Source organism: Sander lucioperca, chromosome 3, assembly GCF_008315115.2.
Source record: "Sander lucioperca isolate FBNREF2018 chromosome 3, SLUC_FBN_1.2, whole genome shotgun sequence".
Classification (NCBI taxonomy): domain Eukaryota; kingdom Metazoa; phylum Chordata; class Actinopteri; order Perciformes; family Percidae; genus Sander; species Sander lucioperca.
The window spans coordinates 4,265,096-4,337,184 of NC_050175.1; the positions used below are offsets into that span (position 1 = coordinate 4,265,096).

A 72,089-nucleotide genomic window follows, 5' to 3' on the forward strand; every position below is an offset into this window, starting at 1 on the left:
TCCTCTCCAGCTACTCATGCTGTCCACCTGCACTCCGATGAGATGCCGAGCACCTCGGGGTCCATCGTAGGTCAGTTGTTCAGTCCATCACTCATTAGGCCATTTCCAAAAGCAGGCCCAAGGAAAGTGACAGGTAGGGGTAAGAAGAAGAGGCGCTCGGAAATCCTCACTGATACACCAGTGAAGCTGGCATTGGAAGAGGAGGAGCGTCGAAAAGGGAAAAACATCAGAAAAAAAATATTGGGGAGTGAGAAAAGCAAAAACAAGTAGGTGTAAAAACCTGCCGGGAAAAGGGTGAAGGCTGATAACTCCTCTTCAGAAGAGGAAGATTTCTGTGTCGTTGCATGGAACCTTTTAGAAATTCAAGGTGGCTCAAGTGTGTTTTATGTAGCTTTTGGGCCCACCAGGTATGCACTCCAGGCCTGATCAATTTCATTTGTCACCATTGTGACTCTGATTAACAATGCATTTAATTTATTTGTTCTTGTCACCATTGTGACTGATAAAGAATGCATTTCATTTGTTCGTTCTGTGGAATGGGGGTAAATATGTTGCCTGAGGACATCTACAGGCCAAAATTGACTTTTGGTCATAGCGCCCCCCGCTGGCAACAGGAAATCCGCCTTATATGACAAACATCATCCGATTTATATGAAACTTATAATGTGTGGTCCACATGTGATACTGAGCCGCCCCCTATACTTTAACCACACCCATGTACTCAGACCACGCCTCTTTTATGGCTTTTGAACCGTTTAAGGTAGAGTCTTATGTGAGGTATCATTGAACTCAGCAGAGAGTTCCTTTTTGATTGGTGATGGTTTGACCCGCCCCCCTATGCTTTAGCCACGCCCCCTTTCACAGCTAAAGAACTGTATGACATAGAGTCTTGTGTGAGATATCATTGTACTCAGCAGAGAATTCCCTTTTCATTGGTGACGATTTGCAGTGTCTGAGTGCCGCACCAATGCACGGCCGCAAGGAGCGGCGTCCGCCATTAACCTTGACGTGCAAGGAGGTGCGAGGGCCCGTCCAACGCTGCTTGTAGCTTTAATACTTTTTGTGTCCGAACCTAGCAGATTAATACCCTGTCTACTCGAGATCATTGACTCTTTCTCGAAATTTTCAGGTTATAGGGTAAATTGGTCCAAGTCAGAAGCGTTACCTTTAACAGCTCAGTGCCCCGTAACAGCCTTCCAATCAGGTGCATTTCAGTGGCCAATGCAAGGTATCGTATATCTGGGTATCTTATTCCCTCCCCAGTTAAAAGATCTAGTTAAAGTAAATTTGGATCCATTATTTAATAAAATCTCATGTGATGTTAATAGATGTCTGACTCTTAATCTCTCAATAGCAGGGAAGGTCAATGTTATAAAAATGGTTTGTAGTCCCAAGCTGAGTTACCTCATCCAATCTCTTCCTCCATATCATGTAAGTGGGCAGTCCTGTGCCAAAGTAGGTCAAGGAGGAGGAGCGCAGGTTACGGGTAGCTTCCGTTTCATCCATCCAGGTGATAAAAGACGCCGTCTTAATGAGCGCAGCTAGTGCCGACAAGCGTGCAGTGAGTGAGGAGTAGACAAAGAAACTAAGAGTTTGGACAGGGTGCATCAGTGTACAGGAGACCTCAGAGACGCTATTGGTAAGTGAGCATTTTTGTTTATATCGTGGTGGCCTGAAACCTAATGATTAATTTAAAATGAGAGGAAAAAAAGCGCATTTTGTTTCTGGTTCGTGCGCTTTGGTTAAACATTGGCTTAAAATGTTTGTAGCAGTGTGGTTGCTAGACATTTTACCTTGTTGAAACTATGTGTATATGTGTATATGTATGTATGTATGTATGTATGTATATGTGTATGTATGTATGTATGTGTATATATGTATCTATATAGAGATAGATATATTGATTTATATTGTTGAGGTGTTTAATTACTTTGTACATTTTAAATGACTAAGTTTGCTCCTAATTGTTAATTTGGATGTTTACGAAATTGTTACTTTCAGCAATGAGCTAATTTGTGTGTTTTTTATTTTCTATTCAAAGGTTTTCAACCTGCTACATACTACTTATTACTACGAACTCCTGGTATATTGTGTTAAATTCAAATAAATGCCTGGAGAAGGAGTGAGTTGTGAACGTGTCCTCTGTCGTCATCCTAAGCCTTTTTCAAGTTTGAGACAGTCACTGATGAAAACACCCAGATAACTTGACAGTTGAAAGCTGCTGTTGACGCAGGAAAGTGCAGTACAGTCTGGGAGACAAGATGGCGGAAGGTGTTATACAAAAGACGGTTAAGCAGCTGTTGAGAGATAGGACCACTGCAAAAAGCAGCTTCACCAGAAAGGCTAATTCCCCCATCAAAGGGGCGGACACCAAAATGCAGCTCCTGGACAGTGTGGACAGCATCATCTCAAAAGACCTCAGGCTGACGACTTACAATACTGCAGAAGAGATATTCAGAGTCATGGAGAACAGGTATGGAAATAAATCAACCATCGCCATAGAGATCCTCGAAGAGCTGGAGAAGATACCCCCTGTAAAGGGAAATCAGCCCAGGAAAGTCATCGACCTGATACAGACTGTAGAAAAAGCCTTGGCAGACCTCACAGACCTGGGAAATTCTGGTGCAATAAAGAACCCCCTTGTAATTAAGTCAATAGAGAGCAAGTTACCAGACTTTATAAAGAGAGACTGGCTATTCTTTTTTGTCAATCCGAGCAACAATGTCACTTCAGACAACCATCATGGACAGAAGAAGTCAGAAGTTCAGAGGGCTAAGCATGAATGATATTCTGCTTAAGCGGCCAGATGTCCTCAACCCAATCAGAGCTGTCCTGTTGAGATTCAGAAGAGGTGTGTACACAGTTCTAGGGGACATAAAGAAAATGTACAATTCAGTGTGGTTGGAGGAAGAGGAAATGCATCTCCACAGATTCCTCTGGAGGGACAGCGAAGATGAGGAGATAGGTGAATATGCCATCACAAGAGTCAATATTGGGGATAAACCAGCTGGCTGTATTGCACAACTAGCTATGCGAGAAACCACAAGACTGCCTATGTTTTCTCACCTGGAGGAAGAACGCAGAGTGCTTGAGGAGGATAGTTATGTGGATGACCTCTTAACTTCCCACAACGACCTGAAACAACTGGACAAAATCACAGGAGGAGTTGAGGAAATTTTGAGAGCTGGTGGCTTCTTTCTCAAACCATGGGTCCGGTCAGGCCAAAGTGGGAGGCAGGAGTGGAAATCAGGTGAAATAGCTGGAAAAGGTCAAACCTTGATCCTTCCAAACCAGATGAGAGATGAGGACAACAAAGCCCTGGGCATTGGGTACCAAGTTGAGGACGACAGACTCTACATGATGACCTCAATCAACTTTTCAAGAAGGAAAAAGAAGATGAGGATTGGCAAGGATCTTCTCAAAGGAGGTGAGAGTCAAGACACCAAACCCACTCACTAGGAGGGAGCTATTAAGCCAAGTAGCTGGACTTTACGACCCAATTGGCTTAGTTACACCTGCTAAGCAGAAGGGGGCAATTATTGTCAGAAAAGCTTTCCAAGAATCAGGCGGCGGAAAATTGACCCAAGAAACTTGGGATAAACCACTCTCGGAGAGCATCAGAGAGGACGCCATCAGATTGTTTGAAGAGTATGTACAGCTTGGACAGATCAGATTCCACAGACTGTCACAGTCAAGACTGGTCAGAACCATTGGCTGGGTATGGCGAGCTGCCAAAATGTGGCTTAGGTTGAAGGACCAGACCAGAAAAAAATCAAAGTGGGAGGCGAAGTCACTTAAGAGGAACTCTTTGTTTGTGGAGGCAGGATGCAAATGTTCAATGAAGACAGGACTGCAGTGCCACTGTTACCATATGAGGCATGGGTGTCTACATTGCTGGCACAAGAAGCCAATGAAGTGAACCATGAGGAAATAGCAGGAACTCTTCTCAAGATGAGGAAAAAAGCCTGGGTAATAAAAGGTCGAAGGCTTGTCAAGAAGATAGTGGACAGCTGTGTGGTCTGCAGAAAAGCCCGAGCAAAACATTGTCAGCAGATCATGAGTGACCTTCCAGCTGAGCGAACAAGCCCAGCAGCACCATTCGAGTTCACCACCGTGGACCTCTTCAGCCCTTACGAGGTGATAGATGAAGTTAGGAAGAGAGTCAACCTCAAGGTGTGGGGGATTGTCTTCTGCTGCATGGCTTCAAGGGCAATACATACGGATGTAGTTAGTGACCAGTCATCCAAGGGTTTCCTGCTAGCCTACCAAAGGTTCACTTCAATAAGAAGGCATCCCAGTAAACTGTGGTCTGATCCTGGTACTAACTTTGTGGGGGCCAAACCTGCTCTTGAGAAGCTTCACACATTTATGAATCGACTGAATAAATCTGAGCTTGAAGAAGAAGCTGCCAAGCACGGGACAGAATGGTGGTGGAAGATCCATCCTGCAGATTCCCCCCACAGAAATGGAGCAGCAGAGGCAGCTGTCCGGATAGAGAAAAGAGCCCTGAACAACCTTGGAGGAAATGGGGTTTTCACATGGGGGGAATTTCAAACATTTCTCTTCATGGCAGCCAACCTGGCAAATGAAAGACCAATTGATGTGAGGAGTCAAGTCCTGGAAGACTGTGTGGAGTACATTAGCCCCAACTCTCTTTTATTGGGAAGAACCAGTGCGAGAGGGGACCCAGGAGATTTCCGCTTTGAAGGCTACCCTTACAAGAGACTTCAAAGTATTCAGGCAGAGGTCAGCAAATTCTGGACGAAGTGGAGCCAGTTGGCTGGCCCAAACCTGTTTATAAGGAGCAAGTGGCATACCAGGCAGCGAAATGTGGCTGTGGGAGATGTAGTCTGGCTAGCTGACCAAAATGCCCTGAGAGGTCAGTACAAGTTGGCCAGAGTGGTCAGTGTTGATACTGACAGAAAAGGCACCGTGAGAGATGCACATGTGAGAACCTTCCCAAGTTACCCTGTTCCAGTCAGGAGGTCAGTAAAGGAAGGAGCAGCCAAAACTTCAAGTGGAAAAAAGACAAAGAGACCCTCAAGTAAGATCCCTGCCACAATTCTCCATAGGGATGTCAGACGGCTGGTTATCTTACTTCCTGTTGAAGAGCAGTGTTAAGGTAAATGGCTGTGATCTCCTTGGGTTTAGGAACCAGGCGATCAAGTGGGAGGTGTTGAGACAAGTATTTAGTGCCATTTTAAGTTGTTTGGGTTTGTTTAATTTTTTGTCTCAATACCAATAGCATCAGGTAGGACCAGTAAAATGAATGTAACATATCACGTAAGAGGGCAGTCCTGTGCCAAATTAGGTCAAGGAGGAGGAGCGCAGCTTACGGGTAGCTTCCGTTTCATCCATCCAGGTGGGCTGTAGTTAACGAACAGGCGCTGACAGGAAGATCAGCCCGAGTTTAAATATTGCTGGTTGATTCTGGATGATTCGCTGCAGCTGTGAAGATCGGCTGAGCAGGGTTGAAGCGGCCACGCCCCTTGACCTACATATCTCCTGACCACGCCTCCAGCACTCCAAACGGAAAAACACAGACAAAACACAAACAAACACAGACACACAGGAAAAGGACATCCCAAGCAGGGCGGAGAGAGAGCTGCCCATAAAACTAGCGAGTAATTTTCCTGCTTTGTCTCCCGATTCAAAATAATTTTGTCTTGCCCTGAAAAAATTTAATTCAGATAGAATATTATTATATTGGTATTTTAATTGAGTCAGGTTTCTCAGGCCATCCTGTGACATTCTTCGCTTATTCTCAGTTTTAGTGTGTTTGATTTTACTTTCTTATTCCTCTTACAAAATGAAGCATGTTGTACTGTATAATGCGCCCCCTGATCACAGCCTTTAAGGCCTCCCATGCCACCCCTGAAGACGACACTGAGGACCAATTGATCACCAAGTAATCTTTTTAGCTCAGAACTAAGCCATGCTATATTTCATGGCTCCTGTAAAAGGGAGTTAAGGTGCCACCTATAAGAGCACCTTCTCTCACTTTGAGGCAGCAGGTCTAGGCTCACCCACACATGATCAGAAATTACAATATTTCCTATCACACATCCTATAGCAGAGGGAGACAGTGATTTGGACATTAAAGTCTATCCTAGAATATGTCTTGTGCACTGATGAAAAAAAAGGTGTAGTCTCTCCCAGATGGGTTCAAAATTCTCCAAATATCAACCAAGCCTTAAATCTTAGCCTCTATAATGTGAGAAAGGCTCTGGGGGCCCTGGGTGCTGCAACACCACTGTAGTCCAGAACTGGATCCATTATCAAATTAAAATCGTCCCCTAGAACAATATTGTGGTTCCCTACAGCTTGTAATTTCCTTTCCAAATCTCTAAAAAACAAAAGCCTGATCATCATTAGGTGCATATATGTTATCCTCTCCACAACCTTTATGACAGTCACCTGACAAGCAAGCTTTAAATGAGATGTTTTTAGATATTGCTATGCTTTCTGACATATTAATATACTCTGTAATGCAGCCTTGTATAACATAAACCCTCTGATTCACCGTGAGTGTCTGCTCTAAATGATAACACACACTTTCAACACGGGCCTTCCAGCCAAAGGTGTTGTCCATATAAACACCAAGGTGCCTATAGGAGCAGAGCCGATTGATTGGTTCATCATTTATGACCTCCGATACTATCTGACCCATGTCACGACCCTTTCCTCAGTTTGTGAAGTGGTTGAATGAGATTGTTGGCATTGCACCACTGCACACAGGTCTCTATTTCAGCAGAATATGCAAAAGTACTTGTGTCTGTGTGCAGTAGGCTGTGGTAGAAGTGTTTCAAAAATGTGCTGACCATCACGAAAAAAACGAGATAAATGTGTCCGTGTACAAGAATCAATAGATTAAATTATGTGAACATTTCACGAACTGCCGTGAGACTGGGTTGTGCACAACGGCCATCGAAGTACTCGCCGTCCTGGAGATTCCCCCAGTATCCCCACCCACACCCGCCTCTCAGCCTAGTTGAGTAACGTTACAACCCCGTCCGCCCCGGTGTTGAAAACATCCAAAAGGTGACATTGACATGTGAAATATATTGTGATATTGTGGTTTTAGCTGCTGGCTAATGTTAGCTTGCTGACTCACTAGCTAGCTAACTGGTCAGCTACCAATACAAATCAAATCAAGAAAAACTTAATTATGTTGGGGAAACTGCAGCTATTTTATTAGAACATAAATAAACGTTACTAAACGTAACGTGAATAAACTTGAATGGGTAAACTCGTCCGTGAACAGATGCATTCTAATCGGCGATGTTGTTTAACAATACAAACTACAACTCCCATTATTCCACGCAACTTTCCAATGTCATCAAAAGTCTGTGTTTAACATCCATTGTTTTGATTGAGAGACCCCTAGCGGCAGAAAGTTACATATTGTACATTTAAGTCGTTAGAGATTGTTCAGATGGAAAACCCAGTCTGACCTCCTGAAAGTTTCTCTCGTTCTGCAGGAAAGCTTCCGTAATAAGGAAATATAAGCAGATTAAATACAATATAATAACTCAACCTAACTAGTACATTAAGAAGTACTTTGTATAAAATTAGACCCAAACTAGAAATAATATGGTAAACACCTAAATTATGCTGTAATTAAACACCTCATATACAGTAGTGCCACATTAAACCCCATACTATACTTAGAGATTTGTATACTCTAATCATAAACCAATGTTGAGATCCAAAATAATTAACTTGTGATCACGAAAAATAAATCTAAAGCTATTCATTATCACAGATTTATTATTTTATAACCATGGCCTCTGCAGCCTTTCATAAAATACCTGTAGTGGCATTCTGTGGTGTGAACCCCATCATTCTGACATCAGCTAATATCTATCAAATGCTTTGCTTCCTGGCACTTTGATGGTGTATCTGTTGCACTGTGGCCTTGCCCAGAGCAGGACAGATGTCCGCATAGCTTCTCAATGTATTTCTGTACCTCCATTAAGCTGCAGTCTGGACTAAAACAGTTCTTGTCACAACCTGAAAGAATGACAGAATGGCAGCTTTCTGCTTGCTGAAACCAAGACCAGCCTGGTTAAAGACTGTAACCCAGACTAAAGATAGAGTCCAGCCCCACATCCTCTTTCCTATTGTCTGCAAGCTGCACAGTGCACACTGGCTGTACTCGAAAACGCCTACTACATACTACAGACAAACGCAGTATGTAGTATCTACTGCATACTGCATTCGTCAGTGGTATGCAGTATGAAACTGTTCAATCGATTTATTCTGCAGTATGCTAGGTCAGGCTTAACCTTCAAACAAGCTCTCTGGACAAAAATATAAAAATAACACACCACTATTGCAATTGAAAAAATATACTTATCGAGCTTTGGATTTTTTTGTTTATGACCAAATGTTATGTGCATGTCCAGGGACAACAGATGGAAATTAGCAGTGGGATATATCTGGTGTAATAACAATTATTGTACACTGTCCCTGTTTTAAATAAACCAAAAGATGAATGGAAATTATACGCTTTGGTGTCTCCTATAACGCCATAGCATGTTATCACTTTATGTACTGTTTATTTTTCTACCATACAGACTGAAACTCAATTTCTAAAAATATTTATGTAAGAAAAGTAAATACACCAAACAATGATTTATTTAACAATAACATTCTCATGTTGTTTGAAGATTTGAGGCAAAAGTATGATATCCAACCACAACATTTTTTTAAATTCCTGCAGATAAGAAGTTATATATTTAAGATACAGAAATATTTATCTCTACCTACTCTTAGCTGTATAGGTTGTATAAGTTTTTATGCAATAATCATGGATGGATCAAAGGTATCCTCAGAGAGTAAGAGACTGGCATGGGGTGAGGATTTAAACTCTGCAATCTCAATGAGGATTGGCAGAAGATTTACTTAAAATCTTAAACACAAACAATAAATACCCATTTTAAATTACTTCAATATAAGTGGATAATGGTGTTCATATGTAACACCAACTCAGTTCAATAAATTCAGCCCCAATAATCCAGACACGTGCTACAAATGTGGTAGAAAGGGCACATTATATCACTGCCTATGGGACTGCCCACAAAGCCAGGCTTTTTGGAGGGAAGTAATGGATATGATTTTACATGTCACAGGTATAAAGCTATTATTAGACGCCAAACTGTGTATCTTTGGCATTTTTCCCGTAAATCATAATTTCAGCAAGGCAAATAAATCTATAATTAATTTCTGCATCTTACAAGCTAAATATACCATAGCCAAATCTTGGAAATCCACTAACAAACCAAGTGTTAATGTCTGGCTTGCAGGACTGTCAGACTGTCTTGCACTGGAAAAACTCACTTTTACGTTAAAGGGTAAACGTCTCGTCTTTGACAATATGTGGAGATCCTTTATGGTGTTCTTAGAGGGGAGGAAAGCATTGGAGGCATGCTCTCCGTGTGTGTCAACCATCAACAAATGAGTATTGCTATGTATCTAGTATGCGTCTGTTTGTCTTTGCTTAATTTTATTTGATGTGCTTTTCTCTTCGGGACAACATCGGGATAAGTTAACATTTGGACCACCAGTGATTCTTAAGGATGAATTATGCTGACTTACTGTGTCAAATATCGCATGTTACAGCCCTGTCATGTTTATGTTTGTTTTATTGAAGATGAGCCTTATTGTGACAGTTCTGATTTGCACCTGTATTATTTATTGTAGTGTGATTATTTTCTGAAAATTAATAAACACACTTGTTGAAGAAAAAAAAAAAATACACCAAACAATAATTATGAACTGAAATAATAAATCAGTAAGCAGGAGTTTGTGGAGCATTTAACTCTGAAAAGGCAGATAACCACAGGTTCCTGTTAATCTGAAAGAAGACATTTGTGTTGTGATATTTAAACAAATGATCCGTCAACGAGGAAATAAAAGCCTCATGTCTACGAGACCGGTTTTCTGAGAGAGCTCCAGTTCACTGTGGTGTCTTTAAACATGACCCTGGCAGGCACTGGCTGGCTGTCGCTTCAGTTTGTGGAGCTTCTAAATTGCAAAAACGACTGCACATTTGCAATTCACCATACATTTTTCGTAAAACTGCCCATATTCAAAATGTACCCAGTTGATTTCTAGCCTGAAAAGTTCTCAGAAGTGAATTTAGTGATGAAATAGACGAAAATTGTAAAACGTTTCCAGTTGTGGGCCGTGGCTTTGCATTGTGGGATACAGTAGGCGAGGTAGACCAATGCATACTGGAGATTTTCTCCAAATCAGTATGACATCCGGGTATTTTTGTAGGTCTTGCTTTTGTTTGCATACTGCATACTACATGCTACATTTTGGCCAAATGCTAATATAGTAGGCGGTCACACACTATGCATCATAGCAGTCATAGTTCCATTATCTTTATTGTGACTATAATTGCCACTGTTAATCGTACCACCAACCGGCACGGGCAGACAACCGACCAAGAGCCTGGGTCTGTCCGAGGTTTCTGCTTAAAAGGAAGTTTTCCTCACCACTCGAGGTTTCTGCCTAAAAGGGAGTTTTTCCTCGCCACTGTCACAATAAATACTTGCTCTTGGGGGAATTATGGGAATTGTTGGGTCTTTGTAAATTATACTGTGTGGTCTAGACCTATTCTATCTGTAAAGTGTCTTGAGATAACTCTTGTTATGATTTGATACTATAAATAAAATTGAATTGAACTGTGCAAAACTACTATTACATATATATTATACAGTTTTTTCTCAATTGTTAACACACATTTTCGGAAAGCATACCTCATATTCTCAGAACTTTACACCCAATCCAAAAATGCACTCACAAAAGGCAAAACACCCCTCTGCCTTCAACAATGTTATGTCTTTTCAAAATGTCATTTTGTGTTTAAATGACACACACACCATCATTTTGGGTCCCGGGAAATTTTAGAATTGATTTTAAGACATCACTGATCACTTTTAAGGCCTGCTCTGGACTTGCACCTGAGTATATCTCAGATCTTACGTGCCCGGTCGTAGCCTGAGGTCCTCAGCCAAGGCTCTGCTAACCATTCCATAATCCCGGCTGAGGACCAAGGGTGACCAGGCTTTTTCTGTTAAGGCCTCCACTCTCTGGAACAATCTTCCTGAGGAGATCAGACTGGCGAGCTCCATATGCTTTTCTACATACATACATATGGGGATTGTGGTCATGTATATTACTGTGAAGCTGCTGTGTGGGGACATGCGCAGCCGTGGAGATGATAGAGCTGGGGAGAAAGCTGCTAGTTTACTTGGCTAACACGGTCAACAGCTATCGGGATTACTTACCGAGGATATAGGGGAGAAGCAATGTTTTCCAGCACTGTTAGCTGTTAGCACGTAGCTTTAGCAGTCAAACAAGTGGAGCCGTTAGCCAGTGCACGCCCAGCCCGGGTAAAGTTAGTGCACTTTGCCGAGCGGCGGTGGGCATATACCCAATGTAACACAAATACCTTACTGAGGCAGAATGTGAAATAACCTTAGCTGATGAAGTGGGGGCAGAGGAAGAGCGGGCAACACCTTTTTCCCCTTATTAGCCTTGCCTGGGCAGAATGTCCAGTCTGCAGTCAGTGGAAATACACACATTGACTTTAATGGAAACCTAATGACTCCGTCGACGTTCCGGGGACGTTCCGCAGACGTTCCGCATCCAGTGGAAATTGCCAGTAACAGTGCTTACATCTAAACCAGCCTGAGCATCAGAGAGTGTAGGGAAGAAAAACTCTTGAGCCCATACAAAATGTACGCTCTTTATTGATAAAACAAGGGGATTGTTGGTGCTGCTGCCTTCTCGCGAAGGTACACGATCGCAACAATTCACGCAAATTCAACCAATCACCGCAACTTTACCGCAAATTTGACCAACTGAGGAGTTTCCCGCGACTTCAACCAATCACAGCAGTCCCACATACCAGACTTTACGTCAGTATGTGACGCTGAGAGCCACTGACCAAGCGGGAGTGAGAACGGGTTGACGTAAAACACGTACGTCGCCAAATTAATTTCCTTGTTTCTGATACGAAGACGAGACGTGTGTGACTCGAACATCTCACATTTACCAACAAAACGTACAGCGAAAGACCGTGCAAAACATTTCAGACTGTCCTGCCAACCTGTATACATTTTAACATCAATGTATGCTGTAACGATTTTTCACTATAAAGTCGTTGAAAGCTGCTGCTGTTTCAATCCTGTCTGTAGTGGTGGGCGGATCGATCCAAATATCGATAATATCGATAGCAACGTTGGTATTGATATTGATCAATACCAGTGTAATGAGATTGATACTTTAGTTTTAGTTTCTCTCCAGTATGCACTGCTGCAGTTTCGTCAAAGAGGCTGTCTGTGTCTGTTTAAGTGCCGCTGCTCTCAAGGCACACTTTGCTCCTCCTACCCCCTCTTGTGATTTGATGTGGTACCATCACGTGACTCAGCGGCGCCAGGCAAACAAACAAGCAAGCAGCCAGGCCCGGCAGTGGCCAGCAACACACACACACACAAGCAGGACAGAGACGGAGCAGAAGAATGGCAGAGAGGAAGAGGAGCGCTTTGTGGCTATATTTTCTGGTCAAAAATTAAAAACAACAGCAAGCTGTATAATTTGTAAAAATGCTGTAAGATACAGTGTTAACACAAAAAAATGTATACAAGCATATGACAATTCTGTCCTTGGTTTTAACTCATTAATAATCCAAAGGAAAAGTCACTTAAAGGTCATGAAAATTCATTCAGATTTAGCAACTTGATGATGAATACACCTTAATTATTAAAAAGTATCGTATTGGTATTGGGGATACTGGCCCTGTATTTACCTGGTATTGGCTCACTACCAAATTTTGCAGTATCGCACACCACTACCTGTCGGCTCTCTACAGAGGGCGGGGCTGCTGCTCAGTTCCCCCCGCGACTGACACACACACAAACATGGATGCAGGAAAAACCGGAGATGAGACGTACACGATGACATAATTGAGGACAGCTACGCTCGTTATTGTAAGTGCAATGATAAGTTAAACTCCAATAAGTACTTTATCAAACAGTATGAATGTGTGTCCCAGGCCAGGATAGGAAATTAACTAACAATGTAAAGATCAACAAGCCACTGACAGATATGTTCAAATTTGATTCATTCAATAAATTATTATTTTTTGTCTTAAATCAACCAGCCATTTTCATATTATACAGTACCAACATTTGCAGCATCCTGAGCCTTTTGGTAAGGTTACTAGGAAAACTCAGCCCAGAGTAGTTTTATTCTCCCCTAAATAAGTTTCCTTTTTATTTTTAAAGAATTATACCAACAACAACAAAAATCTTTTTTTTTTGCAATATTCACTGTTTCTCGCAACTTCATTGCATCCAAAATACAAAAGACATCGCAACTTTTATCGCAATTTTTTACAAAAGCTCCCGCAAAATCAGGCATTTTGGGCCGCAACAAAAGCAAAAAAAGGCTGTGAAATCCTGAAGGGACTGCCCGAAGCTCTCTGCGGGCTATCAGTGCTGCCAAACCCGCTGGCGGCGCCCTGACTCCTGTTGCTACAGTGGAGATGAGAGCCCAGCTGCTCTGAGGCTTTACGGGTGGTTTACAGCCTGGCTATCATTTCCTGAAAAGCGAAAAGAGGGTGGTTCGCTTCATGGAGGACCGACTGGAGTTTAGTTTATTGTGTTTTTTCTTTAGACTCAAAGTTGAACAGTCTTCTTTCTGTTGGTCCCCCATTGTGAGTCAGCAGTAATGAAATATAGGCGCTGTTGTGTTGTGATTAACATGCTGTTTCTTAGCATTTTTTCTTCCCAAGTTCCCAATTTCTGAGTACAATGGAACGCAGCATAACCGGCACTATCAAGCGCCACCTTACATTCATGCTCCACCTGGGCAGACGAGGATAGACCAACCCCTGCTGACTGAAAAGCGTCACTAACTGTGCGCTCCATTTGAATTTAGGGCTGGAAAGTCACCACAGACCTCGGGTCCTATTAATTGACAAAGCAGCAAATACAAGCGCTTTCATCAGTGCGTCATATGCTCAATCACCATTGTTTAACTCATTCTTTGATAGATAGGAACTTTTTTTTTTTAACAATTAACTAAACTTAGCACAAAAAGTAAGGAAATTTGTGTTTGCTAGATTATTTATCTGTGGTAACAATGCTTTTTGGCAATAAGCTTATACCGTTGGAAAGCCTGTTTAGTTCCCTTTCAAATGGTGCCCCATTTGTAATTTGTAATCATCCATTTGAGGGATGAGCAGCAGCGCTGAGTATGTGGGTTGCGCCCATGAAAAATTTGCCAAATCTTTTCTGCCAATGCCAAACAGCTTATTCTGCCATTGACTCGTTTGGTGATTGAAGAAACAAGACAGATATTGGCAATTTAACAATTTATTCATTTCACAAACAGGAGCCTAAGTAGCGTGTGGAAGAACCATACACAGCCACAACAGCCTGGAACCTCCTCCTCATGCTAGTCACCAGCCTGGTCACACACTGCTGTGGGATGGCATCCCATTCTTCAACCAGCATTTGTCGCAAGTCAGCCAACGTGGTTGGGTTGGTCACTCTGGCACGAACAGCACACCCAAGCTGATCCCACAAGTGTTCAATGGGGTTGAGGTCAGGACTGCTGGCAGGCCATTCCATCCTCTCCACTCCCACATTCTGGAGGTAGTCTCTGACCAGCATGAGGAGGAGGTGCCAGGCTGTTGTGGCTGTGTATGGTTCTTCCACATGCTACTGAGGCTCCTGTTTGTGAAATGAATAAATTGTTAAACTGCCAATATATTCTTCAAACTTCAATCATCCAATCCACCAAACACCAAACGAGTCAATGGCAGAATAAGCTGTTCGGCATTGGCAGAGAAGATTTGGCAAATTTGTCATGGGCGCAACCCACATACTCAGCACTGCTGCTCATCCCACAAATGCATGTTCCTTACAAATGGGGCACCATTTGAAAGGGAACTAAACAGGCTTTCCAATGGTATAAGATGTATTGCCAAAAAGCATTGTTACCACAGAGAAATAATCTACCAAACACAAATTTCCTTACTTTTTGTGCTAAGTTGAAAATGTTACGGACAATAACTTTAACATGCATGTATTTACTACTGTTTCCAGGCAGCCTGCTTTCCTTTAACTCCGCTCTCTTCTTTTCTACTCCTTGCTTATTCACAGATTATTTTGTTTGTACAACAAACAATGCGTTGAGCATGAATGCCTCCGTGCACGCAGTGTTTGGGGAGTAACGGAATACATGTACCGGCGTTACGTATTCAGAATACAAATTATGAGTAACTGTATTCCGTTACAGTTACAATTTAAATAGTTGGTATTTAGAATACAGTTACATTGTTGAAATCAATGGATTACATGACGATACTTCTCTGTTTCACGAGTTTATTCACTCTCTGAATAAATTAAGGCAACTCCATGCATTTCCCAGAAGCCCCAATATGAAAACGAAAAAATTTGCTATTTGCGTGATCACTGATAGAGGTAGAGATGGAGCCGGAACCGGCACAACAGAGCCAGGGCAGGAATGCGTTTCTATCTTGGAAATTCAAACAGAATTTCACATTAAAGAAAGAACAGGGAAAACGAAATATAACTGTGCAGTGCAACCTCTGCTTGCCAGCAACCACCCTCCTTTCAGCGTCCAAATTACTCCACCTCCAACCTGAAGAAGCATCTTAAAGTAAGTAATTTTTTTTTTATTAGCCAAGGGTAGTCGTCTGCTGTAGTTTTACTGGTCACTTTGCTATTTTATAGTTGACGTGGGACTTTACATTCTCCTACGTGCTGATTTACTAGCCCCAGAGCCGTTGAAAGACTGACTAGCCCCGTTTGACATGCTAGCTAAAATTAGCTACAATTTTTGTAGTATGCAGTCCAGGACTACAAATACAAAAAATGTATCTGCTTGTTCAGGTACACATTTAGCCAGTTGGAACAGAAGAACACACCAGAATAGGCCTGTTTAGTAAGCTGTATGTGATGGCCGCATTCCTACACTTATAAAATGCAATTCAATGTAGAAGTAATCCAAGTATTCAGAATACGTTACTCAGATTGAGTGCCACCGTGCCACGGTGTTGCGCATGAGTAGGGATGTAGGGTCTCGAGACCCGGTTCTGTTAGGACCCGGATCCAAAATTCTCAAAACCCGAAATTCAATAAGATCCGAGCTTACTGATACTGCTATCGAGACTAGTGGATCATAGAACTTTATGTCTAAAAATAGATACACGCGATCAATTGCAAGGTTTAACTAATAATAGTGTGACATATTTTTTTACTGTCGCCGTTACTTAAAGTAGGCTGATAAGACTTTATTAGCCTAATTTGGTGGGGAGAAAGCTATGCCTCTCTAGCTTCTCCCTTAGCTCTGGGTAGGTTACATGTCCTGCACTGACTTGAGTGTGAGGTAAACTGTGCTACATCGTGTCTCCCCCATCTGCAGCACTGTTGTCGGCCAGTGCGTCAGCATGCAAACCGTGGCGAAGGACAGTATTAATTAGGTGATCAAGACAAGAAAGTCTCCTATATGGTTTCAGGGCTTTGATTATGTTGCTGCCTTGATCTGTTACCCACACACAAGTTTTTTTTTTACATTTCTTCATTCGGATCCATTCCATTCTGAATAAACAAACAGCGCAGTTTACATGCTTCGTCCTTGTTGCATTATTCATTAAGATAATTCTAAACAGATTTCTGCAGTTCAAACAACTCAGAATTGTAGTTGAGAACGTCAGTTATAACGGCCCACGTATTAAAAAATTGTTAAGGTTTAAATTGGGCTCTGGCTCATAATTACAGTTAATGTGTCGGGCCGGGCAGGTCTCGGACACAACGTGCACGGGCTCGGGTAGGGTCGGGCTTGATTTTTTGGGCCCGATCTAAGCTCTAAAACAAACACAGGACTTTCACCAAGGAGACCGGGGTTCATGTCCCATTTGAAAAAAAGTAAACAGGGAGGGGTTTTTTAACTTTACAAACGTCACATTCAGCCTCACATCTTCACATCATCAACTAGAAGTGAAGTAACGTCTTTTCTTTTTAATGTGATTTTAACCAACATCTTTTTCTAAACTCAACTCAGTAGTTTTGGTGCCTAAACCCAATCAAACTGCGACCATTTCACAACGTTAACGATGTGTTTAAAACCACGACTGTTACATAAAATTCTCTGCTTTAGATAAAATGTCGTAGTTCCTGCCACCGCTAGGGTCACTAATTTATAAAACGCTCCTGTGGGTCGTATTAGAGGGGAGGAATAAACAACCGATATCGCCGTATGGTTTGGAGGACTTGTTGGTTTGCCCACATGAGGAGTCAAAGTGGATAGTAGAAAAAGCAAGTTCAGCATGTTGAATGGCAGTGTGTTGTATGTGACTACAAGAGATTTTATTTATGAAGATCGTGCCAAATGTAGAGAACTGTGTAGTATTTTGAAAAAAGTGTGGTTTAGAACTGCAATCTTGAGTGTAAAGCAGGAAATGTGCTTGTATTTAAGCAGAATTGGTTCAGGGGGTTGGGACATGAGTCACAGGTTGTGCTCATTTTGTCTCAGGTACCAGTATTAGTGTGTTATCAATTGAAAAAAAACTGTTAACGGCTGACTCAGAGCTGGTCTATCGTGGACAATTATCCAGAAAAGTCTCACCAATTCAAAAATAATATTCATAGGTGAACAATCAACATTTTTTTCCTCTCAAAGAGAAAACACTCTCTCTTCTGGCTGTCTCTGTGGCAAAAATTAGTTAACATCTGTCTGCGATGCTCCACATGTTGAGCTGTAAAGTAAAGGTACTTTTAAAGGCCCCTCCCTCACATTTCTCACTTTTATTTCCTGTGTACTAGCTTGTCGTGTATATGTGTGACTTTAGGAAATGACATGGACACTAGTATTTGTGGGGCTCATGGTCACAGCTTATTAGAGACTACAGCTCCAGCTGTCTAAGTAACATTCCCACTGACCCTATCACTTTATCAAATACTGAACACTGACACAGTATTGCAGTATACATACACGTGTATGTTTCTAATCAAATGTTGCACAAATTTGAAGATTTGACTAAAATCTAACAGGGGAAATTGAGATTTGGAACCAAACTGAACCAACTGAAATACCATTAAGTTTTGTGCAAGGTGAAGTAAAGAACCACTTAAACTGATGTGGTGTGGATAGTAGGGGTGGGAATCACCAGAGGCCCCACGATACGATATAATCACGATACTTATGTCACAATACGATATTATTGCAATTTTAAAAATATTGTGATTTTGGAATGTAATACCTCTTTTTTCAACTTCAAGTTATGTCCTCAAAGAAAAACTTTGTCAACATCTGTTTTATCTAAAGAGATAAATGTATGTTTATCTCACTTTAATTGGATTGCTGCAAAATGGTTTTATTTTATTATTCTAGTTTAAAAAAACTTAAATTACTTAAATTCTCATGTGCAATTTATATAACAAAACATAGGTGGATAGGGCTGGGTACAACTTCAATACTTCTTTTTACTGAACCAAATGTGTCAACAGCACTAAGTATTGAAAACTGTCAAGTTCTGAAAGCTTGTGTTAAATGTCTGTTCAGATTCAAAGTCTTCTTTACCTATTCTTTGGTTAGGCAGTTCCTGATTTTGCCATTTTTACGCTGTATATTTTTTAGACAAGCTTCTGGTACGACTGTGCGTGTTCAGACAACATCAGCATTTAAGAACTGTGGCTTTTTTCTTTTAAATGAAAAAACATTTCTCAAAGTTGCTATTGGTACTGCCACTCCTACATAATTTAGTGTCGTAAATTGTTTTTGGCAAGATATGACTGACAGTTTATCTGAGTGTAGCAGGTTGATTGGTCGCTATGTTTTCAATCACACTCACTCTCTCTGGACCAATCAGGAAGTAACTGCATGCTATATAGGCAGTGGGTTTGCAAGGGGGTAAGCTTCTCCTTGGAACGCATAGCTCCTATGGCGCCATTTTGATGGTAACAAGCCATCACCTCCCGTTAGCATTCCATTGACTGCCATTCATTTTGGTGCCACTTTGACAGCAAATAACTTTACACCTGAAGCGTTTAAAGACTCTATTTGTCCATTGTTTATTTCTAAAGAAACACGACAATGTATAAAAGGCTCCATTACCTTGTACCTCACGTTATGGCTCCGTAGCAGACGTTTTTGTAAAAATAGGCTAACGATTGTGTCATAACCACGGGACTTATTGTCGCACAGTAGAGGAATTACCGTATAGTACAGGAGAAGCTTGCAGGCAATGTCGACTCACATTAGCTGTTTAAGTTTAATTACTATGTCAACTAGCATTTTAGGTAGCAATAATTAGCCTGTGCCTATGTTATCTCCTTACATATACCTACACTCCCCGTCTCTGCAAGATTCTAAATGATTGAGATTTCTCTTGGCACTGCTCACGTCACATTTACGTTGTCTCTCTCAGTTGGAGGCTGCACAGTAACACTCAGCCATCACCGGAAAAGTGCTTTAATATCCGTCACTGGTCTCCATCCAGAGCAACAGGATCTGTTGGTCCAGTTTATATATGTCAATGGGGGTTTGCCCTCTTGATACTCTCTACTCTTTGTTGCTGGAGCCACATTTCCAAGTACATCTCGCTGCAGTCTGCGGGAAGGCGGGGCTTGACATCAAGCCCCGCCCACATCCAAGTCAGTCTTTTTTTTTTTTTTTATTTACGTCATTCCCCATACGCTCTAACGGACCAAGACCGTTCTCTTAATACATCCATGACCAAGACAGCCTGGTAGAATTTTTTTACTATGAAGAAAATTATTTGGATAAATGACATGTTTGAATCTTTTAATTTTATTTGAAAATTTTATATCTATAAATGTAAATGATCTGAAAGAAAACCGAATAGGCTAGTCACCAATTTAAAAATGACATGAAATTATATTTTAAAACCTTAAAAAAGGACTGACAAATAAGAAAGCCATCCGGACTCTGAACATTTACAATGCCTTACAACCTCTTTAATGTAAATTTAATGCGCCCCTTTTTCGTGTATGTATGTATGCATTTAATGTTTTCAATGTGTTTATGGATCTGTACTTGAATAATAAAGTTTTTTGAAGACAAAAAAAAAAAAAAAAAAAGACAGCCTGGTAGCGAAGCTGATAGAGCCTCTTGATTCACATTAGATAGAAACTGATGATGTAGGCTAAACAAACGATATTTCATGCAACAGTGAAGTTTTCATGTAGTTACTACTGATTTCTGATTTTGAAATGATATCCAAATTTGAAAAATGGGTCATTTTAAACCTTGTTAATATTGATGACAATGTGTTCAAACGGAAAACGAGCCATATTTCATTTAATTTAGCCCTCAAAAGTATAATGGTGTGTTGTTTCGTTATGGACTTTCATATTAACAGCAAGAATTCAGTCACAACCAAATGTACAAAGGGGCGATTTTGATTTAACAATTAACAGGTGAACCAGAAGCATACAGGTGAAACTCGAAAAATTAGAATATTGTGCAAAAGTTCATTTATTTCAGTAATTCAACTTAAAAGGTAAAACTAATTATATAGACTTATTACATGCAAAGCGAGATATTTCAAGCCTGTATTTGTTATCATTTTGATGACTATGGCTTACAGTTTATGAAAACCCTCAGAAATTTGAATATTGTGAAAAGGTTCAATATTTTAGGCTCAAAGTGTCCCACTCTAATCAGCTAATTAATCCAAAACACCTGCAAAGGGTTCCTGAGTCTTTAAATGGTCTCTCTATCTGTTTCAGTAGAATTCACAATCATGCGAGATGCTCCTCGGATATTACCTGCACAGTAACACACCTAATCTAAGTATTTCAAAAGGTCGAACACACATACAGATGTTTAGATACAGTAAAATCGCTACGTGATTACCGTTATATCCGAGGGTTGAAGTTGCATTTTAACGGGGCAGTGCAAGTTGCTGCTGTGGTTTAGCTGAAGCTAACGCAGCCTGAGCTTTCACGTTACAATATAAAAGGTGTTGACCGTTGACTTAGCTAGCACGCAAACAGTTCATTTACATGTCTACGAGCATGTTAGCAAACTACACCAAAAGACAAATACTGAGGAATATTGATAGAAAGCAGGGGAAACTAGTAGGCTACTTCCATACTTTTTAGCATTGGCTAATTAGCAACCTGCCTTCCATCAGATGTAGCTTCCGAGCTAGCTAGCAGCTAGCCCCAGAAGCTCATGAAAACAAGGCTTTCACCGGAGCAGTCTTACGTTATTTCCGAACCACTCTTTTCGTTTCAAAGTCGGATATCAAATGAACGAAAAAGTACACGGGCCCAATTACAGTTCACTGTTGTTGCATGAAATGTCGTTTGTGTTTAGCTTACATTAGTTTCTGTCATCTAATGTGAAACAAGAGGATATGAGGTTTGCTACCGTCTTGGTCCGTTCGAGCCATAGACTGTATGGTTCGAGCGTATGGGGAGACGACGTAGGTAAAAAAAAAAAAAGACTGACTTGATGTCAAGCCCCGCTTCCCGCAGACTGCAGCGAGATGCTCCTCCACATTTCCGCTCTGGGTCCTTTCGCGTCCGCGGCGCAGTCACGGTAATTCGACAGGTAATGCAGTGTTGCTAATTTGTTTGTTACCTATAGGCCTCATTTCTGTTAGGATGGGTGTTACAGCGTGCATTGTCTTTTGCAGTGTCTCCCTGTCACAAACCCCGACTATTCCTGTAACAGAACCGGGTTGAGTTTTGCTGCTGGTAGGTTGGGCAAATCTTTTCTCCTCTTGGATATTCTCCTGACTGAGTGTTTAAGTAATCGGCCATTCTATTGTAGGCTCTGTGTAGCTGTACTATCGGCACTATTGGTGGTGTATTGGTGCGAAGCTCCCTGACGGGTATGTATGTATACCAGTTGGCATCGCGTGTATATTTTGTTTAATCATAAACTGTTACTGAATTTGGTTTGTTTGTGTACGCCAGGGTTGTAAACTGCTTCACTTGCGCTGGTATCTGCACTAGCCCCTCCCTTCCCTGCCACGCTGCTGTTTTGTCTCAACTGACTTCTGTTTCAACGGGCTGTACATGAGCTCACTCTAGGCTTTGAACGCCTCCACGTGCCTTTCAACGCCAGGATCTGTTGCCCAACTGGGTGTCCTACAAGGCTGTATTAGATTGAGTGATTGTGACATGGACGATAGCTTTGCCTTTCTTTGGCCTGCCCGTGCTTATTAATATGTGTGTGGAGATTGGGGTCTATGTTTATGGGTTTCTTTGTTAAATTAGGATTGTCATTTTTTGGTTAATTTCTATTTCTTTAAGTTCTGATAAAAAGACTTTAATTTCTGTTAACTTTATGATATGTTGTTAATCTTGGTTATTTTTGTTTGGCTCTAGGCAGCTATTAAGTCAAATTTGGCAGCCTAGATCTGCCTTAGATTGAAGTTGTTTTTCATTTATTTCTGGTTTATTGATTTATTTCCCCGTAAAAACGTGAACCAAAATACAGTCACTCTGACGCTGTGATTTTAGTTGCAAATCACGTCACATTTTAGTTCTTTATCATAGTTTGGAATGAGAGTAGAATTTATAGTTGCCGTTTTTTGTTGGATGGCTTGCAATTTAACATTTAATTGTTTTTATTAACGAACAAAACTAACACTTATGTACACTTATATGCCAGGCAGAGTGGCAAGGTGCCTTTTGTGTTTGTCTTCCCTCTTGCTTTTCTTTCTCTTCCCCTCAACTGTTTTCTCTCCAGGTGCTAAAACGATGATTGGTTTCCACCTGTGCAGCCCAGTCATGCAGATTATTGGTTCCCTCAGGTTTTGAGTTGACCAATAAACATTTGCGGCCCTAAATAAAAAAAGAGGCACACCTGAGGAGTTGACTGTCTCGGCTCTTCCTGCTTCCTAAGCATTGGCTGCTTGTTAAGAATAGATGTGGTGTGAGTTTGAAGACTACAGGGGAGTTGGTGGTACCCTGTACATTTTTCACTCAGTTAAACTTTGCCTAGATAAACCAGGTCTAGTTGTCGGTGCCACCCAGTTACATTTTCTGTGAAGCTCCTTTGTTAGACAAGCAGAAGTCTTTATTTTGTTCTAAGAGCAAGATATTGGTTATGCCTCCAGCTCCCATTCACCTTATGTGAACCTTTATGTTTGACTAAGTTGAAAATAAAACGCATTAAAGTGGCTATATGTAACTTTCAGTTTGTGTTGATTCTACCGGCCGCTTTGGACAAAAGCAGTGGTGGTTTTACCTCACCTGCTGTGTTAAGCCTGGTTCACACGGCAGGATAATTAGGCCGATTTTAGCCCCGATTCACCCCTTCCGACAATCTTAAGGATGCTCCGATTATCGTAAAATAATCTGATCAGATATTCCTGCCGTGTGTGGTGTGTTAAGACTGCTCTCGTCTGCTCGGAAGGACGTCGGGACCGCTCCGATCTCAAATCGGGGATATCCAACATGTTGGATTGTTTTGGCCCGATTTCTCCTCGTGTGTGGTGTCCCCCGGGGACAAACGAGCACACAGCCTGTGGACTGTGGCGTGTAGCCAATCATAAAGCGAGGTGACGAGGCGGCGAGGAAAGCACCGGGAAACAAAATCAAAACAGCCGGCGGCATGGCGCACCAGAAAGTCCGGTGGACGTCGGAGATAAGTATAGCAAGTATAGTCCATGCTCGCGTTGTCTCCACTTCTTTGACCATCGCCTTTTCTTTTGATAACGTTTTTTTTTTTCGGTTAAAAACAAACTACAAATTATCGCCACTGCATCCTCTTCGTCCGCCATGATTGTTTACTCTGAAGTCACGTTTGATCTCGAGGGATTTTGCGAGATTTCCCATCTGACCTGGGAATGTTTGGGAGTCAAATCGGTTCGTGTGTGATGTGTTGATTTTGCCGTGTGCTGCGCACCACACACTGTACGACCAAAACTGTTAGACCCGTGATTTTTTTATCGCCGTGTGTGGGGTCTCTCAGGATTGGAAAATCGACCGACAATTTTAAAATCGTCCTGTGTGTGTGTGTGTGTGTGTGTGTGTGTTTTCTCTGCTCTCTTGTGTCCTGGGATGTCTTCCCTGTAACGTTCCGCAACTTTTGATTTTGACCATCCTTTGTTCAGGGACACAATTTTCCATTTCTGTTAGTCACATGCCTGTGAAATGTTATGTTCTTAGTTGAATCTGTTTATGTTCATAAAAAGTTTTACGCATGTATGTTGGCTGAAAATAAAAGCAGTTGAAAGTGAGAGGACGTTTCTTTTTTTGCCGAGTATATATGTTTGAAATGGTGTAGCCAAGCACAGGTTTTTAACAATAATCAAGCACAGCATTATAGTCAGAGAAATACTTAACACCAACAGATCTGGAACCAAAATGTATCTGTGATTTATCTTTTTTGTGTGAATTGGTCCATTCGCATTGTTAAACAAAACAAACTTTTGGTCATAGAAATTTGGGGTGGCAGTAGCTCAGTCCTTTAGAAGAAGAATGGCATTGGTTATAAATATTGTCTGTCAGAAAGTGTTTCCACCTGTTTTTACGCATTTTCATATTAAAAACCCTGAGTGGAGTGGTTCATTTTGAAGAAAACTATTCAAAAACAAAAGCAATATCGCAATCGGCTGAGGTGTAAAAGTTGGTGTATCACTGAAAAAACATTCCTGCACTAAAAGCCACTCATACAAACATGTATATGCCTGGTATACTCATTTGTTCATCAAGGTATACCAAAATGTAGCTGTAGCTTGCAATTATGAACAGCTTTTGTTGTTCATGTACAACAGAGGAAAGTTAACTTTAGAAATCACCAGAGGTCCAACAACACAAAAAACTAGTTTTTAATGATCTATTTGTTCATGAATCTATTAAAGACATTTGGAAACCCTAAAGGCCGTTTTATGCTTCTGCGTCGAATCTACGGCGTACCCCCGCAGACCCCTCTGTCTCTACACCGGACCCTACGCCGTAGCCTGACGTGCACCTCTCGAAAAATGTAACTGCACGTTGCAGCGACGCACGTTGCAGCGACGCACGTCGCTTGGCCGTGGCTTGGTAGCGTTGCATTTCCCCTGACTCATTTCCTGGTTCTCCTTCTCCATAAACAAAATGAAATCAAGGAGAGGGTTAACTTTTCTTGCTAAAGATTTTCCACCTTGGTCAGAAAACACAGGGGAGACACTTTGTTTCTCTCACTATGACTCTAGGGTCTGTACTTCCTCCGAAGCTAATCGCCGTCACTCTCTCACTTCTCCTTCACTCTAACACACTCCCCACACACACACACGCCGGCTCGATGCACACACCAGCGCACAAGTATAAACATCAGGCCACTTACGTAGGCTACGGCAAAAGCTCGGCGTGGAGCCTCCGCAGAACAATAAAACGGCCTTTACACCACTGCTTCAGTTCCCCTCTCTGTGCTGGGACCTCTGCGGTGCTATTTTTACTAACAACACTGCCATCTGTTGGAGAAAAGTAGTTACTACCAAACTAGAAACGTACCCATTCTGGTCAAGGATTATTTTTAATGGATTACACAGACAGGATCAATTTACAAATCTAAAACCCCCCAAAAAGATTTTGAAATCTGAGCCTTGGGTAGCATTTTGGTGAAATGTGATGTTTGTTTTCCATTACAGTTTAACTTGTATGTAAATAAAAGGCCGTGGAGCGGAAGCACAGGCCAGAACGTGATAAGAGCGGAAAGAAGTCTGTTATTTGAGTGTGGAGTGACCTGCTCTCACAGCTCCACTTGGATTCAAACATCTGTAGACTTTACCCTGTCCACAAATAAAACATGTGCTATTTGACATTGAGTACATTTGGTAGCACTTTATGTAACATAATTATGCAACGTGACCATCAATATAGGACACATGCAGTCTATAGGCATGAGCCAAGGCTGGAACTGTTCCTTCTGCCAGTCTGCACTAACTTACAGCAACAAAAACAAGATTATTTGTACTACTACTATCTCTATTAATACTACTGCTACAGGAGTTATTGCTACTATTTACTAGGCATACTACATATTACTATTGCTGCAACTTGTAACTAATTAATGTTACTCTGACATTGATCTATGACCTGATAAAGCACATTGTATGACCCTGTGTTTGAGATACTACTACTACTACTACTACTACTATTACGGTACAGTGGGGGGCGGGGGGGTATTCAGACCCTTTACTCGGTAAAAGTAGCAAAACCACAATGTCAAAGCACATTGCATTTACATCCACTGCAAGTACAAGTACTGCATTGAAAATGTTACTGAAGTAAAATATGTAAATATCATAAGACAAAAAGTTCAATTCAACTCAAACAACTTAATTTATCACTAAGAGCAATTCAATTTTGCAGTCAACCAATCACATAAGAGCAGACAAGAATAAACATAATCTCAATCAATAATAGTATTCACTCAAGCAACATGTCAGTAGCTGCCGCCATCAGCAGCATTTAAGAGAAATAGAAGTAGCTGTTTTACTATTATTGTTGGTGGAGATGTAGTAAACTTTATTTATAAAAGCACCTTTTAAAACCATGGTTACAATGTGCTGTTCTGTGCAACATTAAGTAAAATACACAGTTAAAATGGAAGGTAAGAATATACCGTATTTCCTCAAATAAAAGCCGGGGCCTTGCAGTGCAGAAGGTACCAGGCTTGTATTTGAAGCAGGCTTTTATTAGAGGCAGGCCTTTATTCTTAATTTCATCTGTTTGAAAAGTATAACTATTTTAAATAAACTGTTTTAAATGAAAAACCATAGCGTTCCAGTGGACAGAGATCATTCATTTTTTAAGAAACATTTGCACAAATATCACCATTTACAACAACAGCCAGAAGGGCAACAAAACAATTTGGGTCAGAATGAATCAAACACCACCATTGTGTCAGTTTGAACCCTGTAAATGTACCGGGTATTTATTTCAAATACAGGTACTACAGTATTGCTGGTAGATTACAATAAGAGCATACAGTAGTTGCTGGTTTGCAGCACACCAGTATCTGATTAACGTTACAGACGGTAGCTAGCTAGCTTTGTTTCTAGCTCCAGGCTAACTTCTTTCCTCCCACCTCCAGCTAGCTAGCTGTGCTCTGCTCTTGTCGGCTAATCTTGTCAGCTCATCCTTCTGTTTCTTCCAGTATCGGATTCTCCTGGGGTCAATGTCGAAACGTCTCGCAGCTTTTTCACCCGAGTTTTCCTCCGCATACTTTAAAACTCTTTTCGTTTTGTTGTTGAAAAGTCCGTCAATAGCACCAGAGTCCGTCTTTCTCTGCTAGCACTAAATGAGACCCGTGTTACAGCCAATGTAGCTACTGCCATCTATTGGCACCTGGACGTTACTGCAAACTACACTTGGCTGAGTAACACATACAGCCGCATTGACTAAAATACCGGTTGGACAATAATCCAGAAAAACAAAGTGTGGAAAAAAGCATAAATGTATTGTTGAATCTGTTAAATGAAATTGGTAGAAATGTACATTACAATGAACTTGAATTTTATTTACTTAATATTATATGAAAGGCATTTAGGAGATTATCCACACTATTTTTTTCCCCGGCCTTAATTTGAGACCGGCCTTTATTTGTCCGTGTTGACCACGCCCCCGGCCACTATCAGAGGCCCGGCTTTTAATTGACTACCGGTTTTTATTTGAGGAAATACGGTAAATATAAAAAAACAACTTAATGAACTAATAAAAACAACAAAGGAAAAAGCAAACAAGAGGTTCAACACTCAAACAATAGAGGTGGAGCTGATCTACAACAGTGCAACATATTTTAAAAGCTCATCCTGTTTTGGATGTAAAATATAATATTCCAAGTAGGCCTACCTCAGATTCATAGACTTACTGAAATACAGTCCTGAGTAAATGTACTTAGCTGAAGTCCACCACAGCACTGCTGCTTCTACTATTAACACCAACACTAGAAGAGAGAGAGAGAGTTAGAATAGGTATCATTCCCATGAGGCCCCTGGGGCAGCCTCAATACGAGTCGTGTTCTGCATTGAGAGTTTATGCCAAACTCCTGTGTAAAAGTATTTGCTTCCTCTTATTCACAAAAAAGCAACAACTATACACATAGTTATGACCTTGACTAAATCATTAGTATCTTCTGGAACATTCTGCATGCAAATTATTTCCCACGCAGCAAAACAAAGTTTCTGAATTTGAAATTCATGCATTCTCCCACAATACTTCCTCACCAAGATGACGTTAGTAAGAATCACAATGTAATTCTGTTGTTATATAAGTATGCCGAATTAAAAAAGGTTTCCTGCCACTTTAGAAAATGTCATGAGTCGTATTTTATGAAGTACGCATAGACATGACAGGGGCTCGCGTCAGGGCTCGTCTAGGGCCAATGGAGAGCAATGATTCAGTTTGATGTCATGCAGGGGTGTGTTGTGGTCTGCTTCTGGGAACTGGATTTGGGAAAGAAGGTTATCTGCTGCTGATAAGGGCCACTTTTAAAAGACTGGGTTTGGATGAGACTAACTTACTTCACACTGCCAACTGGAGGGAGCAGCAACAGAGTCCTTACAGAGGATTTGACAAAATATGCTTCTGCTCGTGGTCACCGTATCCATTGCCAATATGTTTTTTGCTGTTGGAGTTGTTTGCATGCCCCTAACAGACCAGGGCCCCCACATCGCCCACAGCTGGGGCCAGATGGTCCGGCTCAGGCACCTGTATGCTGCCAGGCCGGGACTGCACCTACTGATCAGTGGGGATGGACAGATCCACGGCTCTGCACACCAAACTCCATACAGTAAGTCATGCATTTTAAAACGCAGTCTTAACACGCTGCAAACTGTCATGCTTGTTGGTAAATCATACTGATGACTGAGTAGGCTTGGTGGGGTTTTTCACTCTGATGAACATTTGAACTCACAGGCCTTCTGGAGATCCGTGCAGTGGATCCAGGCTGTGTTGTCATCAGAGGAGTAGCAACCGCACAGTTTCTCTGCATAGAAGCCGATGGAAGACTGTACTCATCGGTAAGGATTTCATATGACAAGGTCCTTTTATTTCTACACCTGTTGTTTATTAATCATATGAAAATTCAAGTTAAAAAAGTTATTATTCAGCCAAAATTATGAAAAGTCACATGTCAGGTTACTTAAACGGTAAGGTGAGGTGAAAGATAATTTTGTCTAATTACCACTGCAGAGTGATAATAATTTGGCTAGATAGTAATCAAATTGATAATATTAATAATATAATTATTATAGATAATATTATCTGATAGTATAGTGTACAATCCTAACACAAACACTGTTTCTAGAATTTTTGTGTTGTGATGTATGTTCAGATGTAGAATTTTACAACTGCAAACAAATTAGAATACTTGAGTATGAGCATTATTGAGATTTTACACACATAATTTAAGTTAAAAAAAGATGATCTGTAACACCAGAATGGCCAACATGAAATTAATGAATTAGTTACACAAATAAATATAGTAAAATATAGATTTATTATGAAAAGAATTGAATTACTTGATATTTGATAACAGTATTAATGGCTTATCATTAATGTGACTTTGTCATTCCTATTGTCATAGTTTTATTGGAGTTCAGTTTCATTTCATAGTGTCATTATTTACTGTCATTGAATCTCACATTTTTACTTATTGCTTGCTATTAACTATTGTTACAAACAGTAAAAGTAAAACAATAGTAATCTTTCAGAAATATTTTTACAGGCATTAATGACCTGAGGTAACCTGCTGCTTTGTATTATTTTGCTAATCAGCTTCCCTGTTCAGAAAACACTGCAGGCCAGTCATTCATTCAGACAGACAGACGACCAGTTCATCAACCTTTGTCCAGTGTGGTGCAGGGTAGGATGTGTTTGCAAAGTAAAAACCTGAATGAAAAGACACAGCAGCAGCAACAACAACCTTGGCCTCTGACTGGCTCTCTTTGGTCAAAGTAAACAGCTGTCGAAGAACTTGCAGAACCATTTACGTATGTTTTCCGATAAAAGGGGCCTTCTATCTAAAAAACACCATTCATGCAATCCTAATGCAAACCACTGACATGCCATTCTAATTTATGTTTAATTTAGCTGTCTGAGCTATTTTCTAACCTGTTTGGATACAAGTGAATAGAATCAGCTTCACTCATAGTTTCATTAAGCCTATTATTAAAATAAAATAGTAAGAGTGAAGAAAAAAAAGAAAAAATTGCCATTGCAAGATTGGCCAAATGCTCCCAACGAGCCAAATGTGAAAACCCCCTTTGACACATTTATTCAATGACTTACAACTTAGTGTAACAGTAACCTTTTAAGAGCAACCGTTAAGGCAAATTCGTAACTCAGATTATACTCACAAATTATCACAATTAAAATATCCTTCATTATTATTTATTAAACTATCCAGCATTATATTAGAGTTGAGATCTCCACCTTGATGTACATTGTGCAGATAATGCCTCTCTTTAACTAGACATTTAAAAACAGAACTTGTACTGTGCGGTCACGGGCAGTTTGAGCATATGGCATAGGTAAAGGGCCTTGTGAATTTGTTTCTTAAAGTGGGTATATGTAATTTTCAGGTTGGTGTTGATTCTAGCCGCCCCTTTGTCAAACCCGGTAGTGTTTTTACCACACCTGCTGTCGTAAAGGTCTAGGAGTTAGCGTTACAGGGAGGTCATATAGTTGCGATGAATATTTTGCTCAGACAGAAAATCATTCATTTATAATAAGAGAATACGTTACAGATGCATCATTACATTAACTTACGGTAACTTAGCCTACTTTGGATGTATCGTGAGCTAAACTGGGTGTCACTGTCATTGTGTCACGAGCCAAAGCATTAAAAGCATTAAGCATAATTTTTTTTTATTTCTTTATTTAAAAGGGAACATTAATCAACATGAGTACAGAGTCCAACTAGCCTGACAAGCCAGACCCATATCAAGATGTTGGGTCTGAGAACTCACCATTGGCAGGGCTCAATCTGAGGGGCGGGATAAACGGTTGTCTGTCAAATTCCCATTTCACGCAATAGGATAGCGCTACAACCAAGCAGAGCAACGAAGAACGTAGCGGAGCTAGTTGATAGATTAAACTTTTGCCGTATCCGGTCGGCAAAACTCGAAACACATCTTCCTTTTTTAAGAATGACTTCATTGCCGTTCTTTGTTCTTTACTCGAAGAAAAGCTTAACTCCAAGTCTTCCAGAGTCGCGGCCAAAGCCGATTCGAAAGACCGCTGTTCGCCAGCAGCAGCAGCAGCCATAAGCCCACCCACCGACTCTATACACGATGTGATTGGCCCTGCCAGAGTTTGGTTTTTCCAGCTTGCAAGCCAACGGAGAGTTGCTAGACTGACCCTGGCTGCAAATTATGGCGATTTCACCGGGTGGGCGAAGCAGGGAGCCTGACTCGGCCTGCTGGGGAAGCCGCTACAGTAAGCATAACGGCCGGAGAAATGTGCTGGCAACAAAACAATGTGCTGGAGAGCCCAAAAGCCTGGGCGCTGTGTTTGTGTACGATTAATTTCATCTCATCAATTTCATTTGCATGTAGGGTAGACAGCAATCACTTTTTGTCGAATGGTCATTTTTTTATATTTTGGATTTTCACATTATTTGCATCTGTTATGGCTTTCACACCTACCTTGTTTGGTCTTGACTTTAGGACTTTTCAGTTTGATCCAAACCAAAATAACAGGTGTGAAAACTCCCCCTGGACCACGGTCCGGACCAAACAGCCGAAATTTGGTGTGACCAAAAGAGGTGGTCTCGGTCTGGATCAAACTGAGGTCGTTTCTAGTGTTAAAGCCTTGTTGGATGGTTCGGACTTTCGGACCAAACACAGGAAGTTCTGGCTGGCTATCGTCGTGTTTTGTTATGTCACGTATAGTTCTTTAGTGGGGTTGCATAACTGCAGTGTGAAACCAAAACTAACCGGATCAAATGTTACAATGTTACAAAAACATGAATCTTGGTTTCAGGTGTGAAAAAGCCCTACGACTTATATCTGCACTCTTCCCACTTTTTATTGCAACTGCTGCACAGAAGTTTCCCTCAGGATAAATCAAGTTTTATCTTATCTTATGTTTTTTCGAGGGGATGTATAGATAAAATTTACTTGAGCCTGTTGTTAAAGAGAACTTTTGCTGAACAGCAGCCACTGTGACCAGAAGTACGCAAAGTGACCTAGTTATGTCTGTCATATCACAGTATCTATCCAAGGTTTGCAAACATTAGCAAACATTATCCATAATGAGCACCTGGTCATATCAGACCAAGTAAGGCTGTAAAGTAATGCAGCAAAAGCTCTGTGTGAGAAATAATGTGTGATTTAGTTTTACAGGGTTACATAGCCTTGCTTAAATTATTAAAAGCAAAAATAGACAGGATTTAAAAAAAATTACAAGGTAATTTTTAGTGCTGTCAGTTAAACGTGTTATTAACGGCGTTAACGCAAACCCATTTTAACGCTGTCAATTTTTTTATCGCAAGATTACGTTCTTTTTGGCCTAGCAAACTTTTTCGTTTTTTTCACATGCTGTTGCAACAACTAGTAACGTTAGAAAAACTACAACACCACACCGGATCTAGCTAGACCGGAAACAAAACAACAGACACAGTTGTTTGGGCTTGCGAAAATTGCCGTTTTGAATGGGAAAATGTCATCCACGTTGAATCGTCTAGATCCAAAGAGTTTTTATTTGGGGGGGCGGGGGAGGTCCGAGACCCGGTACTAATACGGCACCGGTGCCTTAACAACCATTGTCTACCGGACCGAATAGCAACGCGGATTTTGGTGCCTTATTTAGGTGCCACTTAAATGCCTGCGCTTCTGTCTGATGCTCCGAAAACGGCCGTTAGAGGGGTCAACATTACACTTAGCAGCAGCTAACGTTAAACTACTGTTAGCTAGCAGCTGGAGTAAACACGGTTAAAATGCTGACAGCTAAATTGTGTAAAGTGTGACTGTATTTCACTGCTGACTCAGCCTCGCCTCGCCAGCCTCGTGGTGCATTCAAAGTTATTGTAAAATATCCTTTTCCCATCCAGTGTTTTTTTTAGATCAACTTTTTATTGTTTTATATTTTTGAACATACAGAACAGACAAATACAATTGAACAAGGTGCTCGTTTTTTTAAATATATATATATATATATATATATTAGGGCTGTCAAAATTTTTTCGATTTCGATAATGAATTTCGATTCATTAATGTGAGAAAAAATAACGCGTTAAAAAAAATAACGCAGATTAATCCATTCCATATTGACGTTTGACCCGGAGCCGTTCTAGCCACCATTCGACTGTAAAATGAAGGAGGGAGACGAGAATGTTCTGCCTGGATCATTAACTGGAACATTTACTTGTAAAAATCTTCTTCCTGCCAACTCTGGCTACCGAAATCTGGTGCCACTGATATGTCTGCACTTCTCTCTGGTGCTCTGAAGACGATACAGGCAACACAAACACCGCTGCATGTGACGCTAGTTAACACTATACTCGACAGCAGCTAACGTTAGCCTACCGCTAGCTAGTTAACACTATACTCGACACCAGCTAAAGTTAGCCTACCGCTAGCTAGTTAACACTATACTAGACAGCAGCTAACGTTAGCCTACCGCTAGCTAGTAGCTGGATTAAACACGGTTACAATGCTGACAGCTAACGCTGAACGGTGTAAAGTTTGACTGTTTTTTTTTAAAGATTATTTTTTGGGGGCTTTTCCCTTTATTATAGTGACAGTGGATAGACATGAAAGGGGGAGAGAGATAGGGGATGACACGCAGCAAAGGGCCGCAGGTCAGATTCGAACCCAGGCCGCTGCAGGACTCAGCCAACATGGAGCGAACGCTCTTACTGGGTGAGCTAGAGGCTGCCCCAGTTTGACTGTGTTTTACTGTAGAGGACTGTGACTCAACAGCGGGATGTAACAATCTGCAGCTACCGAGCGGCCGTCGGAAAAACAACACAGACGGTGCGTTCAATGAAACTGGTAAACTATAGCTTCGTGGTGCATTTGAAGTTATTGTAAATGTCCCAGGTGGTTGTTTTTGTCGTTCAACAGCAATTTACTAGTGAAATAAGTTATTGTTATTGTTATACATTATTATTAAATCATTTAATTTTGACCATATGGCCTTAGCAATAAACAAGCCGTTCTTTAATGTCACCAACTGTTGTTTAGTACCCTTTGTTTTCTTTTTTTTTTTACTTTCTTAAAAAGTCAGTTCTGGCACCGTTAATTATGTATGCGATTAATTTCGATTAATCAATCACAGTCTGTAATTAATTAGATACATTTTTTTAATCGATTGACAGCCCTAATATATATATATATATATATATATATATATAAAAATCTTTCGGTTCAGGCACCGTTTTAAAAGTATCGTATCATGTTGATAAGAGCATTAAAATTAGAAAAAATAATGGGACAAAAAGAAATCAAGGGACATTTAGAATAGAGAAAAATGTGCGATTAATTGCGAGTTAACTATGACATTAATGCGATTAATCGCGATTAAATATTTTAATCGTTTGACAGCACTAGTAATTTTATCTGTGTGAAGTATTTAATATCTTCAGTAGCATATATTTATAGTGTTTAAATATATGCATAGGGAGGAAACTAAAGAAAATTGGCTGAAATGGAAACGAAAAGAAAACTGGACCAAGGAGGAAAGTCTGCTGCTGGTAGATTAGTACACCAAAGAAAACATGATCAGGGTCATTTCCATCGGGGTCATTTCCTCACAGGGAAGTGTAATTTAAAAACTTTTAAAAACTAGTATTTTAAGTAAGTATTTATAGAACATGATTATTTTATATGTGAACTTGTCCCATTATTTCCAGCACACCTACAGCAGAGATGACTGCACCTTCAGAGAGCAGATTTTGCCAGACGGGTACAACATCTACGTCTCTGACAGACACAGAGCCCTACTCAGTCTGGGAAACCACCGACAGAGGCTGCAGGGTCGAGACAGAGGCGTACCAGCTCTGGCCCAGTTCCTCCCCAGGATCGGCACCCTGGATTACACCTCGTCCCCTGGACTGGACATCCCTGATGAGCCGAGACAGAGCGCAGCACAAACAGAAGAACCTGTGGACACGATGGACTCATTTGGAAAGCTCTCTCAGATCATTCACAGTCCCAGCTTCCACAAGCGATGAGACAGTAGCTCTGAGACACCAGGAAATGGATGTGTCCTGGGGGTGTTCTACTTTGTCTGAGGCTCGAAAACGCAAATTTCTCCCTGCATGTTGCAGGAACTGACTGCATGTTCAGCCAGCCTGCACCCAGAAAGGTAGCTGCAACATCCTGCCAGCACTGTCCAGTCAGACATGACTGAACAGAATATAAGTGCAGTGTCCTACAGAGTGGAGAAGTATGTTTCATTCTGTCACTTTCAGTAACAACCTTTACATTTACTGAACAAACACCCAGAGTGTGCTCAGTCTTCCTCTCCTCAAAACAGCCTATGGCACACAAGGAGGGATGTGTTTGACTCTGGATTGGAGACATGATCAGTAACCATAGATGAATGAAGAGTAGCACCAACAGGAACTTAAAAAAGGAGAAGAACAGAAAAAACTTTCTGAGATGCTCTGTTGGAGCGCCTGTCTCTTTAAGCCCCCCTCCTGAAAAAGCCCAGTCTGCTCTGATTGGTCAGCGTTCCCAGATCTCCAGAGTCTCCTCATCTGTGATACGCTGCCTCTGTACAGGCCGTCGCAGGTGGAGACTGACTGCAACAGAATATAAAGCGAAACTTTATGCCATGACAAATCAACAATAAAGGCTTCTAAACCAAATATTACACAACCAGACATGTTTCAGCAGGAATGTGATCTGAAATTGGGTAAAATAAACAACCCCGGCAGCAAGGTTACAGCTTTTCCTGGTTGGCTACGTGTAGTGAGCAGTGGATTGTAATGGAGTATAGCAGCACTTGCTATCGTCAGAAATCGCCGATAAATATTACACAACCGGACACGTTCCAATAGTGAGAGAAATTAAGATTACAGCTTTCTCTGAAGTTAGCATGTAGCTACATGTGGCAGGGTATGTAATGAACACAGCGGTAGATGCCTGGAGCAGATGACCATATATAGAAAACTGACTCAGTATGACAGGATACAGAGCCAAGAGTAGAAAAAACTGTTAAAACTTGAGCGTTCAGAACAGTGGGAAATCTGAGGATTTAACCTCATTATTTGAAGCTTTGGCCACGTTTAATATGAACATCAGACCTTTTAACATTATAGATATGACAAAAAATACAGTAAAAGCATAATAGGTCTCCTTTAAGCCCCTTTCCCACTGGCCAAAAAACCCTCTAACACACACTGACATCTGGTTTTTGTCTGCAGTGGGAAAGGTTATAATAGGCATTCATTCCCAGGACAAATGACCCTGCAGTAGTCACGGGTATTTAACGACTCCAGCTCCAATCAACAGGGATAGAAACAGGACAGAATTCCATCCGTCTCTGCCCAATCATTTCAAATTAGTCGGCACCGAGTTTGAAAGAGAGACTGTATAAGTAACAGACATAGTAACATAACATAGTCAATGGCCTCCATGCTGCTTTTTTACTATTTACTAACCCTGTTTTCCAGTGTGTTCGTGACATCAAACCAGAAAAGAAATGGAAAGGCATACTTGTCTACTGCCAGTGGGAAAGGAGTCTATCGGCCATTTATAGCCGGATTTTAAAAAAACTGCATATACATGCTAAATAAAAGGGTCATAGTCACACTGTTTGGTTCTAGCAAGTGTAGTGCCACATGAAGGAGCACTAAAAATGTGATCAGATATTTTGCCTATTCTGATTTGCCATCTTATATAAAGTGTGTTTTAACACTAAGTGTTCATTTTTACACAACATGATTCTCAGCATAGTGCCTGTGAACTGAGAAAGAGGAAAAAGACTTAGATAGCAGTAGATGAGGATTAGGATGTTGGGTAAAATAAACTGCATTTAGATAAGAAGTTCAAAAGATGACTTCTTTTCCACGCCTGACAAAAAGTATTGTTTACTTGCTAGAGCTGTAATCGGGCCTTAAAAGTTCGGCCCGACAAGGCCCGAGCCCGACAGAATTCGGCCCGAGCCCGACCAGTACATTTTGATTGACAGATTTTTAAAAGCCCGAACCCGTACAAAAGGCCGTCTATCAGCAGTGATTAGAGTGCATGTCGGAAAATAGCTCTTCACACCGCAAGCGGGCACACGCACCACTCGGCGGAAAAGGGAGAGAAAGAAAAAAAGAGACTGCGCCGCACGCACACAGCTGTTTTCCGTCAAGAATGAGTAATTTATACATTTTTTAACATCATTTATTCATGACTAACAGAGGCTATCGGCCAATTGGAAGTTGGAACAAAGAAATAAAATAAGTCATCCAGAAGCCAGCCTCTGTTTCACCTCCTCAGCATCCATTTACACGCCAATCGAAACGCTTCACCTGACCGCTCGTTTACTGCCCAACCAGGAGCGCAAGCCCGAGCCCGGCCCGAGCCCATGTAACATGATAGAAATTAAGACCGAAACCGACAAAGATCTTCAGCTCTATTACTTAGTATAGTTGTATTTATTTGGTTATTTAAATGTCTAGCAGTTTGAATGTGAATACTTTGTATGCTTTATTGAATTCACCATTGCATTTTCTGTATGTGTTGATATTTCCTGTTGTAAATGTAAAGCAACGGTTTGCATTGTTTGATTAGATAGATTTGGAATAAAGCCTTTATAATAAAGCATTCTAAGCAGACATTGTATGATTAATGCTTGTCACATTAAGGAGAAAATAAATGGGGTCACGTGAGGTAATGCCAGAGGTCGCTGCTAAATATCGAGCTCTGCATCGCTTTGCTACCTTTATCCTTTTAAAAATTCATAACCAGGGACATTTATGCTCAGCTTGGAGGAGAAACAGAGGATTAAAAGGCATAAAGTCATCGGCATGTGGGGATATTAAAAAACATCGTCACATGGACCAAATGCCATTCAAGACCAAGATGGCGGATATACGCTTGGAGCTAGCAAGCAGCAGTCTCATAACATAGTGACACATCTATGTAGTACTAAGGAAGATCTCCAGCGACATGGAAGGCCTGGCAGAAATTTGCCGCACTACTGCTTCGGTGGGGACAAAACTTTCCACCTTAAATCGCCAGAATAGATGAGGTCGAGAAACAGCCAAGAAATAATGGCAAGCTAATCCATTAGCTATCAAGAAAGATTCTCTGGGAGAAAATGACATGGAGAATCGTTCGTTACCCAATAATGTTTATTTTAGAGGCAAAGAAAGAGGAGATACAGTAAAGTTTTTAGAGGAGACAGACCCAGACTGGCGAAGTTTTTAAGATCCTTAGATAGGGACCTAGTGCTATGTGTGGCGAGAAACAAGGGCAAGCTGACTTGGCGAAATAGTAACAAACTATGAGCTAGAGGTGAGATTCAAAAAAGCTGTACCCTGCTAAGCTGAAGATCGACACCAAAGACAGAGTTAGGACATTTGAATGCCCCCGTTAGGCCATGGCCTTTATAGACACTAAGGAGTGAGAAGCTGGTATAATGTGTGATGTGCAGCCTCGTGCTCAATGTGGGACTTGCTCTTCTGTTCTGCTGGCTGTTTCATTTATTTTTTGCCTTTTTTCCCCTGGTGCTGATTGGTGCTAATATAGGACACTGGCGTGGACTGACATTTTTCTGTAGCAGAGCTTGGGAGGCAGAACGGGTGGATCGGGTACAGATTAAGGGCCGTCAGATTTCCACAGGACGGACTTGGAGTTGGAATGGAGGTCACGTGACCAACGATCGCAATGGTCGCTCAAGGCTAAGCCTCCTCACCCACCTCCGTACTTTCATTGAAAAACCAGGTCTATTCCTTCTTCTTCGACGTCAATTGTTTTATTTGTTGCCACAGTGACTCAGTGAAATGCCTGCAGGCGCAAAAAAGCAGGTCTCGTTGTCATCTACCCAGACACAGAAATCTGCTAGCATGGCGGAGGCTAACAAGGCTACTGATGCTAGCGCGGACCTAAACATGGAAAACGTTATAGCCAGGTCTTGGAAGGGCAATGAGATATGCTTGAATCAGTGGTCTGCAGCACAGTGAAGGATGCATTAGCAGGAATTGATACCTCACTGCAACACATCAGAACAGAGCTTGAGGCAGGGAGCTACGGTACGTGATCTGGTGCAACGAATGGACAAGACGCAGGGAGAGAACAGGCAGATGAGAAACATGGTGAGTGCCTGTGTTGATGACCAGAAGAAATTTGAGTATAAGCTAGCCGAAATGGAAGACAGATCCCGATGCAACAATGTACGCATCATTGGACTAAAACAGGGCAGCGAAAAGGATGACCCAGTTAGGTTCCTGCAAAATCAGTTACTGGTGTGGATCCCTTCCTTACAGAACAGGGCTATCATCGAAATTGACAGAGCACACAGAATCTACGGCAAGGGTACAACGACACATACTCTGATTTTCAGGTGTTTGAGATATCAGGACCACCAAGCAATCCTTCAGGGGCGAGACAAATACATCAGAAAGGCCCGATTCGTGATTCCAACGCTTTAAGCCTGATTAATCCGGCCACCCTGAGAGTGACACACAGAGGGAGAGTGCTAACCTTCACTACAGCCAAGGATGCAGACATTTTCTGTCGGGAGTTGGATAATGTGGACGACGCGATGTCCACACGGGCCTCTCCGCTGCCCATGGTGGAGCCAGAGGACGGTGGGACGCCCGCGCGGGGGGACTTCTCGTCTGGTGCTGGATCCAGCGGCACGGCCGGGGCTGGCAGACCCAGTGGCTATGGACTAGCGGTATCTGGATTACTGTACAAGTTTGACTCGAGGGCACTCTATGTAAGTTTTGGAACCAAGCTTTAAAGGAACATTTAATTAGACTGAAAGAACATGATGAATGCCGACTATTCAGCTTATAATCTATGTTTATTACTCCTACTAGGCTGGTGTGTTTTTCGCATAGTCTATTTCAGAATTTAATAGCTGGTTGAGACCTAGTTCTAAGGTTTTTTGTAACATTGTTCATGTTTAACATAAGAGTTCACCAGGGGTCTCATTTATAAAACTGTGCGTAGGATCCTTACTAAAAGTGTACGTACGCCCAAAAGCCCATAATGGCGTATGGCAAAAGAAATTCAGATTTATAAAACCGTGCATACGCACATCTACAAGCAATGTTCCCTTTATAAATCACAGATTACCCACAAGTGTGCGTACGTGAATCAGCCTCTTATCCCGCCCTGTACACGCCCATTTTTAACCATAAATAGTCAATGCAAAGCACCTCATGAATGCTGATCTGTATGTTAATGACCCTGGCAGTTGTTCTTTCGTTATGCCGAATCATGACGACTGGCAGGGTAAAAGCAAAAAACTTCTCAGACGCTGGTGAATTGCTGCAAATTGAATTATAAATTCGGCCTGTTCTCGCACAGTGTAGGGAAACCTGATGTTTAGACTACTATATTAATAATACCTTACAAAATGGCAGGCATTACGGCACTCGGGGACAGCTTCGATATACCAGACCTATATGATAAGATTTAACAGAACTATATATTATAGGCTATCCAAACACGCCTTAATGATACAGTTGAAAATTATATATAATATTTATATAAAACACTTAGCTGTCTGCCATTTCCCTCTGGAAACAGCCGGTTGCCCCCATAGTGGCGAGGACCTGTATTTGGACCAGGATGGCACGGTTCCAGCGCGTTGCCCTCTCTACTGGACCCAATTCACTACACAGATCCAAGAGCACAGCTTTAGGGAATTTAAATCGGCATATTAGCCAGTCATCGTCATGGTCCCTGAAGCCTCTTTTTCTCCTATTCTTCCATTGCCGTAGTCCTCCTGCAGGGCCAGCAGTGCCATCATGCAGCATTACGCACAGGTTCACCGCAGTATTTATATGTTTACAACATATTGTGATTGTTAACACCTTGCCAAAATCACAGCATCAACTAGTGGTATCCCCAACCCCAAGATACAATTTGAAGATGAAAGTCTAATAGGCAAACACACTTTTCTTCATGCAGGTTTTGTCATGAACAGTATTAAAGTTAGGACCGATAACGAGGACATTAAGTGTAACGATTGCGTGAGAGCTTAACGGCTATATTTCCAGACTTTGAAATTTGATGATATATATTAAAGACAGATATATTAAAGTTCACCCTTTGCTACAAATTTATCAGCAAATTCCGGTAGGGTACACAAGACATGTGTGTATATATATATATATATATATATATATATATATATATAGAGAGAGAGAGAGAGAGAGAGAGAGAGAGATATATAGACAGATATGTTTTTTTCAAAATCTTTATTGTTTTGGTCAGTTTCTGTCAGTTTCTGCATTGATATCCAATCTGTTGACATGGGCTAAAAAGGGATGCCAGATTTTGCGGATCGTCTTAAGGGAGCCTCTTAAAGAATACCTGATCTTTTCAAGCCTTGCACATTGCAGTACCTCAACAATCCATTCGTTGTGTGTGGGAGGCGAGGAGTGAGTCCATTTAAGAAGAATGAGCCTCCTAGTGAGAACTGTGGTAAATGCAATCACCTGCTTTGCGGTTTTGGACGTGATGAGTGTGGGAGAGATTCCGAAGAGGGCAGAGAGGGGGTCGAGGTGTACAGGTTTGTCTAGGACTGTGCTAATTGTACGAAATACTGCAGACGAGAAAGCTGATAATTTGGGACAGAGCAGAAACATACAGTCAGCAGGCGATTTATTTAAACCTGTTGCACTTATCAGTTGTATCGGGGTATATTCTAGCTAATCTTGCGTTTGTAAGGTGGGCTCTGTAGAATCTTGCACTGTATAAGGCTGTGTCTTGCACATATCGAAGAGGAGTGTACACGGTCTAATATCTGTTCCCATTGCTCATCTGCTAAAGTGACACCGAGATCCTGGCTCCAAGTAGTCCTTAGGGCGTCCAAACAGTTTGAATTTATGTTTGAAATGAGATTATAAACTGTCGATACGAGGCCCCGTTGACTTGAGTTTTGTGATAGGAATTTATCAATCATAGAACCTGGAGGTTGGTTAGGAAAGTTAGGCAATTGAGATCGTAAATAGTGTCGAATTTTAAAAGTAGCGGAATGAGTGGCTTGGAAGGTTAAACTTTGCTGATAAATCCGAAAAAGAATAGAAAACGCCATCAGCATAGAGGTTGTTGATAGTTAGCAGGCCTTTGTTTGACCAGATCTGGAAAGCTGGGTCTGAGCAAGAAGGAAGAAGTGAATGGCTATGAAAGACTGGAGCCAAACCTGATGAAGTATGTAGGCCAAACTGTCTCCTAAACTGATTCCAGACTTTAAGTGTATTTCTCACTACTGGATTCGAAGAGAATTGCTTAATTGGAAGTGGCAATTGGGAGCAGACCACCGACCAAAGCGAGAGATGTGAGGAGGAAGTTTCTTTATGGGCCCACTGAGGCTGATTGCTCTGTACTTTATTTGTGTTCCAGAATGGAAGTCTACTAATGTTGCAGGCCTAGTAGTAGTGACGAAGGTTTGGCAAAGCTAGTCCTCCCTTAGACCTAGGGAGCTGGAGGACTGTTCTCCTAATGCATGCACGCCCACCACACCATAAAAAAGTGTGTGTTAACTGGTCTAGAGAAGAGAAAAATGACTTACTTATAAGTATGGGAATGTGTTGGAAGGCATAAAGAAACTTGGGCAGTACCACCATTTTCACCAGGTTGACCCACCCCACCAGTGAAAGAGGGAAGGAGGACCATCTGGCAAAAATCTGATTTACACCGATCTAAAAGCGGGCTGAAATTTTTGGCAAAACGCTCTTGGAATGAGTTGGTGACAAGGATTCCCAGCTATTTAAAACCTTCAGTAGCCCTTTTAGCAGGAATGAGATCTTGAGGAAGCTGCTCAGCAGGGTTGTTAATTGGAGTATTTCCCAAATCTCTCTAAAATGCCGAAACTTACAGGGAGAGACGATGCAGGATTTGAAATATGAAGCAAAAGATCATCTGCATACAAAGCAAGTTTGTGAGACACACCGTAACGTCTGATACCCTCAAATCCTTCCTCAGCATGGAGCCATATGGCCAAGGGTTCAATAGCCAGGGCAAACAGCAATGGGGACAAGGGGCAACCTTGACGAGTGCCACGAGACAATGAAAAAAGGCAGGTTTTAATACCATTAACATTGACTGATGCAACAGGGGAGGTATAAAGGAGCCATATCCAAGCTATAAAATCAGGGCTGAGACCAAATTTGTTAAGTATATAAAACAGGTAATTCCAGTCAACACGATCAAAAGCTTTTTCAACGTCCAGAGAGAGGACAATTTCTGGCGAATCGGTGGGAGAAGAAAAAATTATATCAAGCAACCTCCTGGTATTTGAAAAAGAGTACCTTTCTGAAATAAAGCCGGTGACTGCGGAGAACAACATGAGACCAATACGCAGCAGTGGGGTCCAAAGACCAGGCTTTAATTCCAAGGGGGTAAGCCTCTCCTCGGACCGCAAACCTCCTATGCCGCCATTTTAATGCTACAAAGCGATCACCCCCACCGTTAGCATTCCATTGACTGCCATTCATTTTGACGTCACTTTGACAGCGAATAACTTTACGTCTGAAGCATTTAAAGACTCTATTTGTCCATTGTTTATTTCTAAAGAAACACGACAATGTATAAAAGGCTCCATTACCTTGTACTTCACGTTATGGCTCCGTAGCAGACGTTTTTATAAAAATAGGGAAAAAAACGATTGTGTCATAACCACGCGACTTACTGTCGCATAGTAGAGGAATTACCGTATAGTACAGGAGAAGTGCGCAGGCAGTTTCGTCTCACATTAGCTGTTTAAGTGCAATTACTAATGTTAACTAGCATTTTAGTTAGCAATCATAGCCTGTGCCTATGTTATCTCCTTACATATACCTACGCTCTCCGTTTCTGCTAGATTGGGAATGATTGAGATTTCTCTTGGCACAGCTACCAGAAGACTTACAACTTTCAGACATGTTGCTCACGTCACATTTACGTCGTCTCTCTCAGTTGGAGGCTGCGCAGTAACGCTCAGCGCTCACCGGAAAAGTGCTTCTAATGGCCTTCACTGGTCTCCGTCCAGAGCAACGGGATCTGTTGGTCCATATATACATAGACTGTATATAAATACAGTCTATGTTTAATTCAGTTAGCGTTAGCTAGTCACGGATGACTTTGTCTTTGGTCTGGTAGCTGTGGAACCGGATGATTACGGGCCTCGGCCTCTCGACCTCCTTCGGTTTGGCTGTTAGTGACTTGTGTGCGCGGTCTAGAACAGGAGGGGAGGACAGTGTCTGCTCACCCAGAAGCTGGGGTAGTTGTGTGGAGAAAAAGGCAGTTGGTTGAGGGCCCTCGATTGACTCCGGGAGTCCGACTATGCGGATGTTATTACGGCGGCTGCGGGCTTCCAGGTCCGCTGCTTTGGCCTTCAACTTGGCGTTGCTAGTAGCTAGCTCAGTGCACGTAGCTTCCAAGGATGACAGCCTTTCGTTAAACAAGTCAGCGCTGGACTCCAGCGAAGTAATACGTTGCCCGTGATTACACACAGTCACTTGCACCAGGTAAATTTTAGACTCAAGGGCAGAGATGGTCGTCTTAAATTCAGCAGAAAGGTCTGCTTTGTGGCCCTCAAGCTAGTTGGTCAGTGCAGCCATGCTCACGTTGCTAGCGGCTACATCATCCTTACGCCGCCTTCCCACTGGCACTTGAAATCAGCTCCAATACATCTGTGAAATGACCGGAATGGGTCCGAACGAGTGCAGTGTGAAAAAAAATCGTGTCAGTTGGTCATCCGGATGCGTTCAAAATGTAACTCTTGCGACAGGCTACGGACGGTTCCTATTCGACAATTCCAGCGGAAGTTAGCGTTGATATGGTACTGATAAACAAATCTGAATTCTTAACTTTTAATAAAATAAATCAGAATCAGAATCAGAAATACTTTAATAATCCCAGGGGGAAATTATTTTTGTTACCACTCCAGGTATACAAACAACATATACAAACAACATATATTATCCAGACTTTTAACATGTATAATAAAAACAAATATACAGTAATAATAAATAAAATATGAAATGTACAGTGTTAATGTGCAAATAGTGCAATAGAAAGAGAAAATGATTGTCTATGTTGCGATGATTATAGTGCAATAAAAAAGAGAAGTGAATTGTCTATGTTTGAGATGAGATGATTACAGAGAGGGGGTGTGTGACTCTCTGAGGGAGGTGTTGTAGAGTTTAATGACCACAGGCAGGAACGACTTCCTGTGGCGCTGGGCCAGTGTGTCGTAGAGAGGGTGTGAGACATTATCCAAGATGGACTGAAGCCTGGACAGCATCCTCCTCTCAGCCACGGTCGTCAGTGTGTCCAGCTCCTCCCCCACGACATCACCAGCCCTCCTGATCAGTTTGTTCAGTCTATTGGTGTCAGCGACCTTCATCCCACTGCCCCAGCATGTGACAGCGAAGAAGATGACAGACTGATAGAACATCCTCAGCATCGTCCGGCAGATGTTAAAGGACCTCAGCCTCCTCAGGAAAAAGAGTCGACTTTGGCCCTTTTTGTAGACAGCCTCGGCGTGTCTAGTCCAGTCCAGTTTATTGTTTAAGTACACCCCCAGGTACTTGTACTCCTCAACAGTGTCCACAGGGACCCCCTGGATGGAAACAGGGGTCCCAGATGATTTCGCCCTCCTCAGATCCACTACGAGCTCCTCCGTTTTTGTCACATTGAGCTGCAGATGGTTCAGCTCACTCCAAGTGACAAAGTTGCCCACAACAGTCCTGTATTCAGTCTCATCACCCTTTTCTATGCAGCCAACTATTGCTGAGTCATCAGAAAACTTCTGAAGGTGGCAGGACTCAGTGCAATAGTTGAAGTCCGAGGTGAAGAGGGTGAAGAGGAAGGGAGAGAGGACAGTCCCCTGTGGAGCCCCAGTGTTGCTGACCACCCTATCAGACACACAGTTCTTTAGGCGTACGTACTGTGGTCTGCCCGTCAGGTAATCAACAATCCAGGACACGATGGGGGCCTCCACCTGCATCGTAGTCATCTTCTCACCCAGTATAGCCAGACGGATGGTATTGAAGGCGCTGGAGAAGTCAAAGAACATGACTCTCACAGTGCTCGCAGGCTTGTCCAGATGAGTGTAGACTCTGTTCAGCAGGTAGATGATGCTGTCCTCAACTCCCAGGCTGGGTTGGTAGGCGAACTGTAGTGGATCAGTGAAGGGCCTGACCATAGGCCTTAGCTGCTCCAGGACGAGCCCCTCGAAGGTCTTCATGATGTGGGACGTCAGAGCGACCGGTCTGTAGTCCTGAGGGCCGCTGGGACGCGGCGTCTTTGGCACAGGAACGAGGCAGGACGTCTTCCACAGCACGGGGACCCTCTGGAGGTGCAGGCTCAAGCTGAAGACTAGACTTAGTATTCCACACAGCTGGGGGGCACAGGCTTTAAGCACCCTGGGAAATACACCGTCTGGGCCAGCAGCTTTGCCGGAGTGGAGTCTAGTCAGCTGTCTTCTCACCAGGTCAAGCGTGAAGGACACTGTAGAGGTGACTGTAGGGGGAGGGGTGAGGTCCTCAGGTTGTCGAGGACATGGTGTAGAGCAGGGGGGAGGGGTGGAGTAGGAGGGTGTGAGTTGAGGTGGTGAGGTGCAGACAAAGGGCCTGTAAGGAGGAGGAGTAGGAGGAGGTGAAGTGGCAGTTTTTGTTGGGCAGCCAGCAGCAGAGACTTGTGGGGGATGGGCCGCAGTATCAAACATATTGAAAAATAGGTTCAGATCATTGGCCCGGTCTGAACCTATTTTTGATTTCATAACGATAAGTTGTCATGTAATTTTTTAATTTTCATGATAACATTATTAGGGCAGTTAATACAACTAAAATGTATAATTATATAAATTTAGCACAAAAAGTAAGGAAATTTGTGTTTGGTAGATTATTTCTCTGTGGTAACAATGCTTTTTGGCAATAAATCTTATACCGTTGGAAAGCCTGCTTAGTTCACTTTCAAATGGTGCCCCACTTGTAAGGAACATGCATTTCAATCAGGAGAGACTTCCTTGCAAATATGAAAAGATTTATTGTACAGGACAAAATATAAAATGTGCAAAGTCTCTGGAGAGTAGACTCCATCGAATCCATATGTTAGAAAGGGTAGTGAAACCCAGACATATCCTCCGATGGAGTCCAGACACTGGTGGTGGTGATGAAGGTGCACAGGAACCAATCGAGAGTGCCAAGGGGTAATTAGCTGACGATACCCGGATTACGTGGGTGAGACGACCGGTGGTTGAAGGGGAGGAGGCGGGACGCACTCTATTCCTGAAACGACAACTGACAACTGCAGAGGAGAGAGCAGATTTAAAACAGTGATTGGCTTGTGATACATGGCTGAATCTGATTGACTACTGAAACTACTGCAAACAAAACCTTGGCATATGACCGGCGCAAAAATAAAAAAGGCAAAATAATAATTCGGTGACCACCGAATGTAAAACCAAATGCTTCCCATTCCTCATTCCCACTCCCTATTGCACGTTCTGTCAACCTGAACAAACTGGAACTTTCCTGCATATGGTCTGGGAGTGTGAACAGGTGCATGAGTTCTGGAATAAAACAACGTCAATAATATTTGATGTGATAGGATGTCGAATTCCTACTGACCCAAATGTTTTGTTACTTAATAACGACTCTAAATTACACCAGCTTGGGAGACAGAGAACAATTTGGATAGCCGGCTCAACTGCAACCAAGAAAATGATAGCTCAGCGCTGGCTCCCCCTCCCCCCCACTCACTTTGTATAAAACAGTGGTTGGCATATTTTCTGGACATAGTTATGCTTGAGCTCGCTACAGCAAGGATTAACAAAGCCAAATCATCAACTATCAGCCTATGGGAAAGCGCAGCAGCACAAATATCAAACCTAATGACCTCAACCCCACAAGAATTAGAGGAGAGTGATTAGGCAAGGTGTGATTTCTGTTTGTTTGTTTGTTCTGTTTTCCTCGAGACCGCAGAGGGTGGGAGGTGGGAGAGGGTTTTTGTTCTTGTTCAATTTGTGTTTATCTGTTCTGTGCACCATCTGCTATTACCTGTGACACGTTGTGGAATTTTTTTTCTATGCCTGAAGGTGCCAATAAAAAAACTGATCACAAAAAAAGGGAGTTGGAATGTGCATTGTTCAGGTTGATATGCACATTAACTGTTCTGTGAGTATTTGGGGGTTAGATGTGTTTAGTCATCACCACTATGTATTTGTTATGTGCTTTTATTTTAGTTTTTTAGTTACTTTAGGCAATTATAGTCACAATAAAGATAATGGAACTATGGCTAGAAATAGTAGTTGTAGTAGTTCATGGCGTAGCAGGGCACTGCAGGGCGTAGCTGGACGTAGCAGGGCACTGCACAGCGTAGCAGGGCATAGAAGGGCGTAGCAGGGCACTACAGGGCATAGCAGGGTGTAGCAGGGCATAGCAGGGCACCTAACAGGACCACGGCGACAGCTGCAACCATGATTTAGGTGCCACCCTAATCCAGAGAAAACTGTGGGGCGAGAAAACATAAGGGCTCTGGGGAACAAGCTCCCCAGAGTTAGGTTAGTAACAAGCATTTGCCCACAGGTGAAAAGAGAGAGGAGCAGGGCTGCAGACTCTCACGCATTGGCCGTGAGACACACGCATTTGATTGGTTACACACGCATTTGATTGGTTTCACACGCCACACCCCCGATTTCTCAGCTGAAGTGTCAACCCGGTCGGTCAAATGCCTGAAAGATGAGTTTATCTCTAGATCTACCTGTTGAGCCACTCGTGATCGACTAGTTATGCTTTCAGAGACGGTTGGAGTCAAGAGGACAGGGACCTCTTTCACTATTTCTCCCGACGAAGGCTGAACGTCTTGCCATTTTCTGAGCTACCACCTTGGAGTTGTCCCTTTTCATAATTTCACTTAGGAGCTCCACTCTCTCTTTTTCCAAACTTGCAGTAGTTTCACCTTGAGCATGAGGGGGTAGGTAGTTCACCTCAGCCTTCTTTGGTTTTTTCAGATTCTTTGCCGGATACTGGTCATGTGTTTGTTTTCTCTTGAGTGAGTTCACCTTAACTTCAGGGCAGCCGAGACCTCAAAGTTTGCTTCTGAAATTGTTCATCTTATATTTTAGGCGCTGCACCCATCCATAGGACCCATTAAAGGAACCTGGTTCTTTCAGGCAGGGATGCTTTTGAGTGATGGATAAGCAGTGTACTCATAAATAGCCTCCGCTAGTTTTCCAAGGATGTCTGGGAGTAGTGGAATTAAATCTTTTGTAGTGAGAAGAGTCCCATATTTTTTGAAGCGCTCATTGGCTGACTGAATTGGGGTGTCTGTGAGGCCAGAAAAGCTGGGAATTGAAAACTGAGCGGGCCAGTGCTGGGAACGGTGGCATGGACTATCTTCAGATGAGAGAATCAGTGTGTCATCGGTTGACACAGATGCGGTGTCGTCAACATAGTGCTCCTCACAAGGCTGATCAGTCATGTTGGTCACATCAGTTAAGGTTAAAGTTATTGCAGGCTCCTGGTCCTGGAGAAACACAACCTTGATTGTGTCCTTATCCTTGAGGTCAGTTGTAGAAAAACTCACCAAAATCAACATCTTTATAGTGAAGACTGAAGTCTCTAGCGATGGAAAATGCATCATGAATGACTGAGTGAAGGTCACCCACTGTCTCAGGGATTCCAGATGGTAGTACAACTTTACGGACATCATGATCTGCAAGGATCACTCGGAGTTGAGCCGGTTGTGACATTATGCATCCTGTACACAAAATGTTTGACATGTTTCAGTAATTTTTAGTAACAGCTAAATGGTGAATAATGTTAAGAGCATATTATATTTGACCTCTAGGTATGGAAATCAGGAACACATTTACTGTATATGCCAAGTCTGAACACAGTAGGAAGACTGCGATATGCGAATTTGTATCATTTCATCTGAAAATTTCCAAAAAGTATGGGCACCATCTATGCTATAAATGCTGCGCTTAAGAGTCATAATGCTTGTTCCACCAAAGATGTAAGATATTAAGGGGAACATGTCTGGACCATTTTTCTCAAGCACATAGCTCCTCAGATACTCAACTGACCAAGCAGTAAGACCTTTCACAATGAATCCAACGCTGCCCTTCACAACCACAATTTGAATCAACTCCCCAAAATCTGGCAGACCACCTGTGGATCATTCCACTGGTGTACTTGGTGCCCCTGTAACACACACTTTTGGCTATCTGGACACATGTCTCACCAGGAAACACACTAACATCCACTGTAGACAGTGTTGTAGCCTGTAGTAGAGGTCTGACAGCTCTGGAATCATGTTGGTTATAAGCAAGCAACAACTGATGCTTAATGGCGAGTGACAGCTGAATATTTCTAAAGCGAGTATGTCTGACAACACACTTAAAAAAGCTGTGCTTTGCCTCAAACCGCATTGTCCACAGTGACACAAGAGGACCATAAGCCCTGATCAGTTCTGGATAATGTTCCAGGAAATGGTGTTTTGGGATGAGGCGTTGCTCTGGGAAAACCATGAGAAACCTGTGTTTATGCTCAGATATCTTACTATCCAGGAAGCAAATGGTCTTCTCTGTGTGGACTTGGTTTACAACAAGCTCAACAATGACTCTGAGCACAAGAAGCACTTCCCATGCTGGGTCACCTTCAGGGATTTTTGATCCAACCATGAGTGGCAGGAGTCGCAGCAAAGTCCAGTTCTCGTGGGCATTGCCGCCCACACTTTTCCGTGTGGCAAAGTTCACAGAGACAGGCTGTGGTGCATCGGTTTTGTCTGACCATTTATAGGGGAACTCTTTGATACATTTGTTCAGCTCTTCAAGAGTGAAGTATTTATTCTGAATGAACACTCTGAGGCACAGTGCTATTTCTAGGGGCACTATACCTTCTAAGAGATCATGCAACACATCAGGCGGATACCCAGACAAAACATCAAAATATTTCATGGGTGGGAATGCCCCTGTTCTCACTTCTCCATCTTGAAACTGTGACTTTTCAGCTAGACAAAACCTGCAGATGTATGAACTGGAAAAGCCCCTTAACAAATCCCCCCATAGAATGGGCACCGAGATTGTCTTCAACCACACTAAACACTGTGCCTTTGACTCTTCTGCCCAATGCTGGAACATACAGTCCTTCCTCCTCTAAGTACACAAGATCTTTGAGCAGTGGCTCCAACACAGCACTGTAACCAAATCTCTTCACATCCTCAGCCTTGCACATAATTGCTAAGAAGATTGAGTTTAGTTCAGATCTGAGCAATGAGGGGACATCAACTATCACCCAATACACAGCTGTGATTTTGTGTTTTTTCCTGGATGTACCAAGGGGATTGCATATCTCAAAGTCATCCACATAGAGATTGAGAGCAATGGTAAGGTCACTTCCTGAGAACAGCTCATTGGTTTTGTAAAAGGTGCCATCATGAAATGATTTGTACACAGTTTGAGCTTCTGCCTCACTCAAGATCAGGTCCTGTATATCTTTCTTGCTAAAAACCTGAAGTAATGACTTTAGAATGGGTACATACTGGAAGCTGCTCTCTCTACTAAGAACATACTCAATCGGTTCAACGACAGAAAAGTGTTCGTTAAAATACTTTCTTCTTTTGAAGGCAGAGGAAAGAGGACCACCATCACGGAGGGCAGAACTAATAGGGTTAGCACCACAAATGGTGCCACAAATGTCATTCACCATTTCAGATACAATGGCTTCATCAATTTCACAGTTGTGCCTCTTCAAGCAAGACTGTAAAATGTCTTTCATGATGGGAGCAGAGGCTGAATGAGAAATAAAATGCAACTCCTCTACAAGCTCATCAATGCATTGGTTGGGTACATGAAAGGAACTCTCTAATTTCAACATTAAATGAGCCAAGCTTCTTTCAATCAACTTTGGCAGTACTCTTACATCATCATCTCTAATCTCATCAATATCAGACTGCTCACCCTCCTGATTAACTCCATCACTGCATTGATCTGCTTGTGAAGGGTCTTCATACCTCTTTATCACGTCGTCTTTGAACTCATCTAATGAGTGGGGAGTATGCTTGCGATTTCTATGAGAAGCAAAGGTTCCATAGATTAGTAACATTAGTTTTGAAATTGCAATTTTTGAAAATACAGGTGACAGTTTCTTGCTTTTTTGGTGGAGAATGTGCCTACATTACAGAACTGGCAACAGAAACTGAGTATTTCAGAGGTTCTCACTCTTGTTGAGTGAGTTGAGTGTTTCCTTGATATATGTGATTTTAGGCTACCCCATGTTTTAAATGAACAAAAACAATCCAGGTAAGGACATGGCAGAGGTTGCCCACCGTGGATATGACGTAACCTATAATGTTTCAACAACTCGTCTTTAGTAGGGGTCGCAAATTTACAGATTTTGCAAGGCCAATCCATATTTGATGTTTCTGTTTCACTCCATGCTTCTTCACACTGACCACGTCTCAACTTGAACCCCTTGGTCCACGACACCAGGATACCAGGAAAAGATGAAGGCTTTTTGTCCTTGCAAGGCACACGGCAAAGTGACTGAAGACCTAAGTGGGGAGATAAATTAAGTAAAATGATTCAAGGAGGTGTGTGTGTGAACACAACTGATTTATTTACTGTAGATCTGAATTACAAAACTAAAGTGTTAATGTTTCTGTCTCACCCCGTACTTCTTCAGGAGGCTGATCACGTCTCAACTTGAACCCCTTGATCCACGACACCAGGATACTGGATCACGGCAGAAAGCCACGCCTGTGCACACACACACACACACACACACACACACACACACACACACACACACACACACACACACACACACACACACAAAACAGTATTTTCAATTTCAAAATTGGTTGCTCATGGAGGATGGATATTTTAGTGCAAACAAAACAATTATTCATCATGAATTCACAATCTGTATTTTAAATAACACAAATGAAATTACTGACTTTTATAAGGAATTATGTATATTTTTAAACAGCTTTCCTGATCAGTATTTATCTTTTTAGCACCATTTTTAAATTGTAATATATTTCTCTTTTAAACATACATGTAACATTCATCTTTTAATATATTTCCCTTTCAAAACATTTAAATGAACTGTATTACCATTACTGTCCTTTCTAATACAACGTAAAGCATCAATTTTCTTAGAAATGAACCTGTGTACTTATCACTTCAAATCAAACATTCAAATGAAATGTACAGTCTTCTTTTTACATGGATTAAAGCAAAAACAATTTTTTGACTGAAATGTTTTTTCGAGCTGTAGCCAAGTCATATTCCCAATTTGTAATTTGTGAAACATGTTACAGGGCACGTTACTTGACACGTGCTAAAAAAATAAGATACGATTTACAGCCTCACCCCACACCATGTTCTCTAATGCAGACATCAAGTTTAAATATTTGACCAACAGTGTTTTACAGGAGGATGATCTGAACAGCTGTTCTATTCACACTTATGTTTTTTTCTTTTCAATGTAATTTTCAATCTATGAAATCAAACTTTGCTTCTCTCAAGTTTTACTCTTTCAAATAATCAACCATCTACAGAACTTTTCAGTACACTATTTTTCTACTTCTTCTCATCATTATCATTAATTATTATTATTATTATTAATAATATTGTTTAAAGTGAGCCTCTTATCGTTTAACAAAAAAATACATCATACAAACAGCAACTTTTGCAGCCTTGTCAGTCTGATGGCGCGTTATCACCTTTCTGTCATCACTAACATACTGTTAATAATCAAAGTTCTGAGGCTTTACATTTGTTCTATATGTTAGAATACAAGATTTCAGCATCGAGCTACAATCAGGCTACATTCATGATTTATAGTCAAACTAACCAAAAACGTCTTATTGATTATCATTATAAAGTTTCAGGGCGTTCCTGTAACCATGGTAACTCACGGTGCTAGAGGGGAGGGAGAGACGCTGAATGAAGCCGTTTACACAGATACACTCCAGACAAAGTCCAGACTATAGTTGTTATTTCACACATGTAGCACACAACAGGAGTGTCAGACAAGTGCTCACGTGTTGACTAAACTAATTGATAACGTAGCAGCGCGACGAGTCCTTGCTAGCTAAGCAGCTAAACTTTAGCGCCGCTCCATGTTTAGATCCCGCCCATTGGTCAGGCGCGCACACGCTGTTAACGATACCATTGGCTGTGGAGTGTGACACTCTGTCAATAAAATTTAGCCAACACTTTTTTGTTCTCCTCCGCAGTGTTGCCAACTTAGTGACTTTAGCGACTTTTCAGACCCCCTTAGCGACTTTTTTTCAAAAAAGCGACTAGCGACAAATCTGGCGACTTTCTGTAGAAAAGCCAGCGAGCGCGCAAGGTATTGTAGCCGCCAAAACAGTCTTCTGTTCTGTGACAGAAGAGCAGCCTCTCCCCTCTCTCCTCATGTGCAGCAGTATTGCGCACAGTACGCAGGCAGGTAGAAGGGGAGGTGGGGACAGGAGGTGTTTCTCAAGGGTGTCAAGTCCCCAGGAAGAGCGCCAAGTCTAAAAGCCACCATGGGCTTAGCGGATAACGGTGGTACTGCACCCCATGGCCCAGAAAGACTTTTTACATAGACTTTGCATGGCGAAAGAAACGTCTATATTTCAGCGGATAATTTGTTTCGGGGTATATCAACTTACCAGCCCGAACAAGTAAAGGGTCCTTGTTTAAAACGTCACGTTTTTAACATTTTTAACATTCACTAGAAGCGAATCCAGAATTATTAAATTTGGCATGATGAATGCGCATAATGGGCGCGAGCAGAGCCGCGGGACTGTGCCCGCCCGCGTTGCCAGCACTGCGCATGCTCATATGACTGTTTTGACTACTGTAGCTGTAATAATCTAATGGATTGGATGTAGCTCCAGCAGCTAATGGCTGTAATTCACCATGTGTTCTATTAATACATCCATGGTATTATCTTATGATATATCCAAGGGATGTATGTATGTATGCTGTAAAGCCTGTTACGTGGATGTAACGTCATTAGCGTTTCCCAAAACTGCCAGGGCTATCGGCTAGTAGCCAACATCAGCGGTAGCTAGCATGGGAGAACGTTAACACATAGATAACATTACAGACATAGTGATTACATCGCCTTGGTTTTCTCAAAACATCCATCGTTTATTTTGATAAGCATTACTAATTAACTAACTTAATACATGGCAAAGTGAAGTATTATAATGAACATTGTCGTTGACTGTTGATGTCAATGACTTGCTATATACAATATGTATGTCCTGTTGTCTGTAATAAAGTTAAACGTTATGTATGGTGGCACTCATTTTCACCTCCTGGTGATAATAATAAAAGCATTTAATTTCCGATACATCCGAGGGCTGTATGCTGTAAAGCCTGTAGCATGGATGAGAGATAAAGCCATGGATGTATTAAGAGAAGCTCTGTTCACCAAACTGCAGGCTAACCTACTAGCTAGCTAGCTAGTAGCACGACATAATAATTACATCTCCTTGGTTGTCTAAATACATCTATCGTTTATTTAGCTAAGCATGTAAACGACCAAGAACAACAAAAACACAATGTTTAACGTTAGTGAATATTTTAGACAATGAAACGGCAAGTTCATGGGTTCGCTAGCTATGTTTACTGTGGATGTAAGAGACACGAGAGAGAAGCTCATGAACGCGCATGTTGCTACCGGTTGCTACGACAACACAAACAAATTGTTGCTAGTGCGCATGTCCATCGTGTGGGGCCAACAATGCGGAAGAGCCAAGCTCCATGTTTGCTTTATGCGCTTTTGAGCACTCTCATTGGAATGTATGGGGCTTCCCACCGAACACTGTATCCAGTTCTCTTAATACATCCATGCAGGGTGTGCGGGGGCCGGTAGGTAGGACAGACAGCAGGATGCGACGGGAGAAAGACGCCACTGAGCTGGCCTGGTCCTGGGCAAGCCAGCCTTCTTTGAGAATTCTTTATCGATCTTTTTCCCTCCCTTTGTAGAATTTCATTTTTTTACTTCAAAGATAGGCTACCTAAGTAATAATTATAAGGTAAAATAAATTCCTGTATTGAATTTGTGATTATTTGGCTAAAGAGTTATATTTCTTTCTATCTACCTTGCTGACACAACCACTAAGCTTTATACAAATGATCGCGTAATGACGTAAAAAATATGCAAATGAGCGTATGATGTCATCTGATGTCATCTAGCGACTTTTAGCGACTGAGTCCCATGAGTGAGTCTCTTGTAGAAAAATTTTATCTGCATTAGAGTGTCTACAGAATAGAAAAATAGCCTTCCTTTTAGATATGTTCTGTATGCCTTTCACATTAAGAGAAACCACTTTAAGGTTAATGAAAGTAGTGTTTACCATACAATCAGTAAAGGATATTTAAGTAAATAAAAATAAAAGGTAAAACACAAGTCTGATGACTACAAATAAGATAAACAGAAAATAAGAGCTAATAGGATCCCTTAACCTTTTGGTAGTGATTAAAAATACCATGGACACTGGGAGTACCAAGAAACAAGATGTTGAACTGTTTTAAGGCCTTATTAATGACCTCATATTATGCTCATTTTCAGGTTTAAAATTGTATTTAGAGGTTGTACCAGAATAGGTTTATGTGGTTTAATTTGCAAAAACACACTATATTTTTGTTGTACTGCATATTGCTGCAGCTCCTCTTTTCACCCTGTGTGTTGAGCTCTCTATTTTAGCTACCGAGTGAGGCATCTCACTTCTGTTCCATCTTTGTTGGGAGTCGCACATGCGCAGTACCTAGGTAAGGACTACTAGCCAGTCAGAAGCGGAGAATGAGGGCGTTCCACACTAGCAGCTAGGCAAGCATTATAAGTCACGGAAGTAAAGGCTGGACTACAATAGAGCTGTTTGGAGCAGTTTGTGAACAGTGTTTTCTGTTGGAGATGGTAAGTCCCTTTGGGGTGGACGTTGGGCTTTTTCACTTTGTAAACCTATAACGTGCACAAAAAGATATATAACACAATAAAGGAAAGCGATAAAGCCAAAAAACATAATATGATCACTTTAACATCAAGCTACTTAATTGTCCACTTGTCAAACATTTACCTCCCTGGCTGTATTACTTAGGCAATTTAATACTAGGTGAAGATTTTATGCAACAAATTTCACACCATCAATGAAGATGACCGGACCTTGCCATCTGGTCTTCTTTCCGTCCTTACGAGCCTGCTCGACCAGGGGCCACAGTTTGTTTCAGCATTCTCGTGTCAGGTCCTCAGCCCTTCAGCATTGCGCGAGTCCTTCCAAATCTTATAACTGAAGGTACGCATGTTGAACTGTATAATAATCGGAATCAGTGTCTTGTCATGTCAACTCTGTGTACTGTATCAACCAAGAATCTGAGCTTGCTTTTATCAGCAGGTGCAATCTGACTCATTATCATCATGACTTCCTCTCTTACATCTTCGTTCACTCTTTCAGGGAGGTTGATGAGACGTAAATTCCATCTTCTGCTGTAGCGTTCGCCTTCTTCGGTTTTCTCTTTTAGTTCTTCAATGCTCTAATCTAGCCTTTTCACCATGTCTTCTGTCTCATTTGCTTGAAAACCAAGGCCTTTCATCTCTTTTTTTATTTATCCGTTGTTCAAAGACGGAGAAGTGTTCCTTCAGCTCAAACATGGCTTTAAGAATGTCGGCGTTAGACCTTGTTCTTTGTTGGCACATACTTTCTTTGGGTTTGGACTATTAATTGGAGAATCAGGAAGAGGCGAACATAAACCTAAAAAGGCGTCCTCTGTGTCCACATCAATTATCAGTCCCCCTTTTATACATTTTTTTGCGTCTCTTTTTGTCATTGTGGTCCATGAGCCCCGTGTTATTAGCTTGGTCTTCTAGGTACCTGATTGGTCTTTGCATGTGTTGTCTAGAAAGGGTTATTTTCGGCCGTCAAAGTTCTTATATTGGTAGTTAACCCTTACTTGTCGGTGCGTCTATCACAATCTGTTCAGCAAGTTGCGAAATAGGTGGCGTTGTCATATACGTAATATAAGTACTCAACTAATGTTGCAGAGCTTAGCACATGTCAACCACCACGGTCGCCATCTTTCTCGAACCCCCCATGAGTATGGACAGGGCATGGACAATGAGTGTTCACTCGTTGATAGGCCACACCCCCTTTCCAACATGTTACAACACGCCCTGGCGGCTGTCAGTTTAGTTTCAGTTTATAAGTGAAGGTTCAGTTGGTGTTTGTGTGCGTTAGTGACCACAAGTAAGTGTTATAATCAGGGTGCAATTTGCCAGGGACATGCGTGTGATTTGCCCCTTTCTGGTTTACATATCCCTGCCTCTGCTGAATAATTTTTATCCCCAGTGGGGACAAAATGTACCCCCCCTCAAAGTGATCAATCCTACATCACCAATAGACCATTATACCTAAAATATAAGTATTTTAAACTAAGTAAAGCACTGTAATGTGAACGGTCTATAGTGCGATAGAACAATAAAATCCAATCAGCATTTTCTGCTTATTTAGCCAATACAGAGCTCCGGGACGCCGGCTACCAGCGGCAGTTGTTTAGCCGCCAATAGGTGACTGTGAGCCAGGTACAGACACCACCAGATGACAGTCCTTTCAGGGGCCATGGTAGTGGAGTTTAGCCAGAAATAAAAAATTAGCGTCATGTGGTGATAACAGTTAAGTTTAGCCACCAAAATGACTGGTTAAAGTGACTATTTGTAACTTTCAGATTCTAGCGGCCGCTTTGGACAATAGTGGTAGTGTTTTAACCATGCTTGCTGTCGTAAAGGTCTTTTCTTTACGGTGCTTTATTGCCCAATGTATTGCAGAGTTAGCGTTACCAGGAGGTCATATAGTCGCGATGAATAGTTTGTTCAGACATCATTAAGAGAATACGTTACAGATGCATCATTGCATTTCAAGTGTTGCATACTTAGCCTGGATGTATCGTGAGCTAAAACGGGTATCCCTGTCACACGAGCCAAAGCATTAAGAGTTAGCAACGAACGTAATAATAATTTAGATTTATATAGCACACAAAACCCACGGACGCTTTACACAAGTACAGGGGGACAAGGGAAAAGAAAATAGTAGGCCAACACAAACACGGACTAAAAGGAATAAAACGTCTGCGCTAAATGGAAAGGGGACTTGATTTAATACAGGCTACTGGTGTACAACCACATCACAAAAAAAAAGTTATTTTATGAATGAAACAGACATATTACATACCTGAGGGCCAATTTGGGGACGTTTTTGAATCATCTACAATCCCATAATTGTCTCCATCTTTAGAAAGCCTGACCGAGTGTGACATGGGCTTTCGCTCGTTGTCTTTCACTTTCCCTTTTAGCTTTTAGTTGTTTTTCGTTTAATTTCCTTTTTTCTGTGATGGTCCTTCCCCAGTATCAGCCATAACTACAGCAGATAACTTTTAAAATAAAATTAAAATACTATTAGTCCTATATAAAGAAATCTCCTGCTACCTTTTACCTGGCTGGATACAATAACACAGGCTTTTCTGGTGTTACACTGAAATCTGTGACCCTTCAGAATGTGTGCTCTGTAGCACTGTCTACCTGCCGTAAATCATTTTGTGAGGCATTAATAAAAATGACATAAAAATAGCGTTCTTTTCCCTGTAAGTCTCATTTCCTGTTTCAGGTCATTTATGATCATCAGATGAAAAATTACACAGTTTCAGAAACATTAAAAAGTTACATATAGTCACTTTAAGTTTAAGAAAAAGATTGTAGATTGGATTAAGACATTCTAGAAGAACAAACAAGCGAACGACAAACAGGGGTGGAAGTATTTTGTTTTTGCCGCAAAGTGAACTCTGCTCTCCAGCTTAAAAGCACTGTATTTTCCATTGAATATTGAAGTGCATATTTAAGTGTTTGGCATGCCTGGCCGAACGGCACTATATCCATGGTATTGCAAGGGGCATTTATTTCTTGCATGTTTTGTTGTGCATGATCAAACAAAAAACACCCTGCTTTTTTCACAAATCGCACCCTAATTTTAATATTGTATAGATATTAGTTAATATTGGTGATTTATACAGTAATGTTTAAGCTTACCAGCTGTTTATGTAGCAATTTGCTACAGAGTTTGTATTAAGTGACAGCCTTTAGCTCTGTTGTATGTGTAGCCTGTACAATGGCATTCTTATTGTAGTTTAAGTCTTCAGCACTGTTTATTTCAGTAATTATGGAGAGTTATTAGTCTCAAATGTGAGATTTTATGTTAGTTAACATTGATGTTTATTTCTCTTTCCTTTAGAACCACACCTACACTGTTACAAAAGTGTATAAGGAATAGTGTGCATTTGTATATGTTTCATATATATTAAACCTTTCAAAGGATATCCCTGCCTTCTGTGTCCTGACTAGACACCCCATATCGGTGACTAATTTTCCTACCCAGTAAGAGCCCCATTATAATGTATGGTCCTTCGAGCCAGATCAGAGTCAATGATATGGTAACCAGTAAAGAGGTAACCAGTCTCCCTGTTTTACTTGTGCGCCCCAAACGCTCTGTGCAGCGCCCAAGATACCTGGATGATTTTTTAGTCGAATATAAAAGCCAACGTAGCATAGCGCAGATGCACAGGCACAAAGAGGAGAGAGAGCTACTCAGAAGCATATCCTCGATGCCACCAATGCAGAATGCGAATGAAGCCATTGTTCATCAGGCTTTGGAGACAGCGCGGCAACAGAGTGAAACAGCCAAAAAGCAAACAGAGCTTTTGGCCCTCAGCTCAGTCATCAAGGAGGTCATCACGGCATCAGACACTAGGTCGCCAACTCCACCCAGACAGAGTAGGTGAACTACAGCCTTCCCCAGCCCGTGCTCCCCAAGTGTAGCTGCAGAACTAACCCACCAGTTAGAACAAATGACACTTCCTCCGCCTCTCAGCCAAGTCACTCCCCATCCACGCCATGGCATTCAGGCTATCAAGCAGGAGACTGAACATGTTCCAGCTGCTCATCTTCAGCCCAGCCATCCAAATGGGTCACCCAGGGTCTACAGCAGCCAGTACGCTTGCCAAGATATGTTTCATCATATAGCTCACTCTTGTCCTACCCCATCCCAGGCAATTTTATGACCAACGCAGCTTCACCCATCAGCCAACATAGGCAAGGTAGGGAGTCTCAGTCGGGAAACCCACATCTGGCACCACCTGCGCCTCATCCCTATCTCCCACCTGTGGCTCCTCTCAAACTGCTACCTGTAAATCCACCTCCAGGTCAGGTGCCACCACCCGCGCACCAGTCAGCGCACCAGCCTCATTCCGTGCCTCCACCCGTGCAACAGTCAGCACACCAGTCTCCTTATGTGCCCTACCCCCTCTACCAAGGCAACCCAGTGATGCTGATCCATTATCCCTCCACCGGGTTTCAGCATGTACCCCCCAATATAGAAGGCCCAACATTTCCTGACTTCACCAAAGAGGATAGAGCCCAATATGCGGAGCTACGCCTTTCCCTAGCACACTCCTTCATCCTTCTCAGTCCAAGCATTACAAGTATGCCATCCTGCTCAAGCAGTCAAGGTCAAGGTGCCACATGCACATCGCCTCGTGCTAGCTTATGCAGAGTGGATGACAGCTCTGAGAGAACCATCCTGCTTTCTTCTGCAGCACGCCGCCTGGGAGTACAGGGTCAAGCAGAAGACCTCGCCTCCGTACTATCCACCACAATATCAAGACACTATCAGGCTCACGGGTCTCCTTCACCATTGCTTCAGTGTCCCAACCAACAAAGAGGTTCTTCATTCAAGGTGCCTTCACAGGTGAACACCTAGGCCTCTCTCAGTACAGCTACCCTGTTACCCAGCTCCAGAAAAGGTATCGTCATCTACAAGGTCTGGCAATACCGGCCATCGATGCCAGTGCATCTGGGTCCCCCTGGTGGTCCCGCAGTAGTCAAGACTAATCTTGGCTGGACACTCCAGGGTCCAGCAAAGTACCTTCAGCAACAGCTTCCGACCACACAGTGGTTGTTCAACGCTGTTTTCTCTCCTTCTGCTGAGCTGTTCGGTCAAATTGAACGGTTGTGACAGTTGGATATGCTGCCTTTTAAGAGTGAGAGGTTGGTGACCAGATCCAGACAGGAGTACATTGGTACGCTACACTCTCATACGAGTCCTCCACATGCCCAAGCTGCAAGTTTCAAAGGAAGTTGTGATGAAGAACCTGCGAAACACAGAAAAGAGGTTAGCTCAAGGCCCACAGCGTGCATCTACTTACCAGGAGTAGATGAAGAAACTGATTCGCAACCTGCCCAAGGAGAACAAGTCTCACAGCAGCGAAAGATGGGTTTCTCAGATGCATGGTGAAGCTCAAGAGATGAAGAAACATTTTGGCAAATAGATGAAAGAAGGTTTTAACTTCTTTAATTCATCCTGATCAGGTGGGGTTTATTTGCGGGAGTAGCTCGTCAGATAATATCAGGTGTCCCATTAATATTACATGGTCTGTCTGTTCAGAATTTTGGAAATGTATGGGTTTGGCAGCATTTTGAGGAAGTGGATTAAGGTGCTGTATAAGCACTAAGAGGCTGCAGTGCAAACTAACAGGTTAATTTTAGAACATTTTGCTCTTGGAAGTAGAACAAGACAGGGCTCACCTCTTTCTCCTTTGTTGTTTTGTTTAACCATAGAGCCCTTGGCAGCAGCCATAAGGGGGGAGACTAATTTCCCAGGTGTTACAGTAGGAGGAGTAGTGCACAAACTTATGCTTTCTGCGGATAATATATTACTTTTTGTGTCCGAACCTAGCAGATCAATACCCTGTCTACTCCGTAACAATGACTCTTTCTTGAAATTTTCAGTTTGTAGGGTAAATTGGTCCAAGTCAGAAGCGTTACCTTTAACAGCTCAGTACCCCGTAACAGCCTTCCAGTCAGGTGCATTTCAGTGGCCAAAGCAAGGTATCAAATATCGGGGTATCTTATTCCCTCCCCAGTTAAAAGACCTAGTAAAGGTTAATTTGTATCCATTATTGAATAAAATCTCTTGTGATGTTAATAGATGGGTAATCTATATCCTTCGCGTTCCACTTCCAGGATTGCTCCGGTGCTGCAGGAAATTCCACCGGATGCATGTATTTTCCGTTTCCTTCCGCTTTCTTTGTGTTGGAATTTTTAATTCGGTGGATTTATGAGGACTATTGTTGACTGCTCCTCAGATCTCTGCATGGTAAATTGAGACAGCTAGCTAGACTATCTGTCCAATGAGTTTTTTCTCGCACGACTTATTTGCAGCAGCTCTGTGCGGAGTTTAGCACCGCCCATGACGATAAGAATAGAAGCTGGGTCCAAACTAGTTTAATGAAAGCCAGACAGATTCTTTTAAGTGGTTGGTGGAATGAAGGTGTTGCCAGATTGGATGTCTACACAGGAAAATGGGGAAAGTACCTGAGCTTCCTGGAGGGCTGCTAAGAAGCTTTGTGCTGGGGAGAGACGTGTATGATGGGCTTATGGTGTTGTCATTTATACATATGTTTATGTGTTGTGTCTTTTGAAGTTGAAAAAAGTTCCACTTTTCTGAAAGAAATGCCCGATGTCAAGCGTTTTTTTGACAGCCGACCAATGACAAGTGCAGTCGCCAGACCTGTCGTCTTCATAACAACAAGAAAAAATGGAGTCGGAGCACAGCAAATTATATGCTTATAAGGTATGACCAGGTGCTCCCTGTTCAGGGAACTCGCTTTGTTTTATGTAATGTTAGCAGCACCACTCTCTCTCTCTGTTCTTTCTCTAGCTTGCTCCACTTCTTAGTTTTATCTAATGTTAGCACCGCTCCACATAGCACTCTAGCTAGGATACTGTAGCAGTAGCTGTTGTTATAGCAACAAAAGACGCTCTCGGCTGCTTTCGCCAAGTGTGAACAAAGCCTTACATGTCGCGGTGACGCAGACCGCAACAACTGTGATTGGTCCGCTTGGCCGTGGCTTGGTAGCGTTATATTTCCCCCTACTTATTTCCAGGTTCTCATCCATAAACAACATTAAATCAAAGAGAGGGTTAACTTTTCTAGCTACAGCTTTCCGACCGTGGTCAGGAAGCGCAGTGGAGACATTTTGTTTCTCCCACTATGCTCAAGGGTCGTTTCTCGCTCTGAAGCTAATCCCCGTCACTCTCTCACTCGCTTTACCACACACTCCCTACACATACCGGCTCTGCCATTCTCTTAAAGAGATACACTAGAATGCCAGCGTTTATCTGTGTTTTAAGCCCCCAACGTCTCCTTCTAGGCAGCGCTGCCTGGAAGGCACTAGGATTGTTGATGGTTAGGGTTAGGTGCCTTGAAGTCAACGGTCGCAGCGCTGCCTGGAAGGAGATGTTGGGGACTTAAAACATCATCGAGCAATGCCAGCACACAAGTATAAAACCTCAGGCTGCTTACATAGGCTACGACATAAGCTCTGTGTAGAGCCCCGCAGAACCATAAACCCCGCTTAACTCGTATTTTGATGTTTACCCGAAACGAGATGACAACTAGCTACAATTAAATTGTGTTGATTTGTTAAACTTAAAGGGGTGATAGAATGCAAAACCGAGTTTACCTTGTCATAGTTGAATAACGACAGTTTAGTGGGTAAAATAGGCATACATAGAACCTCAAAGTCCCATTGACACCTCTTTCCTATGCAAATCTCACAATTTGAAACTGCTGCTGAAAACGGGCGAATCCCAACGAAGCTAATAGTTGACATCAACTCGGTGGCTGTACCTTAATTAAACACCAGGACGAGACATAAGAACATAGTAGTTACAACTGTGTGGGCCTAAATGTCCCCGCGCTGAGACACTGAACTAGCTGGAAGTGGAGGTTTTTTATGTCCCAAGGGTAACGTTACAACAACACTAATGGTTGTAATGAAAGTGTTGAAACTTTGCATTGGTGTGTGTGTGGAGGATATTTTCTCGGGCCTCAGCTGCTCCAGCCATTCCTGCTCCGGCGGGGCCGCTGCCCCGCGGGCCACTGCCCCCGGCCACTGCCCGGCCGCAGGTTTGGAAGTCTATCGGTAACGTTTAACAGACAGTGTGTGAGTCTAATGATGGAAAGCCAAAAAAGAAAAGGGAAAGGTGGCGCTGAGAAGGTCAGACTCAAAAGTAAAAAAAGGGATTGTGTTGCTGCAAGAGTGTATGGCTGCAGCCTGGAGACCTCCCGTCTCATGCACTCCCGTCTCATGGCTGCAGCCATACCCGACTCTGTTGCTGTGCTGTGTGTTGTTCGGATTTGAAACCATATCTTCCAAACGATTCCAATAAAGAAACGATTCCACTGGACTCGTAATTTTTAAAACGATTCCAATTTGGAACTGGTTCTCGATGCCCAATCCTAGCAATGACATGCAGCAGGGGACGGAACGAAAGACACCCACCACCCTCTCTAGCTTCCCTCTCTCAATCTGTCCCTCCCTCCATCTCTCTCTCTCTCTCTCTCTCTCACACACCCACTTTACTGTGAAGAAGTACAGCACATCCCCAGAAGTTTCACACATGCACGCACACACACACACACACACACACACACACACACACACACACACACACACACACACACACACACACAAGGACACACATGTTCATTCCTGTTACTAAATCGTTTTTTTAATAAAAAAAATAAAGATGAACCATTGCTTTTTCAATTAGGTTTCTTCCATCCTTTATCCAATTGTTTAATAAATTATAAAAAAAAAAATACATTAAATTGAGGTTTGTGTCTCCTTTCAAATGAAAAAAATGCCATTGTTTTTTTTTTAAATACAACTTGCCTGCATTTATCGTGTTTTTTTTTAGTAACAAATATCAATTATTTGAACATTTTTTGACCATTTCTTTAAAATATTTTTTAATTGAGGGGACAACAAAGGAATTAGTTGGCATGCTGTTTAAATGACACATGAGTTTAGGTAACAGGACTGAGAAAAATGCAACCATCTTCCGCTTAGAAACATTGTAAAAGATTAAATAAAGTTGGGCTACTTGAGATTGACCAATAGCCTACACATTTTGAATAGTTAAATATGTGTGTTATTAGATCCAGTTCATTTTATAAGAGTTACAACAAGCAAATGGCAACCATTCGGTGTCATTAACTGTTACAGTATGTTCTGCTGCTCATATTGTGGCATTTGACTCGGCGCTGATGAATGATGATTTTATCCAATTCACTCACTCATATCCTGCAAGTAGTGGAATACCACAGTGGAATACTGGCCACGCCTGTCTTCTGATGTGGGAGCTGAGTGCAGACCGTGAAGGCAGCAGCATTACTGTGGGTCACATGACAGGCAAGCCTCTCCGACTGATCTGATACACATCTAGTAATCATGGTAAGCGCTTTTCCATTATTTTATGCATTTGCATGTTTTCTCCGGATACCCGCCTAGGTTTAATTTTTGTCAATGGAACAACTAATGTCAAGGGTCTTCCTTAAGCCGATCTAAAATCGGACTCGTATGTAAGTGCTACTATGGCCTAACGTTCTGAGACAGCGTCAGACAGCGGCTAGCTACCGTTAGGCTAACAAACTGCAACTGAGTGCATGGGTGTTTGACACGACAGTTGTATTCACGTTATCTATATTACATTCACCATACCATGATTTTCCGTGGTATGTGTCGGGTCAAATGAGCCAGTAAGTGTAACGTTAGCCTCTGAGCTTTCTATGACAAAACAGGTGACCGTGTGGAAACTAACGCTAGCTGCTGTTCTTCCGCTTTGCGGCGGTGTCACATATATATTACTGAAGCTAAATGTTATTATGGCCTGAACTCATCTCAGCGCAAGTTAAACAGAACTAGGAATATTGTGTCAGCTGGTGAGCAGCAGTGTTATGCCCAAACTGTACACATATGCTATATTTTTATACATATTTTCGGACATATACTAACGTTACGTTATATGCACGAATATGTTTCCTAACCGCAAACATATAGCTAGCTAGCTAGCTAGCATACGATGCATTAGATTTGATTGCGCTTAAATGGGAATTGTAACGTTAATTGAGTAGCAAAGTTAGGCTAACTTATTTTGAGCAGCCAGTGTTAGCCCTATAGGCTACATGTTTACGCAGGTCAGGATCACTGGCAGTTCGATCACTTAAAAGCTTTGGAAGAGAAGACAAACTTTACAGGATGAAGCCTCCGTCCAAACCTGGTCCAAACACAAAAAGTACATGAAATCAAAACTCAAAACAACTCAGCATTATCTGAATCTTATTTTATTTCACCATGAAAACAACCTGATCATGTGATGTTGTTGAGGTTTCTGTGATTCAGTTCTGTCCATTGGAGCAAAGTCAACTGCTAAATAACTTAAGCTAGTTAAATGCTGCAATTTCCAATTCAAACGTATTATAGCATTGCATGACTGTTAGATGACTTTCTTGATTTATTTAGCACTGTTTAAAAGCCATTCCATTCTCCTGGTATTCCAGCCAACCACACAGCAGTCTCCCCAGGATGAACAGGAGAAGCTTCTCGATGAAGCTGTGCAGGCTGTCAAGGTCCAGTCATTCCAGATGAAACGATGCCTGGTAGGGTGATTATAGTATGTTATAAATATCATTATGGTTAGGATAATTGTTTAAACCATTGGTTCTCTGCCCTGTTTTGTGTTCTCAACCCCACATGATGAGCTGACCAGTCTTAAAGCCCCCCACCAGACACTGTTACTTCCTGTTCAACGGTAACGTTCTGCCTCAAACAGATAATGGGGTTGTGGTTGATAATTCAGGTGAAATCCATAACCATGGCAACCAAATTGTAAATTTTTTGACGCAGTTTAGATGAAACCAGCTAGCTACAGTTGTGATATGGCACTAAATTGAATGGATTTACTGTTTATTAGATCACGAATTAGTGGTATGATTTCGTGTAATCCACTGTGTTGATGATTTATTTTTGTTAATACTTTTCAGCAGGGGTTAAAGTGGGCAGGAACGATCCTGAACGGCGTTCTGGCACCTTAGATTAAAAACTAAATGTAAGGGGGATTTGTTTTAGCAGTGGGGGCAGGTCTGTCGGAAGAACATGTTTTGAAATGGAGACACACATATCGTACCTTTTCCCGGAAATCCTGGCCATTATTTTAAGGCATAAACCAACCATAGGGGTACACTCAGGGGTAACCCTGCTGCTGACATTGGCTATTACATTAGCCTAAAATGATAATGGCTGGCTTTCAGATTTGATGATATAGCGTCTTTCTCGTGTGGATATGACGTCCCTCCAGGTACAGGATACTGCTGAAGAAATTCGGTCCATATGTCTATATATTTTGACTGGCAGGACTTCCAGTCCACGCCCTGTTGTGCCACCTCCTTGTCTGTTCAGACAAAATTGTCAGCTATTGTTGTTCGCTTAGCCATGTTTTGGTTTCGTCCTACTAGGGAGAGGAGAGGGAGAGAGGAGGAGGAGAGGGAGAGAAGTAGAAGGAAGGTTCTACGCAGGCGCGTGGACTTGGTGGTGTTGTGTGGCAGTGCTTCACACTACCACCTAGCCGCCTGGTGTGCATACTACATCGAATTTCACACACTCGCGTCACCATATGCACGCAGATTCCCCCCCCCCCCAGAAACGCTTGTCTAAATGCGGAATAAAAAGTGATAACACAACGCCACTTTTGCGTTTTTTTTCTTCAGATCGTTTCCGTCTAAACATAGCCTAAATGTTGTGTTTACTTGAAACCTTGTGCTACATTCAAAGTTATTGTAAAATACCCTTTTCTCATCTGTTTATGTCGTTAAACAGCAATTTACTGGTGAAATAAGGTATTATTGTTATAAGTTATTGTTATTACATTTTTAATAAATCATTTGAATTCCCCCCTTTTTTGTGCTAATCTGAGTTTTGTGATCAATTGCACCCCTATTCATAGCGTAAATGTGTTGCAGGACAAGAACAAGCTGATGGATGCTCTGAAGCACGCCTCTAACATGCTGGGTGAGCTGAGGACCTCCATGCTTTCTCCAAAGAGCTACTATGAGCTCTGTATCCTTGGCGGCTGGTGTGATCCCATTGCAAGATGCTCTCTAGTTGGTGTAATATTTGTTTAAGAAGGCATACTTTCTAGTCTAGTCACTAATATAACATGTCTCTACAGGCCCTGAGAGGCCACTGCACAGCAACTTAAGACAACACATGCAAATAGACCACAACACGCAACATTAAGACAAAACATAAAAATAGACCACAACACGCAACATAAAGACAACACATGCAAATAGACCACAACATGCACCATAAAGACAACACATGCAAATAGCCCACAACACACACCATAAAGACAACACATGCAAATAGCCCACAACACAATGGAAGTGTTTCCAGGGGACACTTTTAAGTGATGCATATATGGCTGGAGATGGTTGAGGTTACAGCTACGGCAACGTCAAGTTTAGACACCGAAACAAAAAGTTAAATTAAGGAAAAAAAGATCGTGGATAACATGTCTCTACTTCTATTTACCCTTTCAACCATGAAGAAGAGTTACAGAAATGTTAATTAGTTTGTCCTTGTCAGATTTGTACAGTGGCCCTGAGAGGCCACTGCACAGCAACTTAAGACAACACATGCAAATAGACCACAACACGCAACATTAAAAAAAAAACCATACAAATAGACCACAACACGCAACATAAAGACAGCACATGCAAATAAACCACAACACGCACCATAAAGACAACACATGCAAATAGACCACAACACGCACCATAAAGACAACACATGCAAATAAACCACAACACACACCATAAAGACAACACATGCAAATAGCCCACAACACAATGGAAGTGTTTCCAGGGGACACTTTTAAAGTGATGCACACATGGCTGCTACGGCAACGTCAAGTTTAGACACCGAAACAAAAAGTTAAATTAAGGAAAAAGATTGTGGATGAGATGAAAACACACCCTGGGAACAAAGTTTTAAAATGATATTCTTTTATTAGCCTAGGCTTTGTGAGATTTAAAGTTACAAGTTACAGCGGAATGATCGATTATGGTGACTTCTTGAGCTCGGCTAGTCCGTGGTGTAACATACTGTGGTAAAGTTGGTTTTATATTGGACATTGGATATTTGACACATTGGAAAAATCTATTATGCAGCTTGACCTTTTGACCTATCCATCTCAAAACACATCTGGTGAACTCAGCTAACTGCCCTACACATAACACAAAACTTCTTTTTTCAAAAAACCCACCCATTGATTTTATAAATATTTTTTACTCTCAAAAAATGCTATGAATCTAGTTTTAAGTTTTAAGTTTTAAGAAGCTTTGTGGTATGTGTAGGGCAGTTAGCTGAGTTCACCAGATGTGTTTTGTGATGGATAGGTCAAAAGGTCAAGCTGCATAATAGATTTTTCGAATGTGTTGAATAGCCAACGTACAATTATAAAACCAACTTTACCACGGTACGTTACACCACTGACTAGCCGAGTTCAAGAAGTCATCAAAATCAATCAAGCCGCAGCGGTTGTAACGTTAAATCTCGCAAAGCCTAGGCTAATATAAGAATATAATTTTAATACTTCGTTCCCCGGGTGTGTTTTCATCCCAACCACGATCTTTTTCCTTAATTTAACTTTTTGTTTCGGTGTCTAAACTTGCCGTTGCTGTAACCTCATCCATCTGCAGCCACATGTGCATCACTTAAAAGTGTCCCCTGGAAACACTTCCGTTGTGCTGTGGGCTATTTGCATGTGTTGTCTTTATGTTGCGTGTTGTGGTTTATTTGCATGTGCTGTCTTTATGGTGCGTGTTGTGGTCTATTTGCATGTGTTGTCTTTATGGTGCGTGTTGTGGTCTATTTGCATGTGTTATTGTTGCATGCCACTTCTTCTATAAAACGTTTTTATTATAAATGAAACTACTCAACCATATATAGGCCTACAAGTTCAGCTGAAATGATTAGACCATTAAACACTTAGTTGATTGACAGAACAGTTTTGATCATTTCCAGTTTCTAAAATGTGAGGATTTTTAGCATTGAGTACTTTTACTTTTAATACTTTAAGTACATTTCACTGGAGATACTTATATACTTTTACTTAAGTAACATTTGTTATGCAGGACTTTTACTTGTAGTATTTTTACAGTTTGGTATTAGTACTTTAACTTAGTGAAAGATCTGAATACATTTTTAGAATAGTGAATTGAGTGTTTATTCAAAAATTAAGCCAGTTTTCGAGTGTAACTACAGTAAGTGGTGTATTGGGTTCAGAATGCTAGCATATTTTTGTATGTGGATGATTCGTGATGGGTTTGCACTGGTCCCTAACAGTCTTTTCAGATATGGCTATATCTGACGAACTCCACTACCTAGAAGTTTATCTGACTGATGAGTTTGCCAAAGGACGCAAGGTGGCAGATCTCTATGAGCTGGTCCAGTATGCAGGCAACATCATCCCCAGACTGTGAGTATCACCTTATTAACTGAACTAGGACTGCAACAACGAATCGATAAAATCGATAAAATTTGATTATTAAAAAAAAGTTGGCAACGAATTTCATTATTGATTCGTTGTGTCGCGCGACACGCCACTCAGTTGCGGAGATAAAAGCAATTGAGTTGAGTGCCGTGCGGAGCGGCGCGGAGCGAAAGAAAAGAAAAAAGAGCAGTGCAGGGGTAGAGGAAATGCGGAGAGAGACCGGAGAGACCCGTAACGTTGTTCTGAAACACATGGCGGAGGCAGACAAATCAGTACGACCTAAGTCATCCAAGGTGTGTGAGCATTTCACACTAAATAAATCGAAAACGTGTTAATTGCAAGATAAGCAAAAGCAACACGGCATGGCACAGGCGCACCACGGTGATGATTCAGCACCTAAAATGTAAACATGTTGGAGTCCTTGATGAGGAGGAAGGGAGTTCAACAGCAGGGTGAAGTCACTACAGAAGCCTACTTTTGTTCCGTTTTGAAGTGAGGAACATAACGTCCCTCTTCTG

At 41.9% G+C, this 72,089-nt stretch overlaps 2 protein-coding genes and 2 long non-coding RNA genes across 4 annotated transcripts in view; 3 read left to right on the plus strand and 1 right to left on the minus strand.

Moving 5' to 3' along the window:
* Window positions 1-4,950, plus strand: part of LOC116041370 — a 6,349-nt gene extending 1,399 nt beyond the window's left edge. Inside the window, exons 2-3 of the long non-coding RNA XR_004102934.2 lie at window positions 3,637-3,639; window positions 4,940-4,950. This is a non-coding gene — a long non-coding RNA (uncharacterized LOC116041370). The remainder of the gene's footprint in view (window positions 1-3,636; window positions 3,640-4,939) is intronic.
* Window positions 4,951-28,492: 23,542 nt separating this feature from the next.
* Window positions 28,493-35,395, plus strand: fgf19 (fibroblast growth factor 19). Its single transcript, XM_031287049.2, has 3 exons — window positions 28,493-28,806; window positions 28,932-29,035; window positions 34,873-35,395. Exons 1-3 carry the CDS (start codon window positions 28,596-28,598, stop codon window positions 35,191-35,193), a joined length of 636 nt encoding a protein of 211 aa, XP_031142909.1. The 5' UTR covers window positions 28,493-28,595; the 3' UTR covers window positions 35,194-35,395.
* A 1,550-nt stretch (window positions 35,396-36,945) lies between these two features.
* Window positions 36,946-37,805, minus strand: LOC116041269. Its single transcript, XR_004102883.1, has 3 exons — window positions 37,597-37,805; window positions 37,257-37,258; window positions 36,946-37,063 (listed from the first exon to the last, which is right to left on the minus strand). It is a non-coding gene; the product is annotated as an uncharacterized LOC116041269 (long non-coding RNA).
* A 28,428-nt stretch (window positions 37,806-66,233) lies between these two features.
* Window positions 66,234-72,089, plus strand: part of LOC118494675 (vacuolar protein sorting-associated protein 35-like) — a 12,221-nt gene continuing 6,365 nt past the window's right edge. Inside the window, exons 1-4 of the mRNA XM_035999154.1 lie at window positions 66,234-66,470; window positions 67,577-67,675; window positions 69,035-69,131; window positions 71,433-71,556. Coding sequence (XP_035855047.1) covers window positions 66,468-66,470; window positions 67,577-67,675; window positions 69,035-69,131; window positions 71,433-71,556 — 323 coding nt within the window. The 5' untranslated portion in view covers window positions 66,234-66,467. The remainder of the gene's footprint in view (window positions 66,471-67,576; window positions 67,676-69,034; window positions 69,132-71,432; window positions 71,557-72,089) is intronic.

Excerpts from the sequence above, each read along its gene's own strand:
- fgf19 (XM_031287049.2), top strand. The coding sequence starts at position 28,596 with ATGCTTCTGCTCGTGGTCACCGTATCCATTGCCAATATGTTTTTTGCT. Across the intron at positions 28,807-28,931 it reads TGCACACCAAACTCCATACA|GCCTTCTGGAGATCCGTGCA; the intron begins GTAAGTCATGCA and ends TTGAACTCACAG. Across the intron at positions 29,036-34,872 it reads ATGGAAGACTGTACTCATCG|CACACCTACAGCAGAGATGA; the intron begins GTAAGGATTTCA and ends CATTATTTCCAG.